The sequence below is a fragment of the Melozone crissalis genome, unplaced genomic scaffold (assembly GCF_028551555.1).
Source record: "Melozone crissalis strain CALT ecotype California unplaced genomic scaffold, PUWL_Pcris_2 ptg000009l_1, whole genome shotgun sequence".
Lineage (NCBI taxonomy): Eukaryota > Metazoa > Chordata > Aves > Passeriformes > Passerellidae > Melozone > Melozone crissalis.
The window spans coordinates 20,912,623-20,983,744 of NW_026535787.1; the positions used below are offsets into that span (position 1 = coordinate 20,912,623).

Here is a 71,122-nt window from a genome sequence, read left to right on the forward strand (position 1 = left end):
ACTGAGAAACATTTTTTATCTGCTTAAATGTGTTGATTTGCAGAGGAAAATGCCTGAGGCATGGTGGTGGTGTCTGATACAAATGGGCTTTCCAGAACAGACAAGAGGTAGATACCTTATAGGAAGTGGAAACTACTCCTGCAAATATAGAAATGATCATGTAATCTTTTGTACCTAGATGAGATGATCAGGACATATTTTGGATCCAGCTTAGAAAATTTGAGACTGTAGTTCAAAATAAACTGTCAAGCATTTGGATATCCAGGTGATGATTTTGTGCAGGTCCCATCTCAGCAAGACTGTGCTGTGCTCTCCTGTTCACTGGAGTTAACTTCTCAGAGGGAGCCAGATATGCAGGAAGAGCCTGTCCATAGCCACTGCTCCACAGCCTGAAGGAAGTAGAGACTTTTCTCTGAGGAACAAATTGGTTGAGACTTGTTGATCAGTAAATTCCTGATAGAAACATTCCACAATTTCTGTTGTCTTTCACCTTATTTTAGGCAGCCAACATTTCAGTCCAAATGGTATCTGCAGAAGACAAGTTGGCAAAGAGGATTCTGGCAAGGAAAAAGCATGACAAATTGAAGAAAAAAGATAAGTTGCTATGGAATTTTCAAAACAAAATAATTCTCTTTACCCTCATTCTATTCATTTTAGGAGTTGTAACATGGACATTACTGTGGCTCTTTATTGGTGAGTTGCTGAAAGTTCATGCAACTCCATATATCATTATCGCCAATAGTACTTTCAGATGACTTTAGGATCTCAGTTGTCCTGAGGGCTGTTTCTAAAGTAAACATGGAAATTTTAAAATGGGGTCTGAAAAACTTTTGTCTTTGCTAAGACTTAACAAGTAATAAGAAAAACTGGCTTTAGGGAGCGTGATTTTATTTCAGGGGTATGAAAAACATTTTAATGTGCAAGCTGATTTGCACAGACATGACAGGTTTTTATGAACTTGATTCCTCAGAAATTTTGCCTTCCGTTGTGTTTCTTGGCCTTCTGAAGTTCAGATAAGTACATTCTTTTTCAGAATGGATTTAAGGAAGTCAAAGGGGAGTAAATTAAATTTGTGTGTAATTAAGCATTAAAAGCTATGTTTTCCTCTTTAGGCCCCTGATACTAATACTGCCTAAGATACCTTAGAGATGCTCCAGAATCTGGATGTTGATACTGCCTTCAGTTGTGCTGGCTTGTTTGTATGGTGGTGTCTTATCTTTTGTGTAGGTAACAGGAGCTCATTAACCATAATTTGGTACACATCTAGAACCGTTTGGCTATAAAAGTGTAGCGTTCTTTGGGTAGTTGTTTCAAACTACAAAGTTGATTAGGCCAAATAGACTAATTTGGTTTAGAATTTAATAAAAAACCTTCATTGTTATTAAAAAAAGGCTAACTGTCTTCTTTGTTTCTTGCAGTTCAGGCAGAAAACAAAGATGCATTGTATTTTGTTGGACTGTTTCGTGTTGCCAATATAGAGTTTCTTCCAGAATATAGGCAGAAAGAATCAAAGGAATTCCTCTCTATGGCACAGACTGTACAGCATGTGGTAAGATGGGTGGGCTGCTTGGTTAGCAAAAAAAGATCAGAGCTGTGGACAAGGGATGTTTAGATACCATTGAGGCTGCTGTGGTGTTCTTCTACCCTTTCCTTCTCAGAGGATTATGTGCAAGCGGTGGCTGTCTGGAGGTATGAAGGAACTGACTGCTTTCAGCTTGTTAATCACAAACAGTTCTGAATGGATCTGGTTTTTACATTTGACTTAAAATTTTCCATACTTTCACCCATAAATTATGATCTGGGACTAAAATTCTACAAAAGTCTTAAACTCAATGGCCACCTCTGAAACATCAAACAGACAAAATCTCAAATTTTTTTGCATTTACACTGGTATCTTCTGCCTTAAAGCATCCATACTTACCCTAGGGATCACAAACATATTTCCGACAGAAATTTACATTTCCTTCTAATACTAGGTATTCTAAAGACCATTATACTTCCCAAATACCTTGCATCAGTCAAAGCAAAAATAGAACTCTGGATCAATAGCTGCTCTACAGTGGGAAGAAAGGGGTGGGGGGGAGTCTTCGTTAAAAGGGAATTTGACTTTAAATACATTTGGTGTAGGCAGCAAAAATACATTTTTGCCAGGAATGCTATCCACATAAGGATTCAAGCGACTGTATGAAAACTACTAAACAAAACCAACAACAACAACAACAAAAAATTAGATGAAACCAATAAATTTTTCAATAATTACTAAGTTTTTGTCACCTTATAATGTGAACTAATGTTCCTGTTTTTCAGCTCTTTCCAAGTCCTGCATATTAATTGTTGAAGTTCTTTCAGATAACCAGTGCAGGGCATCACCTTTCCCTGCTACCCATGGAGCAGCTCTAATGTCCTGTATTTCTTGTGTCTTGCTCTTGTCCTGCCCATGCCACACATAGTGGAGAGAGGCACCAGAGAGAAGGTGTTGAGCTGCCAGTGTCACCACCTCCTACTTTAACATTACTCAGAATTTATTTTTTATCTGTGAGCTTTGCCTGAACTTATCAATGGATTTTGCATTGCTGAAACTGGCAAACTTAAGTGTTGACTAAAATTGTTAGTAGGGAAGTGGAGGATTTGGGATTTTGTTTGTTGTCCTCAAAACCCTTTTGTTACTGGCTTCTGACCCAGAGACCCCAAGTGGTGGTAAAAAAACCTCTCAAGATAGGTTCTTTCCATTTGACAGTAGCAGTAATACATAAAATCTCTTGTACCTTAATCTAGAGCAAAATTGAGCTCTACCCACCTTTTTTAGGCCCTTAAAATTATTGTTTAAACTTCCTGTTTGAAATGATGAAGGTTAGGGGTTAATATGGATGTGATTTTTACAGTGTTTGCAATATTCTGTGTCATAGTCCTTTGCACATTAGTTTTAATCATAAAGCAGCCGAGTGAGGTCCAAACAGCTTGAGGTACATGCCACCTTGTGGCTTTGAACAGGATGGGGAGAGGAAAGTTGTTGTCACATCAGTATTATCACAGCCCAGCAACAGGGAGAATCAGGAGCTTGCTTGCCCAAAGACAGTCCTTTGGCAGGGAACAGGGAGAGATTTTGCTTCTCCATGTTTTACACTGTGTTATTGGAAAGAAATATATTAATACTAAGCTGTTGATGAAGAAAATAGACACAAAGGAATCAAAGTGCAAAAAATTCCATGGATACATTAAAAAAAGAATAATTCCTTAGCTGTGAGTGGAATCAAGCACTGAGGTTCTCATCCAGGGAAGGTGTGGAGTCTCCATTCTTAAAGGTAAAACTGGAAATAGCCCTGAGCAATGTGGTATAGTCAACACTGCTTTGAGCAGTGGGATTGTACTAGATGGTGTCCAGAGGCCCTTTCCTATCTCTGTCTTTCTATGATTCTGTGGGAAAAGCTCTGGTATGTGCTGTTCACTGCACCTTAGTAACAACACCAAAAAAAGTGTTGTGAATGTGTGCACATTTTTTGAAGTTTGGCCTTAAGTTTTAGCCTCAGGATAGGGATGCTCTCTGTGTTGGGGATTTTCTGGGTGAAGGATATGCATTGTTGTCAAAATTCATTTATATGGAAAGAGCATTATTGTATATACCAACTGGCCATAGGCAGAAGATTTGATGTTTCCTAGGAATACTTGATTTACTACAGATGCATTGAAGAGCTGGTCTGTTCATCTTCTCTTCTGCCTAGCTTGGCTGATGCATGTCTGGAAGTGTGTGCATGTTGCATAATCTTGGTGGAAAATATGTTGCTCCTAGAAAAGCCTAGGCATATAGCATCTCTAGGGGTAACTGGTTTTCAGAATGCTAAATCTTTATACTTTGTCTTTCAGATGAACTTGGTTTACACAACTTCTTCTTTCTCCAAATTTTACAAGCAGTCCACTGTCTCAGAAGTCAGGTAAAACTGTGGTTAAAGTAATTGCATTTCTGCTGGGCGGTAGATAATGTAATAAGCCCACAAAACAAGCTTATTTTTCATAGTTATAATTCAATGTCTTTGCTATGTACTTGAACTGATAGCAAAATAGGTTTATAACCTATACCAATTCACTTAACAAAAGTAAGGCCAAACTAAAGTCATATAAACAGTTCCTTGTCTGGAAGAAATACAATGCAAGATGAACAGAAACAATGTCAATTAAGAGGTTTGGTAATCCTTTGGCTCATGTAGAAGTTTAACCACTTAAACATGCTGTTGGAGCACAACTCTGTGTTATTGATTAAATTGCACATATTTTGTGAGTAATGTTACTGGAGTAAAAGCATTTTCTGCTTAAGATGAAGGAAATCTATGCACTAAAGTATTCTTACTCTAATATTCATGTTTGCAGCAAATGTTAGAAGTTTAGTTAGTTTCAATCATCCAGAACCAAATACATTTTTGCTTCAGAAACTGGAGGTTTTTGGGCTGTGTTTGATTTAAAGGTCTTTCTCCCCACCAAGGAGGTAGAGATTAATGTGATCATACATGGCCTCTAATGTGCTACCTAAATAGTCTAGGAATCATTTCCTACATACTGCAACACACTGTGCAGGGTGAAATACATACCACTGCAGAGCTCTGCATTTCTGGAGATGATAATTCTACTGTTTGTGTTCTACCATTTAAGTTTTGATCTTTAGGAAATAGTCTAGCTCTAATTCATGTGGAGACAATGTGATTTCCATAGAATCTCCATAGTTAGGGGCCCTCAGGAAATCAGCTTACTGAATATTGCCAACTGGATGTGAAGAGCGTGTTTTGGTGTTTTGAGATTTGTCGTGTTTGTTTATTTGTTTCTTTAGGGTAAAATATACATTCACTGGGTTAAAGTAATTATAAAATATGGAAATGAGCCACGCACTTCTGAATTTATGCTTCAGAAGCTTGGGCTAAGAGTCTAGTCTTTAGAGGACTTCCAACAGGGTGATAACCTGAGCTCTTTATTTCAGTAACAACAACAATGGAGGCCTTCTTATTCATTTCTGGATCGTATTTGTGGTACCACAGGCAAAGGGGCAAGTGCTGTGTGAGGATTGTGTGGCTGCCATTTTAAAGGATTCCATTCAGACAAGTATCATCAACCGGACTTCGGTGGGAAGTCTTCAGGGCCTTGCAGTCGACATGGATTCCATTGTCCTAAATGGTTAGTAGTAGAACACATCCATATCCTTGACAAAATACTTCATTAAGCAAATATTTTTATTTTGGAGTAGAAAATTCTATAAATAAACTAAAATCTTGATCCTACATCTCTAGCTTCTATTACTAAAATTGTAATAGAGGAAAAAAACTGTGAAGAAAAATAAAAATGAGATTTGAGGTCAAATCAAGGTGCAAATTGTCCTTGTAAGCAGTGATTGCAAAACTTCCTGTATTGGGAGTGGTTGTGTTCATAGTCAGGAGGTAAAATGGAGTCCTTTGTAGGCAGATTTGGGTTTGTCTGTGATTTTAAAAGCATAAAAACATGAAGGGTTAAGGTGGATCACTTCATTGAAAATGAGACAGATCGCTCCTTTATTAAAGATTAAAGAAGAGATTATAAAAGGTGCCCATTTGCTAAATAACTTTCGTGCCATTCCTGTCTGGGGAACAAACTCACAACCTGTGATTCAAGCACATTTAATGTATTAAGCTACAAAATCTTTAATGGCTTTCCATTCTAAGGGCATCAGCCAGAAAATGACGTTCAGGGTACCTCTATCTCAGTCCTTCAACTGACTTTGATTGCTTAATTGCCATGCAGTATCTTCTTGCCTCACCTCCAAAGCTGCTTGCAGAATTTTCAGAAATAAAGGGGGCTAGGGCAAACCCTCTCACTGAGAAAAGTGTTTTGTCCTGTGTGTTCAGTGTTAGGACTGAGGTGTGATTGAATTAAACCCTGAATTCTGGATTTCAGGCAACAAGAGGACTCACACAACTTTTTTTCTATGCAGCAGGTCTTCGGTCAGATTATTGGTCAACAACGGGAACAGGTAATTCACCCTTTTGGCAGCTTCCTGTAGAGGAGAGGTGGAGAACAAAGCTTTTAGTTTAGATACTGTTCAGTGTTAATTTAAGAGGGCTAAATTCAGCCTTGGCATTTAAGTCCTGACTTACTAAAAGGATGACCAAGAGTCTTGCATGTAACAAACACAGGAACTCTCTACCTTTAATCTGCCTGGTAAATTTTTAGATGTACCTGGTGACATAGTAGGAAACTAACTAAATCAGGTGTTTGCTATTCATTGTGTTGACCAGCAGATTAACCTTTTCTTAACTGGACAGTAATGAATTTAATATGATGAAAAAGAGCATGTGTTGTCCATGCTTTTGTCCATTCTTTATCCACCTTAACTCCCTTTTCTCCAAGGTTAATGGTGAGTTATTCTTTTGAATGAATTCCCTAACAGTAATTACTTTAGGCAGTTGAGTTTTGCCAGGGTTGTAGGAGACACTGTTTGTACACCTGCTTGGTTTCATTTTGTAAAACTCCAGAAGAGTTCTTTTTCAGTGTGCAAAGCACTGAATAAGCAGGTCAAAAGTACAGTACATCTACCTTCAATAGTACATGGAGTAGGTATCTAGAAAAAAGGTGCTACTAGACTGAGCAATAGTACCGCACTTCTGATGGGGACACCTGCTAAGACTCTGTTGGGCCAACTGTTATCCATCAGCTGGGGATGTGTTGGCCTCCCTTGCTACTTGACACAGACTGACTCTTAATCTTGAGAAATCTCAATTTTTTGGTTTTTTAAGGGCTTTATAGCTTTCCATGTTTGTGTTTTTCTTTCCTGAAACATTTTGTTGCACTTCTACCTGTGATTTTTCATTTCTGTTACCTTGTAAAGGTTTTAGTTTGCATATTTTTTTTGGAATCCAACTACTTTTGCCATGCAGCTAAGTCAAGCTCTGCTAGTTCTGAGGTCCACAGGCAGACTTCAGGTCACAGAGCATGGTCCAATGTTTATATTGCTAACAGCCCATAATTTCTCAAAAATCAAGTCAACTTTGCTATAGCATTCATTTGTATAAGCCTCCCAATTAAACTGCAAAGCAAAACAATATTGGCTTCTATCACATCTCATTAATGTGCATTTTATTTCTATCAAGAGTTTTACGTATTGGTGTTTACTTGCATAGCAATTTCACTTCCCACTTCCATGTTCCAGGGTGGAGAAGTTAGCCCACTTGGAACATGGTTCCAATTTATTCCAGAATGCAGCCCCTAAAACAGAAGAAATTAAGAAGAATGCAACACAAATATTGTTGCTAAGGCTTTGTAGGACTTACACGGTGTCTTTTACACAAAGGGAGAAGGATGACCTGCCATATTCTAGATATCTTTCAGAGACTTTGTATAGGTACCCACAGGTTTCAGATGGTATCTGTGGGAAGTGTGGAGTGGGTATATAATGAAGTTCCTGGGGACAAAGAGCATGGATGGCCACAGTACATGAGAATCTTATACTGGTACAATTTTATTTGCTGGGGTTCTTTGACTGTGTCTGTTTAGGACTATGGAAATGATGCAGAGGTAAAAGTGAACATGCACAAAATGAATGAGCATTGGCAGGCTGTATTTTGAGAGCAATGGAGTTAACTTGGGTATGGAGATGAACCCAGTGTTTGGTTCAGGCACAGAATGGAGTGCAGATTCATTGAAGAGTGGTGCTGGAGAAGGGACTTGTGGACATCCAGCTGATGTGAGGTTCTTGCATTGCCATAATATCTGATTATGCTGGGTTTCCTTGGCTAAAGACTTTATCCAGCTTTGGTTTCAAACCAGCATGCTTCAACTACTTGTAGTTCTAGAGTCAGGTCTGAATTTGACTGTGCTCCATAGCAGCAGCGACCTCATCCCATTGCTAATTACTTAGTAGAAATAATGGTAGTTACATATAATTTTAGAGATTATGATCAAGGTTGGCTCTGCTAAGGGTGACTAGATAAGCACAAATAACTATTATAAAAATAATGTTGTTGTGAAGAGATAAGAACAAGGAAGAACAATTACTTAAACAAAGCTTTTAACTGTAATTCATTTAAATGGAATGTGACCCTTACAGATTGTTCATAAACATTCATAGCATTAGTTTCATGTTACATTCAGTCATAGTTTCAAGACTGTAATTTAGAAGGGGAAGTTGGATAAAGCCTGCCACTTCCTGTCTTGATTAGCTACTGGTTAAAAGGTCAACATTTAATTTGAGTCAACAACTGGTAGTAAAATTTCACAGTGCTCTTAATTGGTGTTCCATGATGGTAACTATTTGAGCGACTTATGTTTGTAATAGGCAGAAATTAGGGCAAATACTCACTTTTGATCTTATTCTCCCTAATTTGCATTTTTCTTCCTTCTCACCTTTTAAAGAGCTATGTTAAGAGTTTTAGACATGACCAAACAAAAATTCCCTAAGCTTTTTGCTGACTGCTAACTGCAATATTGAATCTCAATAAAGACCTATATTTTATTTGGAATTGCAGTTGTTCCAGCTTAATTGGAAAATTGGATGCAAATAGGGTAATATTTTTCTTATCCTTGTCTAAATTATGACACAAATTTTTACCCTTCTTAAAATGAATGTTGTCTAAGGTAAATTGCATAATTTTTATTTCCATTGTTTCCTTTTGTTTCCAGTGTTTCCATTTCTAATGGTGATTTCTAGCACTGCAGAAATTTTCAGGACTGGGCAGAACAAAAGCCTGGTCTGAATTAATTTCGATTCTGCTTTGAGCAGAATGTTGAGCAAGAAAACTCCGAGCATCCCTTCCAAACTAAAGGACTTGGTGAATCTGAATTTGTTGCTAGCACTTCTAGTTCATGTCATGATAAAACATTGAGAACCTTGACATTTGATCAATAATAAAGCTGGGGACATACAGACATGCAACTGTATTTACCTTTGATTTTGTTTTATGTATTTTAAATATCCTAATGTCCGTAGGGGCAAGCAGTACATTTATGCTTTGAAAGTAGATGAGTATGTCCCAGTGAAGAATTAAGTAATTTATCCTCTAGAGACTCTGCAGAACTTTAACTGCAAATTGTACAAAATGCCACTGCTTTAGTGCAAATACCCTGCAAGAAAATACCCTGGCAACAGCACTGTTGGCCATGCCCTGTACTTGTTATAAATAGACTGTTCTTGAACCACAGAGTTTTATCTAAGATGAAAGCGGTGAATGACACAAACAGCCAGAAAGGGAGGCTTCACAAGGTGAAAGGGGAATGGTTTTAACCTGTAAAAGGATAAGTTTGGGTTTAGGGTAAGAAAAAATTCTTTACTGTAAGGGTGGTTGCCCAGAAAAGCTGTAGATGCCCTTTGGACATGTCTGAGGCTAGGTTGGCTGGGGGTCTGGACAACCTGGTGGAGTGGAAGGTACCCCTGTCATGGCAGAGAGTTTGGAACTAAATGATCTCTTACAACCCAAACCACTCTATAATTCTATTATTACTTTGCTTTCCAAGTTAGATATGCCTTCATAATTTGCTTTGGTTTAACACACAAGTTTTAGGGTTTTTTGTTTTAATGCCATGTGGATTTAGGAGTTTTGGAGTGATTGTGTCCAGTGTTGAAAATGTGACATTTTCACAGGAACAAATTGCATGTATGATCTCTATGCTGACCAACTACATGAGCACTTTCCTCTGGATACCCAAGCTACCTCAGAGGGAACAATCTGCTATTTTAAGCTTATTGCCTCTGTGGGCCACCTTGTCCGCCTTTCCATAGTATCCCTTCAGATTGAAGCAGATAACTGCATCACTGACTCGCTCACCATTTATGATTCTCTGATGCCAATCAAAGATAAGATACTCTATCGGTGAGTATAAATTTCTATTAAGAATTAATTGACAACTTTTGGGTTTTTTTCTGAAGACCTATCATCTTCCTGTTTTGGTTAGTTTGGTTTTGTTAAAATTGTTCTGATCTTCTTGTATTACTCACATAACACCTGACAAATTAAAATTTCTTGGATAAGTTATCTTGCTAATAAAAGGGAAAATTTTCTTCAGTTTTTTCTCTTTTTTTTTTTTTTTTAACTGGAGTGCATCTTCACCTAGCTACAGAACTATGAAAAATTTGCGCACTACTGGGCAAAAGTTTCTGTTTCTTATCAGGAAACAGATACTGACTGAAAGAGAATGTCAAAATTTCCTCCCTTAAGTAAGATATTCTGTATTAAGATTAGTGCTTTTCAGATAAAGACTGAAGTTCTGAAACTAAGTCTTGTGATTTTCACTAACTGGCACTCACTAGTTCAGTGCTTTTTTTATCTGCTCTACTTGTTTAGAGGGTTATGAAAATCTTGACTTGAAGCTGTGATGGGTTGAGGGATGCGGACTACCACTTTTTTTCTTGGTCTTCTCTCTCTTTAATGATCCATTATGTTTGTTTAGGAACTTTTTCTTTAAAATCCCTGATAATTAATTCCATAGGACTCTGCAAGTCAAAAGGAAACAACACCATCTCCATGAAGTAGACAAATGCTCAGCATTTTCACCTCTGAAACCTTTTCTCTGGCATTTCAGTCTGTGGATAAGCCTCAAAACCAGAGCATTGACTTTTCAGTCCTTTTTGAGAGCTGTCCTGTACTAATCTGTATCTCCAATTGACTTGGATGGTGCTCACTTACATGTTAGTATCTGTAGAGGACTGAAGATGTCTGCTAAGTAATGCATATGGAAAGTAATTTTTTTTTAAATGAGACTACTTGATTTGCTTAGGTTCTTAATTTCTGACTTGAAGAATAACTTTCTTGTCTTTCCCACTCCCCAATAAGAAGACAAAACTGTTGGTCTAATAAAATAAGATTTTTCTTCAAGCTTTTTGTTAATTTTTCCTTCATTCATTTTTACTGGGAGTGAAGGCTGGAAGTCATCATCTCATAGAGTGAAATATTCCATATTAGTTTTCATGCAATTTCCTTCATTTTTGTAAGAAGAATTTTCAGTATTGAGTTTTAAATTGCCCTTGTAACAGGTATATTTTTGTTCAAGAGCATGGAGATTTGACTGGACTTTGAAGGAGGTAAGATCTGAACCAGTGGAAAATTTATGTAGAGTGAGAATAATGTGTTAATTATGTATTTGCTCTTCTTTCTTTCCCTCAGAGCCTGTGAATCAGCTGATTCATTGGTGTCACTTGTGTCCACAAATAATCTCATGCTGGTAATATTTAAGGCAGCACAAGTAAAGGAGCAAAAGGAATTCCATGGCTATTTTGAGGTCATTACACAAGAAAGTAGGTTTGTTCTGTGTTTGGAAGTGTGTTTATTATATTGTTTCTTCTTCTGAAGTGTCTGTCATGTTTCTGACTATGGAAAAATGATTCCTGTATCTGAGTTTCTCCTTTTTACAAGTGCCTGTCTCCCCTTCACCTTCTCTGCATTACTGCTATTGAGTAATGTAATCCGATCAGACTGGTTGTGAAGTATGAACACTAGAGGCTGAAAGCAGCCCTGAATTCAGTTGGCGAGGACTGCAGTGTGCCAGTAGACGGAGCTGTTATTTCAGGGGTAGCAGTGGTCGCCCTTCTGCCTTGGGACTCGGGGATCATGTTAAAAGCGGAAGGATGGCAGCACTAAAAACTGCTTTCAGAAAACAAAACTTCAGTTGCTTTGTCTGAATCTGCTATCAGTCCCTGCCTCCTCAGGAACACAAAAGAGTCTGTAACGTTTGTGCATCAAGCTCATGTCTTTATTGCTTTAATCTTTAAGAAATGCTGAGATCAAAATCACAAATAGTGCAAGGAATATCATGCTAGTGACCCAAGAAAAATCTCACACAACTCAGTGCAAGGAAATCCAAGCTGCTCAAAAAGATGCTGCATACTTTTAATGTTGACAGTAATTAAGCCTTAAAATATCATCATAAAAACATGTGATAAATCCTTCATAATAAACTTCAAGTTCTATTCTGCATGGGCTGTGGGTTGGTTTGTTGGTTTTCTTTAAGTTCAAGTCGAAGTTTTCTTTGTTTCTCTGCGTGTGCAAGTTTGTCTTTAATGAATTCTGTAAATCCATTGAGCTGTCATCCAAGAAAGTTTGGTTTCCAGGAGGCTGATTAGTTGAGTATGTTGTCCATTTCATTTCTAACTGGCTGCTTTCTAAGACTAGAGGTCCCTGTGTAGTACTGCAGTGTGGATGTATTGGTATTCTTGTTTGCAAAACTGTCTTCAGTGAAATAACGTAGATTTTACAGGGTGTTCTTCTGGTCCTGCAGAGACCAACACTTATCCTGGATCTTTACAGCCTTTGTCTTCTGTGTGCATTATTGGGAAGGGTCTCTTTTTACAACCTGAATCCAGCTAAATATAATTCCTGACCTGCCCAGCTTTGCAGTGACAGACTTCTGATAAATTTGGATGCTTTAGCCCACTGAATAGCTTTACTGAAAGTATATCAAGGTTTGCCCAATTTTGCCTCCTTTTATTTTATTTCCCTAGGGTGTGGGAGAGCAATAGTGACAAAAGAGGAGACAGGCTATGAAGGGAGAATCACAAGTCCATATTACCCAAGCTATTATCCTCCAAAATGCCTGTGTGCATGGAACTTCCAGGTAGCGTTATTCTTTCTCTCTTAGGCACTGCTGTGTGATTTGGGCACATAGAGCTTAAGTAAAGCAGAAGTTATTGAATTGGCAGTAACCTGCATCCTCACAGATGCAGTAGTTTAAAGAAATGGTATTGCTGAATACCTGACTGTGCTCAGGTGTTTTGTATCAGCTTTTTCTCTTTCTGTGCACTTGTTTTTAAGGAAGAGAACATAGTACCTAAGCTGTCCTACTACAAAGGTGAAGAGTTAAGAGTTTTGATATTAAGCCCGCAGAATTACTTCATGGCAGGCAATGCAAAACTTGACTGTTTTTAACTCCTCTCTTCCCACCCCCATAAAACTGAATGAAAAATATGTATAAAAAATCCTAACCTAGTTATTACTGCCACTTCTCTGGTATCTTTTCATATGCCTAATACATTTAATTTGTCTTCAGAATGGTCTGTCCTATCAGCACAATCCTGTGGTGTTTGTTTAATTTGGTATCCTTTTCCTGCATCATTTCATGCACTCTCCTGAAAGTAAATTGCTGAAAGTTGATGTTGTTTTAAAGTACTTCTGTTTTCTCTGACATGAGTGTTTCCTTATAAGTGCTGCTGAAATAAAGTCTCCAACTTAGGCTTTGCTCTTTAGTGTTTTCCTCTCTATGGAATGTAGCAATGGATATGATAAGATCCACTTTTTACCCATCTTTCTGCTTATGGTACTCATGCCTTGTTAATCTAGTAACTGACTACAATGAATAACAGCAATATAAATGAAGTCCAGCTAGCTTACAGCCTCTTCCTCTTCTAAAATGATGAGGTGATTTTTGGGGGGCTAAATTTACAGTCTTCAGTTCACCCTGGACTTCTGATAGAAAGGTTTATTGCTCAAACAAGTTTCATTTTCAGTGCTGTATATTCGTGCAATATTGAAAATTTGCTCATTTCCCAAGTTATATTTTCGATAAGAGAGAGGGAGAAAAATTTTCATTTCTGGTTTTTTGCCCTGAATCAGTCCTTGTTTTTAAATGAACACTGCTTTGCCGTGCAAAAAAGGTTCTCTTCCTTTTTATGAAAGGAATTTCCAATTAAGTACGAACACTTGTGATTTTGCTGGGTTTAGAAATGTTTTGTAAAATACGAAAGAATGCATGGCTGTGCAGGTGCTAGCAGTATAATAATGTGGTAGAAGTGACTCCTAGCATTACAAATGTGGCACAAGCGTTCCAGGCAGTATCTTAACTCTAAAAATCCTCTGAGGCTCTGTGTCCTTACACAAGTACATTTGGATGTATTTGAGTGCTTTGATCTTGATACAAAAGCTGCTTTCTATGGCCAGTTGCTCTCTAAAGATGAGAAGACTATTGGCTAGAGGGGGAAAAAGCCTGCAGATGTGGTGGGCCTGTGCCAAACCTAGACTCAGGACTGAATAGCTGGCAAGAGTGTAAAGTGCTGGCTGTTGAACTGGTGAAGCCAGCACAGCTCCCAGGGTGTGGCAATGCCAAGCTCCGTAATTCCTGAAATACATTTATACACTTTTATGTTCTATGCCCACAAAAGGAAAAGGAAGACTGCTTGCACTATCTTTCTTGCTCACAACAGACCCCACGGAAGAGCCTTGGTATAGCTCTGAAGTTCCATAACTATACCATTAGTGAGAAGAATATTAAAGGCTGTGAGCGAGGATGGTGGAAAATTAATGAGCACATGTAAGTACTCTGCATGGATTATTAATGTAATGGTACCAAATAAGCCATCCCATCACTACTGCAGCTCACTCAGAAAGCTTCCACAAGGACAGAAGTAATTCACCGGGGTGTCCTACCATTCTTTCATTTTAGCTGATGATGTAACAATCCTTATAAAATAAGAGTGAGTGTGTGTGTGTGTGTGTGTGTGTGTGTGTATGTGTATATATACATATATATATATTCTACTGAAAAGTACCAGAAAGATGAAGACAAGAGTCTGTGGTACTCTCTGGAGAGAGAGAAATGGAAAGAGTTGGATGAACATTGGTATCCTGTGAACTCTAAAATAAATCTGTGTTTTCTGGGGCCACTAAACAAGGTCTGGTTAAAGCCCTTTTAAGTGTAATTTAATTCTATGATTGCTCAAGAGAACAACAAATCTAATTAACTTCTTGGTGAAACCCATTGCAATGAGATGATTGGGAATAGAACTGTAACTGCTTCCTCATTCCAGTCACTGACTCTTGAAAGAGAAACTGCACAAAGTGGCTTTCAAGAAACCACTGTTTTAGAAGTATTTTTTATTCAAATATTGCTGCTGTTTTTTAATTAAATACCACTGCTTTCCCAGCATATTGTCCATCCATGCTTTTCTCAGTTTCGAAGTCAGTATCTTTAGAATACTGGATGATGAGGCAAGGCTAGATTTAAAACATCCTTTTTTTTTTTTTTTCCTTAAACTTCATTCAAATGGGAATCTCAGTAAGATTAGTCTTGAAACTTAAGTTTCTGAACTCACTACTGAAACTAAGTGAATTAGGCCCTTAAGAGTACAACTGAAAGAATTACAGAGAGACTAAAAAGCTTCATCTATTCTTGAATAGCATGTTGTATTTATAGAGCGAAAATTCAATTTGAAACTCCTACAACTGTGCCTTGATGGGAATTGGTTGCTGGACTAGATGAGTACATAAAAATACCAGTCAAAACACACTACATGTAGTATGTTTGTGTGATTTTTGGGGGTCTTTTTATGAAATAAATTGAAAGATTTCTGATATTTGGGATGTTTGAGATAAAAAACAAAGGCAAAATCTGGAGGAAAATATTATAATAGGATCATACTGAGGAATTCTCTGACACTGAATCCTGAAAGAATATGAGCAGCTTTTTGACAAACCTGCCAATTATGTGTTCCACAGAATCAAATGTCCATAGTATGATTCTTAGAAGTCCACTCAGGGTTACTTTTGAAGTACTGCACAAGAACACATGCTCCTGCTTTCTGTTGCAAGTTGCTGGCTATAGTTATAGATCAAGACAAGCTTTCCTTTGAAAGACTGTGTTTGTCATTGAAAATAAGGCTTTTGAACCTTTGATTTTCTGTCCTATATTAACTTTTGAAGAGGAAAAATATGACTTCAAGCATGAAACGTGGTGATGTGTGGTTTTTTTGTTTTTGTTTTCCAAATTTTAATTGTTAATGAAATGGGGTGGGGGGGTGCAGGCAGGGGACCCCCATTTTTCAGCCTCTTGCCGTTGCAGCCTATGGGATGTTTATTCTGCTATCTTAGATAAAAATGGTTAAGAACCTTTGGGATATTGATATTAGTAAACCCTCTGAACAAGCAGGTGGTGCAGATAAGGTTCCATCAGACCTCTAGGGACAGTTTCTCTAACCAGAGACACTGAACATGACCATGCAGTTCTTCCTTGTCTTTCTTCCAGTTGACATACAATGCTTCACTGCCTTGTCAAAGAAGTTACAGCTGATGAACTTCTTACTTAAAATTCTCAGAGGCAGGAATACCAATGAGTGTCTTATGAGGAGACTACCAGAGCTTTATGTGAACACAAAGGTGCTTTATTTGTCTTAAAACTGTTAGTGCAGTATGCCCTTGTTTCTGCTACAGCATGCATGAATCTGCTCACCCCCTGAAAAATTATCCTACTCACTTCTCCAACATATGGGCGGGATCCTCTTAATCAGTTTCTCTCTGGGGCAATGACACAGAGTTACAGATGGTCCATTTGCCCTGGACCTGGATATATGACCAGTAAAACACCAGCAAAAGGCTCCTGAGGGCCTGTAGCTTTCTTTTACCAATCCCATGAGCATATGGCCTTTCACAATGTGTAAAGGAGATGTACTTGTTTCAGCTTTTCCACAGATGGGCAGTAATTTCTTCTGCTTTTGGGGAGATGAATTTGTTTTATTCGTCTGAGAAGGGCTCAATGCAGACTTTAACTTTTGTTTGCTTGTTTGTTTGTTTGTTTGTGGCTTTTTGTTTGGGGTTTTTTATATTGCTAGGGTTTGTTGGAAGGAAGACTGTGTCAGTCATTGGCAGAAGAGGAAATGTAGAAAATGTCTGTGAGCTACTTGAAGGGAATCAGACTGGTAAACAGCATTTTGCTGTGCACTTTGACAGGCTGTTTTAGGTTGGGAGCATTGGTGACGAACACTAAAATTGGTGACAATTAGACTTCCTGTTGTAGGGAAGTCTGCACTCAACACTGATACATTTGGCGGGCGGGTGTACTGGCTTGAAGGCAAACCAGCAGGAGGAATTAGCTTCAGATGAAAATTTTGCAAGAGCTTCCAGGTCAGAGCTACAATTTAATAGGAAAATTGCAATAAAGGCAATAGTACAGAAACACTGGCCTAAACAGAGGAAGTCAGAATACGACCTGACACCCTGTTGGTCAGGGTGGGAGTAGCGGTCCAACTAAATGGTGGCTGCAATGCCATTGGAGGATGGATACAGCCTTGTTGAAGCAGTGATCCTGTGAAAAGGTCTCCTCTTTCTCTGGAGATCCAGTGGTGACTGTCAAGAGTCCTCTGGGTATCAAGTGGTGGTATTGTGGTGTCCCAAGCCCCAGATTTTTTACAGGCAGGACTGTTTGGTACATCCCCCAGGGCAGGGAATTCCACAATGGGGTAATGTAACTCTGAATCATTCTGGGGAGTACTTGACTTAGCAGAGTTGGCCCCCTCAGAGTGGTGACTGCCTCCCCGGTTCTCTCATTGTAGCAGCTCACATATATGGTAGTAGAAATATGTACTTTTGATTACACCTTACATTGTAACCCAAGATGGTAGTTAGTGGGGGTTTTTGAGGTTTGAGGGTTTTTTGGTTGTTTTTGTTTTGGTTTGGTTTGGTTTGGTTTGGTTTGGGTTTTTTTGGGGTTTTTTGGGTGGTTTTTTGGGTGTTTTTTTGTTGTTGTTTTTGTTTTGTTGGTTGGTTGGTCGGTTTGGGGTTTTTTGTGGTTTTTGTTGTTGTTTGGTGGTGTTGGGTTTTTTTTGTTGTTTGTTTTTGGTGGGTTTTGTTTTGAGTTTTGGGGGTTTTTGGGGGTTTTTTTGGGTTTTGAGGGTTTGTTTGCTTGCTTCTTTGTTTGGGGCTTCTTTTACAATTAATTTTGCTATAGTAAGAAGCTGTAAAATTAACTCAGATTTTTGTATCTGCTTCCAGGATGTCAAAGAGAAGTCTTATTTTCTAAATTGTTTTCTTCCTTTATTTTTCATATTGCTGGAACAGATACCCCTAGATCTGTTGACAAGATGTTTGATTTTAGTACAGTGAAATAGGGCGTACATGAAAACATATGAATGTGTCCATTCCCTTTGGCAGACCTCACTGGGATGCTCAGGACACTGAGGCAACATCTGTTCACATGGAAATCACTGACCAATTTTTCTCCATTCGGCGACATGAAGAATAGTCCTGGTGCAATGTTTGATGTGGAAAAATACACAAGGGGAATATTTACTTCTGGCTAATAGTCCACTGCTCCATTTAACAATACAACAATCAATTTTTTTCTTTTGTTCTTTGTGTGCGTTTTGTTGTCAGTGAGTGACCTTGTACTGCTGTCAAACAAGTGTGTGGGCCAAGTCTGCTAAAAATCAATGCAGCCGCCTGTGCTCTTAAATCTACTTAAGATCGTATGTACTTTGATTTTGGCAGGCATATTAAAGCCAGATGTTTCTCTTTTAAGTGTTGCATTTTTGAGGCATTTTAGTTGAGCAGAGGAGGGAATCTTTATTTTCACTTCTAGAACATCCTGTACTGTTGATGTTCACTGATTTAGTAACTCTAAAACAGTCTCCATTTTTAAAATAATGATTCAACAACCTTTCCCTTGTCAAAGCGGCTTTGTTTTGTTGTGGGGTTTGTTTTTTCTTCTTTGCTTTTTTTAAATCTACTTTTTTGTTGGCCCAGCCCAAATCCCCTGGTAGAGAATGGCATATTTGATGAAAGGAACATTAGAAATTAATTTAAAATGGATGGATTAAATATTTGCTGGCATCAGAAAGTATTTTGGTTTCTCTGAGTCAAGTGGCACCTAGGAAGAAGTCCAAGGAATTTCCTTGCCAAAATAGCAATTTAAAGTATATGTGCACTCAAGGCATTCTTTTTAGGACTATTTATTTGAAGGTGGGACATTGAGAAGTAAATTTCCACAACGTTAATGGTGGATGAAGACTGGGTAACTACTGAGAAATAGTTTTGGTTTTGGTTCTTAATTAAAGTATGGGAGCTGACTGTATTTCTGAATTTCAATGGTGTTGACATTTAAATTGTATGTAAGGCAATTTTCCCATGAAGGCTGCTCTAGAACTCGTCTGGACACTTTCAGGTACTGTGGTTACTATGTTGATCACCAAACAGTGTTCCACGTCACAAGTTCTGCTGTCAGCGTGGAGTTGCAGTGCAGTTCGAAGGTCTCTGAGAGGCCCCTGCTGGTGGAATATGGCAGCTATAACATCGGCCAGCGTAAGATGGATTTTATCTCTTTCAACCCTTCTTTGCAATTCAGATCTGTGAAGTAGCATTTTTTGGGTCCAGTAGAACCTAATTAAGTTTATGCAGGAAATTACCTGTTGGGTTTCAGTTTATTTTCTTTTCTAATCTCACTAAGTCAGATGACTAGCAAACAAAGAACCTTTCTAGGCTGTGCATCTAAGGTTTGTGAGCATGTGCAGCATGCTCTACTTTCCTGCATGCACACTGTTCTCTTCTGCACAGTCCTCAAAGCTTCCTGCATGACTATAACCATGGTGCAGTCTGTTGAAGTCTATTCCTGTTTGTTTTAATCCCCAACATTTTGTTTGCAATTTTTCTGTTGCTATAAGGCTTATAGGTAATGAAAAGAGTACCAAATAACCATCTGCTTATATCAGTGTTTCCATGTATTTATATACAATGCATGCAAATCAGAAATCTGAGCTGAAAAAGCAGCTCAAAAAATTGATAAACTCTGAGACTGAGATTTTTTCAGTCCTGTAAAATACAACCTGTTTACTGGTACTTTCTCACCTGTGTTACTCTTACATATTTTTTTAAGGTGGGAGAGAAGCAGTATTTTCTAGACATAGTTACTTGTCGCATTAGAGGAACTCTATTCAATATGTATATGTAGAGTATTTAAAAAGAGGAGAAATTTGATTATTTTAGTTTATAAGGCAGAATTATGTAGTTCATACACCTCCTCAACACAGGTTATTTACCAAAGTTGCAAAGTGCTGCAAATTTTAGTTATTGGAAGTGAGATGTCCTTTAAAACAAAGATGGCCTTCTAAGTAGTCTTGTGTTGCACCACAAAACACTGGCTTATTTGTTCCAGCCCTAGAGAGCCTTGGTACATATTCCAGGAACAGCTGAACTGGAACTTTAAAGATATTTTTTTCCTCTTCTTTAAATCCCAGTTTCCAACATTTGAATTCAATTTAAGTGCTGGAAATATATACAGACTGTTAAATTTAGATCAATTGTATTGTTCCTTGGAGCAGCTTAGTGACTGTAAATTGAAACAAGCTGGCAATATTTGTGAAAAATAAATAATGAGGTTTGGTTGCTTGGTTTTTTTGTTGTTTTGTTTTTATTATTTTTTTCCCCTTTTTAACCTCCAGCATGTCCACCTGGACATTTCAAGTGTTCTACTGGTTTATGCATTCAGCAGATGCAGCGCTGTGATGGCATAAACAACTGCTTTGATGAAAGTGATGAACTATCTTGTGGTTTGTATTCACTTATTAGAGATCTTAACTGGAAAACGGTGAATATATTCTCTAATCTTAGAAGGCAAATGAAACAAGGTGAAATTTTTTAATGAGAATAACAAAAGATGTTATTCTTTTGTACATCTGGGTACAGACTATCTGTCAGTCTCTTGAATGCTAAATTCATAATTAATTGGCAAGGGACAAAACCAAGAATAAAGAAGATATGCACTGGAGAGCACGAGGAAGAAATTTAGATGTGCAGTAATAGCTGTAGTAGGATGTATTTCCATTTGTGATAAAAGCTGACAATTATTAATGAAGTTCTGTGCCATTTTGATGTGAGTTATTTTTGTGGGGGAACAACAAAGAGGGGTTCACAGAGTAGACGAGAGTGATACTAAGCATCACCACCTGGGGCACTCACTCAACTCCTTTGTGCTCTATTTTCTCCATGCATAACATGGCACTGATGCCCATCCTTGTATTGGAATGTATTGCCTTGTATTGCCCATCCTTGAAGGAATGAATGTTGTACCCAGACATAGTCAGAAGGGGATGTGTTAGCACTTACAGGAATGCTTCTGTACCTGATTTGGTTTATATTTTTAAAGTTGTCCCTGAGTGGAACTGTAACTCCAGCTTTGCAATACAGGACAACTTGCTTGCCTGCAATGGAGTAAGTGATTGTGAGAATGGAAAAGATGAGCAGAACTGCACCCACAGTAAGGCTGTTCTCCTGAATAACTTTTTCCTCTCTTTTGTCATCTGTTGATTCCTGACTTGAATTCTGGATGCTGCATTCAAAAGGTTAAGAGGCACTGTCAAATCTCACTTGGGCTATATAATTCTGTTTAATTCTTCTGATACACTTATAAACAAGCCGTTACAGATGTTAAACTATTTCTTTTTAATAAACCCATGAACATCTGTTTCTGCAAAATACTGGCAGAAGAGTTAAGTACTTCAGGTGCATGATGGGGATCTAGGGATTTAAAATGGAAGCTGAGATTTTCTCTCTTTACTGCATAATCTGTGCAAATTAATTCCTGGATCCATTTTACCATCTGTAAAATAGTTATTAAAATGATGTTTTCGCTGTCATAGTTCTCAGGGTTATAAGGCTAGCAGAAGCTGTAAATTTGGCATTAGACAAATAAAAATTTTGAATCAGAACTTTCTTGAACTTTTTAGAGTAAATGGATGCTGTGAGCTATGAAAGGGACTTATGAAAGGGAGCACAACTGAAAAGTTCTGCAAGTAACTTTTTAAAAGAAAACTTTTTTACTACTCCCACAAGAGTAATCTGTTTAAATGATTACAGGATACTTCTGTCCATTGACAAGAAAAATGGATTGGGTATGAGTGCATTTATTGGAAGTCACAGGGAAACAGGAAAATGCTGAGTTTGGGGGTTGCTGTTTTACTGGATACAGTAGTTAATAAGGCTAGTTAATAATACTAGTTTAAAAGGCTGCTTTCACTGCAGTCTTTCATTTCACATTTAATATTGAAATACAAAGGAGAGCTCCTTTCCAGAGTACTGGATGTTTTCTCTTGCCATCCTTACACTCTACATCTAATTTTCACTATTATATCTATATGTGTTAGTGCTGTGGGAAAAGATGGGAAGAAATCTTTGTTTGGACTTGGCCAAGTAAATGCCCACCCAAGTACAGATGCAGTTCTATTTGAATAGTTTATTCTGTTTAGAGGTTAAGCCATCCCCACCAAAGGGCTTTTTTTGTCATATTACTTCCTACCTACTAATATATGCACATCTTCTATCTGTGCAGACATGTCTTTGTGTATTAAGCTGAGCTAATGGTTGTTTTGGGTTTTTTTCCTCACAACTATTTCAGGTATTCCCTGCACCAACTACACATTCAAGTGCAGGAATAACATTTGCATTAGGAAAAAATATGCAAGGTGTGATGGGACTGTGGACTGTGTTGACGGAAGTGATGAAAGCAGCTGCAGTAAGTTCCTTTCAAATATTCATCTTTTTGAACTTTGAACTTTTTACACAATAAGTACCTTTATCTCTTCCTGTTTTGGAGTGGGTACAAGTTGGGCTGCAGGTACTAAATTTTTATTGCATTCTCTCTGCAATGGTTGGGTAATGATCAGCTATCAGTTGACCACAGATCTAGTTTCAGAACTTGCCAAGTTCCTGTGGGAGGATGGGCTTACAGTTATGGGGAGCCTTAACAAGCTGTACTCCTTATTGCAGCTGTGCTGAGGATTAGGGCAGCAGGGTTAATTACAGAATGAACTTGATTAGTTGGGGAGGCAGCAACTTTTGTTGTCTGCAGCAATGCCAGGCATTTCATTGAAGTTGAACTGTATTTGGACTTCCAGAGTGATACGGCTGCAATGGGAAAAAAAACCACAAACTTTTCACTTCTCTGATTCTTCCAGATGGTGAAGACCCCAATACTTCATAGCATCAAGTCAGGTTCTACTCTTAAATCTTCCTAAAGTAACCTCTGTGCAGCCTTTTAAGTTTGTTTTAATGTAAAGCAAACAGATGATTGTCATTGCAGTAGCAATAAAAGTAGGGTTAGGATTAGTTGCTTAAACTGAATGGTCTCAAGTATATTACATAACATGGATGTGTTGGAACAAGTCCAGAGGAGGTTTGTGAAGATATCTGTGGGCTGGAGCACCTCTCCTATGAAGACAGGCTGAGACAGCTGGGGTTGTTTAGCCTAGAGAAGAGACAGCTTTAGGAAGAAGGCTTTTAGCACCTTCCAGTACCTAAAAGAGCCTACAAGAGAGCTGGAGAGGGACTTTTCACAAGGACATGGAATGATAGAACAAGGAGGAATGGCTTTATAATAAAAATGGGTAGATTTAGATATAAGGAGGAAATTTTTCACTGTGAGGGTGGTGAGGCACTGGCAGAGATTGCCCAGAGAAGCTATTGATGCCTCATCCCCAAAATTGTTCAAGGCCAGGCTGGTTTAGCGGGAAGGTGTCCCTGCCCATGGGAGGGAGTAAGCTGGTTTAGCGGGAAGGTGTCCCTGCCCATGGGAGGGAGGGTTGCAACTACATTATCTTTAAACTCCCTTTCCAAACAAAATCATTTTAGGATTTTGCCTGACCCTCAGCTGTCTCTGGCTTGCTGCCTGTATGACAAATCTGTCAGCACTTGCCTTGGATCCAGTAGGATGTCTTAAGAGACTAGCCACATGCATATTTTTATTTGGAAACATTAAAGCTACATTTGACTTTCTGGATGTGTTCAGGAAAGGATCCAGAAACCTGTGTGTGGGAGCGTGGGACTAAAACTCCTGAGCAGATGTGCAAGCACTAGGGATGGACAGAGACTCTACAGAAGGGTCTTTCTTCCTTGCTTTTCCAATTAAGAGTTCAGATTTTTGTGCTGATTGTTGCAGAGTTTTGTTCAGACATGGCTTATAGGAAAAGGCCATGATTACATACAGCTGGTTAAAAAGTAAAAGGCAGCTGTAAGCAGCAAGTTCTCAGGCTTTTTCCTTAAAAACAATAAACACCATGTCCTCGAGTAAAGTGATGAGAAAAACATGGTGGAAAACATGGAAGCCTTGAGAATGGTCAATAACAAGTCAACAGCAGGATGAGAAAAACAAGTATTAGCCTCAACAAGAAACCACAGGTATTGACAACAAAGGAGGGGTTGGTGTGTAATCTGTGACCAATGATGAGCTCAGGTTTTGCAATATGTATGAGCTTAATTAACACTACTATAAAAGTGTGTAAGCTGGATCAATAAATCGGAGTTCGATGCTCATCAATTGGATGGTCGTCTCCCTTCACTTTCCTCAGCTGATGAGACATGACTTCTTCACCTGTTAGTATTATACATTGTCAGTCAGTCATTTCCATACAAAATAATGATTGTATCACCTTGTTTGTCAAATATATATCCAGTCTCTACATACATTTTTCTTGTATCATTCCCACTGTTTTGGCAAGTGTTTTGATGACGTTGATTTTCTTTCTGGTTGGTCTCTTTTCAGGTCAAGGTTGGCAGTATCAAAAAGAGATGAGGGTTTGCCTATTTGTATATATTCACTGTGATGCTTATTAAATCAATGGATCCCTTGACATTTTTGACACAAGAAATATTTTGGGCTAATTTCTGTAGCAGAGATAGAAAAGGGACTCAGTAAAATTTCCAGACTGGTGCCTTTTTATGGGGTCATCTCTGATTTAACTGACAGAATAGCCAAAGAGAGAAGTTTTATTATTATAAAAGGGGAATGAAATAGATTTCAAAATATTTCAAAGTGTAATATTCTTTCATGCCATGTGTGGGAAGCCCCCTCATTAAAGGAAAGTAATGGAAATGGGGATTATGACCTGAAATATCTCTTGCAGGTTGTGGCAATAGCAAGATCAGCAACCTCATCCCTCGGATTGTGGGTGGCTCAAACACTGAGGAAGGTGAATGGCCCTGGCAGGTCAGCCTTCATTTTGTGGGAGCTGCTTACTGTGGAGCATCAGTGATATCGAAAGAATGGCTTGTGTCTGCAGCCCACTGCTTTCAAGGGAGCAAGTAAGCAGTCTTCCCTCTATATCTGTCCCAAACATGGCCAAAATCCACAAGTGCCTTTAGGTTCTGGAGTTTGAACTGCATGGAGGTGCTGTGTTCTGCTTTTCCCAGTCCTGCTGAGAGTGACTGTTTTGTGGTACTTTTTTAAGACAAAACATCTTTGCTTGCTCCCACCTAGGCTGGCTGACCCCAGAGCATGGCGTGCCCACCTGGGCATGCAGATGCAGGGCCGTGCCAAGTTTGTGTCTGCGGTGCGGCGGATTGTAGTGCACGAGTACTACAACAGCAGGAACTACGACTACGACATTGCGCTGCTGCAGCTGAGTACGCCCTGGCCGGACACCATGGGCCACCTCATCCAGCCCATCTGCCTACCTCCCTATTCCCACAAAGCCCGCAGCGGGGACAAGTGCTGGATAACAGGTTGGGGCCAAAAGCAGGAAGCAGGTGAGTTTTATCCCTTCCATTGATATGATTTTGTTCCAGGAGCCTTCACAGCTGGGGCAGTGTGCATGTACCTTTGTATGCTCAGGAAACTTGGCTGCTGGTCCCATGGATCTGAATGTCTTCCATATTGTGTTGTTATTGTAGGGAGCCACACTTACACAAAAATATCACAGGGTTGTCTTTCCCTTCTTTCCCCTTCAGTGGTGTGGGACACATGGTGTGGTTTCTCTTTGGGCTGCTAGTTAATCATATGTAAAATTAAGAATCTGGTTATTTGAAAGATGCATGTAATGTCTCAAAAAAAAAAAAAAAGGAGGGTGTATTTTTTCCTGTTTCCCTCTATTCCCTTTGTCAGCTTCTATAATACAAGTGCCAAATCAATCTTTTAATTTCAAAGTATACCTTATTACATACTAGCTTTATCAAATCCTAAAATAAAGTTTTATTATGTAAACCAGTGCTTGCATATCTGAGTAGGCAGGTGAGGGCTTTTTTGCTATAACTAGATTTTGAAAGGATCACCTGGCGATGAGATTGGGCCTGCTGCATGGAAAGGAGGGGAAACTTTAAGTTAATTCTGTTATTATTAAGTTATATACCTTACAAAAAAGAGGTGTTTCACCAAATCTTTCAGATAGAAAGAAGCAAATGTGAAAATTGATTCTTTATGCTGCGAGAATTTGCATCCTGAAACTGACTCATAATCTTAATCTTGAATTTGGCTCCTTCATATTATGCTGCCCTCACTGCAAATGTATCATGTGATGGTCTAAATATCTTTGTAAAATTCAGTTTCCTTTTTGAAATGAAAAGAGAGCAAATGAAGAAGTCTTGAGATGTTATGGGGGAAAACAAAAAAAAAAAAAAAAAACCAAAGAAAAAATATTTTGGCCAATCCTAGGGATTATGCCATTGTATTTGGTGTGTCTGAAGGACTCAGATCACATTAAAAAATTGCCTGATAGTTTGAAGAGGCTTTCTGCTCTGTTGCAGTTAGTTGTTTGGAATCTGGAATAAATCAATAGTCAAAAGTATCTATGGATATTTTCTGAAGCCTTCTTGTTTTATATTTCAATAGATGAGTAAAATGCTGTTGAATTTGTTTTCCAGATAATGAAGGTTCAGCAGTTCTTCAGAAAGCAGAGATAGAAATTATTGACCAGACATTATGTCATTCCACATACGGGATTATCACAGCTAGGATGTTTTGTGCTGGGCTATCATCTGGGAAAAGAGACGGGTGTAAAGTATGTACCTCAGCAAACTCTGCAAGGAACTTATCTGGTCTTTCATTGCTGCATGAGGAGGTGTAAAGTTAACTGGCAGACCCCTTTGTGCTCAATATGTTTCAGTTCTGAAAAAGAGGAATATAAGTATTGTCTGTCAGCAAATCTCTTCTATGGGTGATTTCAGAGTTCTGCTGCTTTATGTGCATGAGTAACATCACTAAATTTCAGTTGCAGGTCAAAAGCCAATCAAACTGTGAGTCCCAATAACAAGTTGAAATCAGGCAATTTTCAGCATAATAGGCTCTCAGCTGAAAAAAATACAAACTGAGAAAGTAGCTTGTGTCTTTTCAGGATCCCTCCCCTCCAACTTGGAACTACAAGACTGTATGATGAGATGCAGACAATTAGGCATAAATTTGCAAATGTAAGATATTTCTGATCTGGAAAAACTGAAAGATGATAAATGTAAAGTGCTGAATTTACTTCTAGTGAAAAGTAGTAAAACCCCATAGATACGCTGTATATATCTATAAGACGCTTAATATTACAGATCTTATAAGCCACATTGTATTATACTATACTTACATAAACCATACATATTTACTGCTAAAATAGTAGTACATTTACTGCTGAAATAATAATAAAACCATTTTTTTATGATGGAGATCTGGAATCTTCAAGATGTTCTAACTTTCACTGATCTACATAAAAATGAATAAGCCTACAATGGCTGAGGGAGTATAATGCTCCAGCTGTTTTTTAGAGGTTAGTGAGGCCATTGATATTAAGTATTGTTTTCAGTAACTGGAGAATTTGTTTGTTTATGGCCACTCAAGATATAGCCAGGGAAAGACATCATTTTGGCTGCATTTTTGTAGAGGCAAATGACTTGTGTCTGTGTCTGCCAGTTGTTAGAGCTAATCAAATTGTGGTATTCCTGTTTTGTGAAAAGTGCTGGTGTTCTACTTTTGCCCTAGGAATGAAGGAGAAAACTCACAAATTTTACTCTCTAAATGTGAAATCTTTTTTGTCATGGAAGGAAAAAAAGTCATCTAAATTCTTGACCTTTTTTGAGGCAATTCAATCTAATCCTGCTTTAGAGGAGTGAGTGGCACCTTAGCACCTTGGAAGGGTCCCTTCCAACCTGCATAATCAAACAACCTGTAGAGTGAAGGCAAAATAGTTTTCTAGCTCTAACAAAATATTTGTCTAGCAAGAATATTTGTCTTGCAAAACATCTGAATTTTGCCAAATGCACCTTTTGCTTTTAGAAGTTGTTTCTTGCACCCAATATTTTGGTAAAGTTTACTTTGCCATTGAGTGTCTTTCAGACACGCTCTGTGTACGGCAGAGCCTTACAGGGAAGTATCAGTTTGGTCCAAGGAATTTTCCCCAAATGATGGCAAATGATTTTATACCTGATGCTCTGCCAATGTATTTCTAAAAGAACATGCTGTAAAGGAAGAGTCCTAGTTGTTTTGTCCTGTATTACAGCATGATGAGATCCTGTAATAAATTTTGAAGTCTAGAACAGACTTAATTTTAACTGCTCTAATTACAAAGACATTACGGGCCTCTAAACATTATATGCTGACTGGTATCTACCAGAGGACAATCCTTAGGCTGTTTTTCCTTCTTTAAAAAAAAAATAAAGAAAAAACCCAACACAAAACAATTAAGGGATTCCATCTGTTTCCATTTACCTTTAATTTGAACTAAAAAATACAATTATTAAATACTTTATTGTATTTATCTTATTTAAAAATATTTTTTAAAGCCTACTATTTTTGAGTTTTAATGTCAAACCTATGAAAGTGCATATATGTTAAGTAGCAGATTTGGGGTTTATGGTTAAGTATAAGGTTAGGGGAAAAAAAGTGAATTTCAAATGTAGTCCATGCAAAATCATATCTTTATTAGTGTCTTTAAAGAGTGAGAATTACCTTCTCTCTTGTGAAAGAGCAAACTTTGGTAAAACTGTGCAATGCCATCTACTTGAAAAAAAACCCTATCAACTTTGAACTATCTGAATTTGAAAATATAATCACTGGAATTATGCAAAACATCTCCTATGGATTTTTCCTCAGTTTTCATAATTCATGTTGTAAACACATGTAACTCGATACGTTATTTTTAGGGTGATTCTGGTGGACCACTGTCATGTCAAAGCAATGGAGATGGAAAATGGTTTTTGACTGGCATTGTGAGCTGGGGTTATGGATGTGGAAGACCAAATTTTCCAGGTGTCTACACAAGAGTGTCAAATTTTGCACGATGGATACACAAATATGTGCCTTCAGTCTTGTAGCTTGAAAACTGTTTCCATGGAATAAAACATGTCCTGGATATCTTCATTAAAACCATATTTGGAGGAACTGTTCACAGGTGGAATTTCTTTGCATGTCTCTTGCTGATTCTGGCTCACATATGGGGCTAATAAATACCAGGAATTTGAGCTCTGGTGAAAAAGGAGGAGTCTGTTCCTTGTGGTGCTTGTTCCTTCCATGCAGATGTCTGAAGACATGGTGGGAGGTGCAACAATAAACTTTGTTTTCAAGGTACCAACTAAATGCAGGTGCATTCACCTGTCAGGAAGCTGAAGATACAATTGATTGTGTAAACAGAGAGCTTGAGGCTTACTCATAATTTCCTCTGAGGTGTGTGCAGCTAATACAGAAGTAACAGTGAAGTAGCAGTGAACTGTTTGCACTCTGGCAAATACTACTTCCAGTACCTCTTCCAGCAAGGACAGATGATGAAAGAGAGAGGAGACACTGTAAAAAGTGAACTTGATCCTTTCAAATCCATAGGGCCCAAATTTTTGAAGATCACAAATTCTGCTGCTATAAGTGATTTGTCGTATGCTTACTCCTTCTGCTTTCATTTTAATTAACTGCATGATTTGGAGCTACTAACTTTTCTTTCGTGCTTTCATTTCTTTATTTTCAAGTTCATCCACCTAAGAATTTGAATTCTCAAGCTTCAGGCAACCTTATCAAGATGAATAAACATGATGATGTGTGTTATTGCAATGATCTTGTCCTTGATGAAATAAAACCATTGTTTCTAAAAGGTCCTGGTATAATATTTATGTAAAAGTGGTTTGTTTCCTCTAGGCCTTTTTCTGGGTGTTTTTTTTGCCTTTTCCATGAAGGAAGGAAGGAAGGAAGGGGCAAAGCATCAGTCAGCAGGTTCTGTATGTATAGCAGAGACAGGCTGTTGAAAAGCAGAGGACTTAAACAAAGCCATCTGTCTGCAGTTGTAGTTTGAATTTCTGAGCTGTGAGGATTGCCTTCGAATTAACCCCTTTTGCAATCTCTGTATGAACTGTTCAGATTTGTTTTATTCCTTTGTTCCCTTTGTATTATTTTTCTGGGGCTGAGATTTCTCCATTTCCTTTTGCTTTTCTAGATTCTGTTCTTTGTGCTCTCTCTCTCTTTCAACATGTATCAAATATGTTCTTTCCCCACACACATCCTTGATTTTCTTATTTTATAAGCAGAACATGCTGAGCTTGATGGTTTGCTGACTTAAAGCTGCTTTTCCTTTCAAACAGGAAATGTGAACATAAATTGCTTTGCAATTTATTTACCGTATTTATTCTGTGGTACTGTCTTGAAACTGGAAAACTGAGGTGACATGTGGAACTGAGCATGTTTCCTCTCTTACAGATATTTCTATTAATTCCCCAGGGTGTTTATTAGAAGTTGCCTCATTCATATTGCCCTGGGACCTTTTATCTGTAAATTGCATGTCTGCATGTCCTTTGCATTGTGTCATAAATTTTTTCCCTACTCCCATGTTTCAGAAAGAAGTGATCTATTTTCAAATTATGGGATCCATATCCTACTTAGCCTGTCAGGTAAACAAAGAGTTACAGTGATGGTAACTTTTCCTGCCCACCTTCTATGATTGCAAATCAGCTGGCTCCCAATCGAAGCAGTACAGCAAAGGTGAAAAAAGAGAAGCTCGGGATGTGCAGTGGGGAGAGCAGCTATTCTGTTTAAGAAACGGGGTTCATTTATGGGGTTGCTGCTAGCTTTGTCAAAAGGCATTTGTCATGGCATCATGCTGCAGGCTTTTCCCTCCAGCCAGATTTCTGTGTACAGCATTCCAGTACCAAGTGCTGAACAGGTCGCAGGGCAGGTAAGAGCCACCAGCTAAGCTTTGCAGTAGGAACATAGTAAAAAAATTATCTCTGTCTACTCCTGTGTCCACTGACCCCCATTCTTCATAAATTGCTCTTAACTAAAATTATAAAAATTCCCCTCCCCCCCTCCCCACACTTTCCCAGACTGAGATGCATACAAAAAGGAAATAGCCCAGAGAGATAAGGGTTTCAGGTGTGATGTAGCTGATAACATGAAAGATCTTATCTCAATTTGCAATATTTTTATGTCTTCAAAATTATGGGAGTAAATACACGAAAATATGTTACAATAGCTCTTCTTTTTTAACACTAATGCCATCCATGGTCTTTCTCTAGGAAAGTCTGCATGTTTGCTACTGCCCATCTTACCAAGAAGGTTTGGTGGAAATTTGATATATTCAGCTGTGTTTTCCTGTTTTTCTTTAATGCATTTTAAATTTGCTATCTAGAAGAAAATGCACATCTCTGTAAGAGAATTAAAAATGCAGAAATGCATTTAAGTATATGATTTAAGCTTATAGTGTGACTTCTGTCCTGCCCTGTAGAATTTGTGAGAAATGAAGTCTGATTAATCGTTTCTGAGTCTATGGGTTGTGTTTTTGTCTGTTAATCTACTTTAAATTTTTGAAATAATAATTCAGCTCTTGCAAGATCTTATTTTATCCATTCAAATAAAGTTATCTTTCAACCTCTGAAAACAAATCCTTATATGTGTAATTTGGGGCAAAACACTATTTGAGCTCCTGGTAAGAAATGTAAATCCACTGAGCAGCAGGTTATTACAATCCTGTTAGTTTCTGAAAATCCTGAATGGTCAGTGCACAGGTGATTTCAAAGGATTGTGGTGGAATCACTGAAGTAATAACTTGTATGTGTATGCTCAAGGATTCTTTATTTCAACAAAAATTGTGTGAGCAAAGAAATTGCGAGCATAAAATCATAGCTTCCATTAAAAATTTAATTGCAATGTGTCTGGAGCTTTTATCTGATCTTAAAAGTGTAAAATTATACAGCAGGGATGGTAACATCCAATTTCATAAAAACTATTGAAGGATTTCAAGGTGTGGTTTTCTGTCTCAGTGTGTAGCTGTTTAATCTGTATATGTCAAAAATAGTCCTACTGTATAAAAATGCAACAAAACTAGTTGTTAAACAAAAGAGCCTTTTGTCACCATGTTTAGCAGCAACTATTGGGCACAGAAGTTCAGCAACTTCAGAAACTGCGCCAGCCAAAAATGCAGACCAGTGAAAACCATGTCCAAAATAGTAATTAGACTGTATTTATAGTGAATTTCTTTTCCTTTCACAGTGAAGGAGAATCTGGGCTTCAAGCTCACTTCTGGAATACATTCTGGGCTCCACAAGATATGGTTACTTTTCTTGAAAAATTAACCCCAGTGGAACAAAAAGAAATCTGTAGTAAACAAGCAATTTCCTTGTTCAGTTCTGGGGAGGAAGATTTTGGTCTTGTTACAATGGAGCTTTTTGGTATCAATGTACCTGTCATTTAATACCTATTATGTCTATTTTTCTTTCTCCACTTCGTGTCTTTGGCTTGTGTAGCTCATAATTATTACATTTCAGTTTCCAATTCCACAGAATATGATGTGATGATAAGATCAGGAAATTATGCTTCAATCCCAAGTGATGCCACTTTGAGGGGGAGTGGAAACCTGTGATAGAAAAATGGCATTTTTTCATAGGGCTTATGAACTAAACTAGGTTATGGAATCTTCATGTCTTCTGTTTCAAATGAAGGCTGGATGGAAATACCTTACAGCTTTTATTCTGATGTTCTGACTAGAATGGCTGAAATTTTATAGCTCCCTCTATTGCAGTGAGCTGTGGCTCTGATTTTTGCCATTTCTAAAAAAATCCCCAAAAACAAAACAAACAAGCAAACAAAAAAACACCCAACAAAACCTCTAAGAAATTGTACATAATTTGGCTTGTGACTAGACAATTTTGGTTTTATATTGTTAGTGATCAATTAGGCAGATATTGTAGCAATTGCAGCTGAATCAGTTCCTGCTTATGATGGTGAGGCTTTGCACTCCCTTGGCCAGAGCTGGAGAAGGTGATGCAGTCTGATAGGAAAAGGGCAACAGAATTGTAAATGTAAGAGCAAAAAAGGAATAGAGGAGTCAAGAAATATGAGTATGTGATTTTTTTCTACCTTGTCAGAAATCTTACCCAAGAACCTATCTTACAGTCTAACAGTTTCTCCATACTGATCTACACTCTACTTGTAGCAGTATCCTTTGACCTGTATTCCAAGCCAGGTAACAACAGGACTCTAACTCTGATGAATCCCAAAAAGTCTTTTTATCAATGGAGACTGTAAGTTCCTCCTAATTACATGGTAGTTATCACTCTGCATGGTGTCACTCCAGAGAGCTGTGCATCATACCACTTGTCAGCATATGATTTCCTTCTTCCACTGCAGAACAAGATCATTACGAGGTAAGATACAGAGCAGAAATGCTTTACTGAGCTGTACAGAAGCTCTCTGAAACTGTACTAGATGGATAAAATTTGAATTTGAGATTTGAAATACAACTTAATTAAAATCTTGGATAACGTAATCAAAATATCTCCTAATACAGTTGAAAGGCACTGATAAGGGTTTCCAAGTCCAACTCCCTTCTCCTCAGAGGACTACCTAAAATCAAACCATCTGATGCATTGTCCAGATGTTCCTTAAACTTTAACAAGCTTGGTGCCATCACCCCTTCTTCCCTGGGGAACCCATTACAAATTTCTGTGGGGTTTATTCTACACTATGACTAATTCTAATGGGTTCCTTTCCATAAAATCACATTTACAACTCAAAAACGTACAGAATTTATTTTGGAGTATTATATTCTATTACTTTCAGAAAATGTATGTTTTATGGTAGTCCAGTCACAGCTGAATTCCTCCTCATAATAGGGGGTTGGAAGACTACATCCTCAGAGTCACTGTAGTGTATTTGCATAAGTGGGTTCAGATGATATTTAAATTTGAGAGGCTGCACTTCTATTTTTCAGAGTTAAATTTCATGTATGAGCACAAGGAATCTGTCTTCCTCAACCAAATGAATAAACAAATTGTAGGATCTGAGGATGGATGGTTTCAAGAGGAGAACTTTACTTAAATTCTTGGAACTTTCAGGAAGAGGTTAGTTGGGCATGAAGATTCAGCTAGGAATCTGAAATGCACTTGTTTAGGAGTGGTTTAACTCAATTGAGTAGTCCTCTTCAGCTCTATTAATGTACTAAAATTAACTGCTCTCTATGCTATAAGATATGTCTTGTCATTGTTGGCATGGAATGGACAGAAGGTTTTTGTAAGGAGCTACTCTCAAACTTCAAAGGAGAATCCTGTTCCTGATGTAGGCCTGCATTTGTTCTGCTACTTATTATGGATTATTGCTGCTACTGTTACTCCATTGTGTATTATTAACACTGGCTTAGCTTTTTAGGAGCCACAAATGTAGAGCTGGCCATGAGCATGAAAACACCTGGAAGACAGCAAGACCAACACAGGTGTCTGATATAAGACATTTAGAGAACATTGATGCAGTAAGCTGTAAGATAAAATTCAAGAATGTGCATTGATGTCTGTCTATTAAAGAACCAAAACAGAATTTGGTGACTGAAATGATGTTATAAGCCTGAAGGTACTTCAGAAAAATTACTTTTGTGGCTGCTTTTACTGCCACCCTAAAAAATGCATTGTTTTGCATATGTCTATTAGTTTTGCTCTTGGATCAAAAGCAGCCTAGTGACATACTTATTACACATGCAGTAGAACTAATAATAACAGGATGTCCATCCGTGACAGCCAGTAACTATGATAGCCATTATTCCCCAATGTTGAGGTCCAGGGTCACACATGGCGACTGAACTGATTCTCTCCAGTTTCTGTAAACTGCAGTAATAAATCTGTTCAGTGACAAATCCTAAAGCATGCGCAAGCTGAGATGGGGAGGTGTGCTGTGAGAGTAAGTATCTCATGTGGACAACTCTTCTCATAGCTTGCCTTGCTTTCCTGATGATACTGTGACAGAAGGTACAGATAGAAGATAAACCAGGCTGTCGACTGGGTTGATGAAGATGCTGAAATATTTCCATATGGCAATGTGGAGGTACTTAAATTGTTATTTTATAAATGTTTTGTCAGCTATTATGATAGAAAGGATTTAATAATGTCTGCAGGAGAGGCAAAGCAGAGATTCATTCACTAGCGCCTCACTTCAAATGCATGAAAAGAATAGCCCACTAAAGCAGAATAAAAGTACTTTCAATTTAAGGTTAAAAAATTTTATTTTAATGCTGCCAATCTGGGCCTCAGTTACATCAAAGAACTTGATGCAGGGCTGTGATGGAAATAATCTGTTACTGTGAGGTCTAATCTTCATTGCTTTCATTTGCTGCGCATAGAAAAAGAGAAACCTGTTAGAAATTTTTAATGTATAGATTCACTCACAAAATATTCTCAGTTGGAAGTGACCCACAAGGATCACAGAGTTATAAATAAATGAAAAATTCCAAAATATGATGCAGGTTGCAAAATGGAATAAACATAAGAGTGAATTACAGATGCAAGAAATAGCATCTCACATTACAAGTAAAAGAACAGCAGGAAGTAATAGTTGCTAAGCATAGGGCTTCACATTTTGTGTGATAGTTTTTGTGACACAAAACCAGGCTGAACATGGATAGATTGAAAATGCTTTGGGTTCATTTGTTGCACAGATTCTGCTTAACACTGCTACACGGGCACTTGTTGCCTTTTCATTCCTAACCTCTGCTTCTCAGTGTCACTATCACCACTGAAGTAACATAATCTGGCATTGCCTTTCTGATGCTTCTATAGGTACAGAAACTCCAGGACACTTGTTAAGCAATAAAATGGTGACGTACACGCAGAGTGACTAGTCATCAATGCTGGGATGCCCAAGCATCCTGTGTACTATCAGCTGGATGGAAGAATAAAAGGGAAGTGGTAGCCAGGGAAATATTCTTGAACACAGATGACCAGATCAGTGTTACTTCTGCCCAGTTTCCCAGCAAAGACAACAGGAATATGGGAAATGTTTTGGGATTATTTTTTTTAATGCTTTTTTTTTTTTGTAACCTTCCAGATGGTGTGGGCCTGGGGCCTGGACTCCTTTGGTTGTATGTTTAACTTCATCAAGTAATGTGATGTTGCTTACCTTCTTACTGGACCAAAGAGGAGAAAGCAACATATTAAAAGCTCACTTTCAAGCTGTTCCTAAAATCAGTAAGTAATTAATAGAAAAAGCATCTGATGAAAGCACACTTATTACTGATTTTGCCTCTAAAAAGTTGATATTGCCTTGACCATATCTGGGAGAGGGAATGTTGGCATATAAAGTAGAGAACTATCATTGAGATCCACTTTACAAAAGACTGAGAATTGAACAAAGAGAGAACATCCTTTGGTCTGGGAGACTTTGTCTTCCTGATAACTACTCAAGACTTACTTGCCAGTCATTGCATGGGTAACACCGAGCAGCAGCAGGGAAGCAGACAGACAGACAGCTACAGGCACTATCTGGGCAAAGCTAGATAGCCCCAGTGAGAGAGCAGCTACTTTTGTCAGTTTTGGCAATGTATCCACAGATCATAGAATGTGTGTTTAAAGAAAATGGAAAAGAGCAAACACTTCTAGTTTCTCTTTGTTATTTTTCTGAATGCATTGTTCAGTGTAGTTAACTGCATAAGAAAAACGTGTTCCAAACCTAAGACCTATATTCCAAATCTATGAGGTACTGTGGATTTTACATGAGTCCTCTGGGGTGAAATATTTTAAGTAATGCCGAACTGTAGTACTAATTTTAGAAGAGATAAAGGGGCTCCACAGGATCAAGTTTAGCCACAGTTGTTTGGTAAGGTATAAGTGAAAGAGTTTTGACAATGAAGCAAGTGACTTTCCTTTTAATGTGTGGAACAGGTCACTGAGGACAAACTCCTCCAAAACTGCCGCATTTCAGCTTATGTCTCTCTGCACGCTGCTTATCCAAATACTTATCCCATGCATATTACTAACTAAAATGGCTTTATTGTTCTGAGGATGGGCATTTCAAATTACATTTAGCCCAGGTTTTGCTACAATATTTTTTTAATTTCAGAATTATCTTATTTTCTGTTATGTTCATATTTGCATTCACAATATTACCTAAAGGGAACCAAAAGCACTAAGGACTGGATATCTAATAGAGTCCTTGGTAGAAAATAAAACCTCAATATGGCATTTTCAAACTGAGAACTGATACACAAACTTCCTTGTTTACATGAAATTAATCAGTTATCCCTTCACTGGGCTTATTGCTTTTTAATTTTGAAAATACCTACAGAAAAGTCAGAAGTGATTGGAAGCGGGAGGTGTGTTGCATCCACATCTGGCTGCTTCTTTCACTTACCATGAAAGAATGCCTTTTTAAAAAAGAAAAACTTCAGTCAGAGGTTTTTTTTTACTTACCCTTAGTTGTAATTTGATCCAAAAAAAGAGAAATTCAGTGTTATGTGGAGGTGGAAGTTAAAGGATTTTCAGTTAATACAGGAAAAATGTGAGTTGAATACTGCCACAAGGCATTCCTCGAACTCTGTATGTAGAGAAGACTCTGCACTTTCATACAGCTGAGATAACTGTGCTCCTTGATGATGCATTTCTCTCCTAGTATGTGGTGGTCAATGTATTTCCTGGAATGGGACACTGACTTCTCCTTATTATCCAAGTTACTACCCACCAAACATTGACTGCGCCTGGATCATCAAGGTAAGTGCTAGGAACTCTTCTGAGTATTGATGACTTTTCTTTATCTTATGTAGACACAAAATTGGGAGAAATGGCTTTTGATGTAGATGAAACAGAGAAAACCTAGTGAAACCACTGAACCTGACTTCTTCTCAGGCATGCATTTGTTTCCTGTCCTATGTACAGGCGCCAGCTATGGGATGGAAATATTGCCAACTTCCAGAAGTTTGAGAATTTTTTTGACTGCAACAAATTAATGTGTAAGATGACAAATCCCAGCAGCCAGAGAAAATTAATAATAATCAGAGCTTTTCTTCTATGTCAAAAAGAAAAAATGGTCATGTAAATCATGCCTGACATGATGGATACCACGGTGTATTTCCCTGAATTCTGAATTCTGCAGAGCCAGGACATTCTCTGGTTCAGAAATTCACCTCTGAATTTCAAGCAAGTCCTTTGGCAAGACTTAAAATCTGCTCATGATTTCTACGAACTGCCTAATTGTTGCAGAGTTTTGTTCAGACATGGCTTATAGGAAAAGGCCATGATTACATACAGCTGGTTAAAAAGTAAAAGGCAGCTGTAAGCAGCAGGTTTGCAGGCTTTATCCTTAAAAACAATAAACACCATGTCCTTGAGTAAGTGATGAGAAAAACATGGTGGAAAACATGGAGGCCTTGAGAATGGTCAATAACAAGTCAACAACAGGATGAGGAAAACAAGTATTAGCCTGAACAGGAAACCACAGGTATTAGCAACAAAGGAGGGGTTGGTATGTAATCTGTAACCAATGATGAGCTCAGGTTTTGCAATATGTATGAGCTTAATTAACACTACTATAAAGGGGTGTAAGCTGGATCAATAAATCGGAGTTTGATGCTCATCAATTGGATGGTCGTCTCCCTTCACTTTTCTCAAATGGTGACCCCGACGTGATATGGCAACGCACCATAGAAGAGTGAAGACATGGATCGGGTCCTGAAGCAGCCAGGACAGCAGAGAAAAAAAAAAAAAAGTGGATAAAAAAGAAGCTGAGACGCGCCGTGCTTTGGGTGTCATATAGACGAGCCTGGCCGATATTGCTGCCGGACCTTGAAGAGCTGCAATCAGCACTGACGATTTAGGTATGGAAAGGCAAGCAGCATATGATTTATTTACTGCGTTTTTACAAAAAAGACAGGTTAAGGGGATAGATTTGCAAAAGGATTTACCAGGGCTTTTGACTTATGGCTATGCTAGGGGAGTTTTTATTAACCCCCATACGGTTCACAAGTTAATGGAGTGGCGTAAATTTGGTGATTTATTATGGGAGGCTACTTTAGAGGACGATAAAACTGCCAAGAAGTTAGGTAAATTATGGAGGGTCGTTCACAATGAATTACTGCAGTTTCAGGCCAAGAAAATGGCTGCCCAGCAGCCTTTGGTTAGAAATTAATATTTCTCACTTTTGCCTTGCTAGATACTGTAAAACTCTTTCAGAAAACAACAGAAACAGAGAATATGGTTATTCTGTTGCAATCAACTTCCATTCTGATGAGCTGGTCACCCACAGAGCATTTTATATTAAATACAAAGCTTTCAGTCCCACAGAACGTGAGTTAATAAGCACACAATTTAATTTTTAAGGAGAAACCTTTCAGAAACCCTGCTTGACAGATCAGTTGCATACAACTCAACCTGCCTATTTTCTTAACCCTATTGCAGGAGACAAATGTGTAAAATGTTATGTCTTTGGTTGACTGAATAGAGCTACAAATTTAGATATAAGATGCATTTATAAGCTAGTACTTATTTTCTAGCTTTTATCAACTATTCTGTAAAATGGGGAGTAAAATTTCTCAGTTTCTGTAGATCTACTATATGGCACTTCACTGACACTTTAAAATAGCCAAGCTGCAATATGAAAATAGAATGGCAGAGGGCCTCTAAGCATGACTCTTCTCCTAGCCAAAGTTAACCATGAATACCGAATCTTTTCTTGTCTTGGTTTCTACAGACAGGTGTCTGCTAAGGAAGGCAGGAGCCTCCCCTGAAATGGAAAGGAAAAACCCCCTCCCTCCAAATTGCTATAAATTTTAAATTAAGAGGCTCTCAGGCAAAAATATGGGAGCAGGGATAACAGTTCTTTATTAGGGAAGAAAATAAAAAGATAGAATAAACAATGCAGAAAATCAGAACAACGCTGACAGAGTCAGAGCACAACCTGACACCCTGTTGGTCAGGGTGTTGGTGGCAGTCCAATTGGAGATGTGGCTGCAGTCCTCCTGGAGTGTGAGGTGTGGTTCTGTTGGAGCAGGGATCCTGTAGAAAGGCTGTAGTCTTCCTCTGAAGCTCAAGTGGAAGAGGCAGATGTTCCTCTGGAAAATCCAGTGGAGAAGCCATGCTGGTGTTCCAGAAACTCAAGATGATATCCAGGTAGAAATGCATGGCTCCTCCCTCTGGGCGGAGCATCTCACAATAGGATGCTATAGTTCTTATCAGTCATGCAATGATGCTCAATAGGCTTATTATCGGCAGATATCTCCCCTGAGAGAGGATTGGTTGTGGAAGAGATAAGGAAAACTTCCCACTTAACAGAAGACAACTGCCATACAGATGGCAAATAGAATACAATTTGCTTGGCAATCCAGAACATGATCCACCTCTTATTCTATTTTCCATCTGCATCGCAAAGAAACCTTACACACAGTTCTCACCTATGACTAGGTTTCCCTGTGGTACACAACGGCTTTCTCCATCTTTCTGCATTACCCACCAAATGTAACCAGGTCCTTGAGCAAAAACAATTTCACAGATGGGTTTATCTTTGCCTGAGGTGGAATTAATCCAAACAATCTTTCCCAAAATATCTTTCATATGTACCACAGGGACTTTATCTCCATCCATTGTGTGCAAGGGTTCAGACTGGGCAAGACCAGCTTGATTGATGGACCCTTGGGTGTCGACCATCCAGGTAGCTTTTGTTAAGTTCATTTCCCAATTTATAAAAGTTCCCCCGCCAAGTGCTTTCAGGGTAGTCTTAAGTAGTCCATTGCGCTGTTCAACTTTCCTGGCAGCTGGTGCATGATAAGGAATATGATATATCCATTCAATACCATGTTCTCTGGCCCAGATGTTGATAAGGCAATTCTTGAAATGGGTCTCTTTGTCTGACTCAATGTGTGCTCTGGATCAGTCCATGGCAGAAGGTAGGACTGTGTTTCTACCCCTAGGGCAGTCGGTTCCAGGTGTACTGCACTCCCCTCCAGGTGAAAGCCAACTGAGGCCTGCATTCTGTTGTCAGAGGAATGGAGAAAAATGTGTCAGCAATGTCTATAGTGGCATACCACTTCGCTGCCTTGGACTCCAGCTTGTACTGGAGTTCCAGCATGCACAGCAGCACTCAGCGGTGGAGGCACTTCATTAAAGCCACGATAGTCCACAGTCAATCTCCATTCTCTGTCAGACTTGTGCACAGGCCAAGTGGGGCTGTTGAAGGGTGAGTGGGTTTTGCTGACCACCCCTTGGCTCTCCAGCTCACAGATCATTTTGTGGATGGGAATCACAGCATCTCGATTTGTCGGCGGCGCACTGTTGAAGTGGCAATTGGCACTCGTTGCTCTTCTACCTTCAGGAGTCCTACCGCAGATGGGTTTTCTGATAGTCCCGGCAAAGTGTTCAACTTCTTAATGTTCTCTGCCTCTACAGCAGCTCTGCCAAAAGCCCATCTGAGTCCCTTTGGGTCTCTGTAATAGCCATTCTGGAGGAAGTCTATGCCCAGAATACACGGGGCCTCTGGGCCAGTCACAATAGGATGTTTCTTCCACTCTTTCCTAGTCAGGTTCACCTTGGCTTCCAACAGGATCAATTGCTGTGATCCCCCTGTCACCCCGGCAATGGAAACAGGTTCTGTTTCCATTCAGGGTCCCAGATTCCTTGCCTCACCACCATCCAGCTGGACACCTATACCCATAAGGTCCCAGACCCTAAGTATAAGCCTCACATCCCCGTCATACAATGTCTTTGTGCAGATTACGGAGACTTTCATACGTCAGGGACTCAGTGATGATTGCAACCTCTGGCTCCCCTGTGGGTTGTGAGGGCCCTCCCCCATTCTGGGTGCTCTGATTTCATCTTAGATCTCCTTGTTTCTATAGGGGCAACTGCTGCTAGCTATGCCTTGCCTTTGCAGTTCAGCTGGAACCTGGACAGTTGTAACATCTGTAGGTTCCACTGCTGCACTGTTAGACTCCTCCTATTTGAGGCAGGGGCAGGGCTTCTCACCAGCTGGGGAAATGTACTCCTTCAGCATCTGGCCAATCTCACGTATCTCCTTCACCAGACCCCCCACCCAATCTGGGTAGTTCATATCTGGGGTGGGCTGTGGGGCACGGTCAGGCTCTGGGGCATCAGCATCCCTAGTCTCTGGTGCCATGTCAGGTTCTGGAGTAGGTGTCAGGGTGGTTATCCAGGTTAACCTTTCCTTATCTCTAAATGCTAAATAGAACAGGCCTATCAGCAACATCAGCCACTGTATGATATTATTAGTATTTACAGTGGATCTAAACACTTCAAAAAATGGTGGGGCAGACCCAAAGAGATGGTTAAAGGGTTGGGAGAAAATTTTCCCCAGTGTCATTTCGTTATGGTAGGTGCCATTATAAAGTAACCCCAAAAACATACAGTTAGTGTGTGATAGCTCTGAATCCATGTGCCTGCTTTCCAGAGGAAATTAAAAATCCATAAATTCCTCACCTTATTCACCCATAAAACAAAGTGGATAACAGCCTTGATTATAGGAGCCATGTTTAGATAAGGGTCTGCAAATGGGAGAAATACAGCTACGATCACATGCCACCCAAACTAGGGTAAGCTGGACCACATGGTGTCACTTAACGAGGTTTCTATAGCAGCACACAAAAATTAGATTTCTCAAGAACTGTTATTCCCTTTTTGTTTCTATGCCCTTAAGCCTCATCTTGGGCACCAAAATCTGTCTTGGTTTTGACAGACAGGTGTCTGCTAAGGAAGGCAGGACCCTCCCCTGAAACAGAAAATGTTCTGGATCAAGATTAGATTTTGGGGGTCTTCCAGATGGTGGAACATGAATTTTCAGGAGACACGAGTATATTTATTTGTGACATTTCTTAGTAAAGATGCAATTTCAGATTTTTTAAATGCCAGGGGTTTTTTATCCAATTAATGTCTAGGTAGCTAAAGTTCTCTGTGATTTCATGAGATCAGTTCATTTTGAGAAGCCTCTTCAAATCCTCAGCTTGCTTGTCAGAATGTAGTTCTGTTCATTGTTGTCATAGAAGCATTTAAATTTTAAGGTTTCTGGTAAAGATTCTTGTTTCATAGCCTTTCACTCTAAATAAATGGCACGTTTTGTGTTCAGTCATTGTGGGATTCACATTCTCTGAACCTGAGAAAAGCAGAGAAAAGTATGATCAAAACAATTCTTATCTCATTTGCTGTGCCTGTGTTGTTGACAAGTGGAATGCATTGTGGAATGTTGTTTACTTGAAGGGAATTGGTAATTGGATTCTGGTGTGAGTGTTTTGATTCACTGGCCAATTGAATCCATGTGTGTGTCTGGACTGTCAGTGGGCAGTCACGAGTCAGTGCAGTTGAGTGCTTGGCAGATTCAGCTTAGATGTAATGTAACATAGTGTAATATAGTAAAATAAAGTAATTAATTAGCCTTGTGATAAGATGGAGTCCTCATCATCATTCTTTCCTTCATCAGGGGTGCCCTGAATCCAATAAGTCATTCTATAAGACAAAAATTTTCAGGGATTTCTTCTTCCAACAATGTGGGTCCTCTTTCTACCAGAAAAAGTTACTAACTATTCTTAGTTCTGTGGTTACTCTGGTTTTTGCCTCAAAAATGGTTAAGATTTTAAGCCTAGGAATACCTTTTTTAACAAAATCCACTGCCTTTATTGTGTGTATCTGTGTGCTCTGCTCCTAGCACTGAGGCAGGAAGCAGATGGCTCAAAGTTATTTAATCAGTTCTTCGTCACAGTCAGGAGGCTCTGTTTAAAGACTCAGGAGGAGTGGAATGGCTGTCATGTGTCAGTATCAAGTAGATGCAGTAGTTTGGGGAATGCTATCTCAGACATCAGCATGGATGGAGAGCGCTGGCCTTTATCAGCCTTCCCTGCAGCAGTAGTAACAGGAGAAGGAAAAAAATAAAGTCATGTTTTCCCATATCTTAAGTACCTGCAATCACCCACCTGACGTTAGTTTTTTCCCCATTGTTGGGTGCCTATCAAAGCACAGTTACTAAAAATCGCACGCTCTGCTCTGAGCTGACCTGGAAAGCAAATGCCAGCCATCAGCTGCATAACTTCAGGGAGAAGTGACAAGAAAATGCAGACACTCCTGCTTTGAGCTTGTGCTGGCTGGGTGGTGTGTGCTTTCCTCCCACTGACATCACATGCAAGGCAGTGAAGAAGACTAATTTAATCCAGATTGGAACTGATTAGACTACTGTGGGACAAGTGGATTTGGTCCTTCAATCTGATGTAGCTCCTAATTTGCCTATGGTGCTAAATGGGAGAAAATTTCATTTTACTTCACTTGGGCAGAAAGAGGAGTGGTTTGAGCTACTTAGTCTTTCAGAGACTTTTTTTTTTCTTGCACATCTGAAAGAGTCAAAGAGAACAAACATTTTTACATATTGTAAAGAAACAACTTGCCATCTAAACTAACTAGTAGTTAGTTAATGTGAATGTGAAAGAAATTCTTGGTCAAGGGCTGTTGCATACAAGACTGTGAGTTTTGGGAATTGTTTGATAAAGCACTTATTCACATCAGACACTGAGTGTAGTAACATAGAGATTAATTTGTACAGAATTTTAATAGGAGGAAATATGTATTTGTAATACTAAAGAGAAGCCTAGCTTTGATTTTATTTTCCTTTTCCTTAGGAAAATGATTTTTGATTTTATTTTCTTTTTCCTATATTAAATACATTCCTTAACAAATTAAAGAAATGCTTCCTATCAGTAGTTATGTATCTGTGGTGAATTGAATGACTTTCAACCCTTAGAGGCAATTAATGTAAATTCAATTTGCTAACTATATTTAGGTGACTCATTTAATTCAGACTGCTTGATAAAAATCTTTGCCAGATTGTGCCAAGTGAGATTTTTTAAAATATTCATTTTATTTTACAAATTACACAAACTTTAATTTTTAATAATAATTTTACTATTTCTTCATGGTAGAGTCCTGCATTACTGCGTTTAGACTGTATCAATATTTCCAGTGTCATTGATTTCTTATTTTTCTAGCTTGTCCTTAGATATGCAGACAGAATGTGCATTCCCTCAAGAAATTAGTTTGAATGTTGGAAAGGCTGCCCAGATGGTACTGCTGAATTGGATTGGGGTAGAGAAATCATTTCTTGTTTGTTGTTTTCTGTAAAGAGTTTTTTCCACAAAGTTGAGACATGAGTTGAAATTATCTCTAAACTACTGCTGGCAATCTTTAAGATCACATGAAGCACGTGGGCGAAGATGTAAAAGTGTGGAAAAGAGGCTGTGTAATGTGTCTCTTTAAAGAGTGGGAGAACAGAAAAATCAAGAGGGAATTTCACACCAATCTTTATAAGTTAACTTTCGAAAGGGAAAAAAATGCACAAGAAATAGCCAAAGTAAGCTATTTGTAAATAGTGAAAATAATATTAAAGCCAGCATGGAGATTTAAAATTTTGTTTTACTTCCCTGCTGTGAGAGGATAAATAGATAAATTGTATTTTGACACTGTTTTATGTGACAAGCTTATCAATAAGTAAAGAAAATATGGGGAGAAAAAAATACAGGAAACTGTTTCCACAGAATGATTGGTCAAGACTCATTGCCAAAGAGGAAGGATATTTTTAATATCATTCTGCCAATATAGTTATGGATTGTCACATAATTTTTGTTCGTGATCTAAATTATGGATTAGAGTAGGTGCTTCTGAAATAGAAAAGTGTTACACAATAGAAATATGGATGTATTTAAGAGGGATGCATTTGTAAGTGGTCGTGAAAGGCTGTAGAATATGTATGGAGAAAAATAAAAACAAGAATATGAGTCAGCAGTGCCCTGGCAGCCAGGTGGGACATCCTTGTCCTGAGGTGCATCAGGCACAGCATCGCCAGCCAGGTGAGGGAGGGGATTTTCCTGCTCTGCTGTGCACTCAGGCAGCCTCATCTTGAGTGATGGGGGTAGTTTTGGGCACCACAATATAAAAAAATAATAATCTTTAAGAGAATGTCCATGGGGGGGTAACAAAGATGGTGAAGGGCCTTGAGGGAAAACTGTATGAGGAACAGCTGAGGTTACTTGGTCTGTTCAGCCTGGAGGAGACTGAGGGGAGACCTCATTGCAGTTACAGCTTCCTTGTGAGGGGAACAGGAGGGGCAGCTGTCTGATTTCTGCTCTCTGGTGACCAGTGACACTTCCGAGGGAATGGTCTGATGTGGTATCAGGGGAAGACTAGGTTTAATATTAGGAAAAGGTTCTTCACCCAGAGGGTGATTGGTCACTGGAACAGGCTCCTCAGGGCAGTGGTCACAGCCCCAAGGCTGCCAGGGCTCAAGAAGCATTTGGACAATGCTCTCAGGCACAGGGTGTAACTCTTGTGGGTGATGCTGTGCAGAGCCACGAGTTGAACTGTAAAGTTGATCCTTGTGGGTCCCTTTCAACTCAGAATATTCTGTGATTCTGTGAAGATCTGAATGGAGATAATTAAACTGATATGTGGATCGCCTAAGTTGCTTTTTGATGAAAAAATGGCAGAGGGGATGATTGTTGCTCAAAAGCTGACTTGTTAGTCAGAGTCACAAAATACTCTGTGAGTTTTGTTTGTATTTAGTGGTTGGTTGTCTTTGTTCGGGGGTTTTTAAGTGTCACACTAGGATATAAAACAGGAAATTGAAAATACCTTCCTGATCACCAGTGGGAAGGCTTCGGCTAGTGTACTGTACCTAAACTAGGCATTGCATGTCAAAGAACATAGGGAACTTTCAAAAGATACCAGAAACAGTGACCAGAAGGTAACCCAAGGTCAGATAGTACAGCACAAGTCTCTCTGTCACTGTGTACTACCAAAACCAAGGTAGATAAATGTCTGACAGAAACGGCAGAGAAACATCCAGATGACCTCTAGCAGGGAGTGTAGCATGTGGCTGTTGGTCCTCAATGGTTGTGGACATTGCTGATACTACCAATGGCTCCCTAGTGACTTGCTTCATTTTGTTTATGTACTTTTTGTCGTGCTTTCAGTCTTGGGGTAACCAGGAGTAAATCCTTTTTCAAAAAAAACCTACCTCCCACTGTTTAGAGGTCCTTGTAAACAACTGGTAATAAAAATAATAGTTATGGAAGCCAATTGATGAGATCTATCAGGCTTCTCACATAGTAAACTGTGATAGTCCTTAGTCAGAAATTTATTGGAGGGAGGTATAAAGCTCTTCTGCAGTTTTGTCAATTTCACTTGAAAATTAAAAGATGCTGTGAATTTTTATTATTTCTAATGCCCGTGGTTCTGGTGAAGGCAAAAGAACAGGTCTGAGAAGCCTCACTTACTCAGGTTAGAGTTATGTAAAATGGGAGTGTGGACAGTTGAAGGGTCTTCTTTTTTGTCAGGGACAGTAGAGACTGAAATTAGTGTGATCATTAATTAGGGTGGGTCATTCCCCTGTTCCCTCTCCACAGTGGGACCAGTTTACACTAGTATAGGACTACTACCTTAAGCAGACTAGAATGTGTAGCTTTGAACAACTTGCTGAATGTGCAAGGTGTTGTTCATAATTTGAAAGCATGACTCCAAACATGTGACACTATCTTCTCTCTCTTATTTCAGCACACCAAAGTTGCTCCCCTTATGCATACAAATGCCTCAATGGAACATGCTTGCTGAAACCAAATCCTGAGTGTGATGGGAAAAGAGACTGTGCAGATGGATCACATTGTGGTGTGGTAACATTTATTTTAAAATTTGTTAGTTACTTGGAAAACTAAATCATCAATTTGTGTTATTCTTAAGCATTATTGGATTTAGAATTTGTTAATCAAATATGAATTTAAAAAAAAAAATGAATTTCCTGGTAACACTGTATGCAAATGTCTGTCTTGAATTTTGCACTGTTTCTTTTAAATCAGCTCATCCATTCTGTCTATGATGACTTATTTCAAGCAATGCACTTCCTGGATAAGCTGGTAGGTCTTGCTGCTTTTTTGAGCTGAATGAAATGCAGTCAAGCTGTGCTTGTAAGGAGGGAATAGAGACAAGAATTATTCAAGTGAACTTTTAAATTGTGCTTAACCTCTTTTTGAGTTATTCAACTCTTTAGAAAGCTACACAGGAAGACAGATAATGCTTTATATCTGACCTACGCATTGAGTGAAAATGGGCAAGTGCTCACCTTTTTACCAATTGCACAGTAAGGTCTAAGGGTAAAAGTTTGTGTCAAGCATGGCAAAGTGAATTAACTGGTGGGCTTTTTACTAATTTATTAAAGTATTTCTGTTAGCTTGTGGAAGACATCAGCTTAGAAAAAACAGAATCGTTGGAGGTGAAGATGCGAGATCTGAGAAGTGGCCTTGGCAAGCAAGTTTACAGATGGGGGCACATGGCCACGTGTGGGGTGCATCTGTGATCTCCAGCAGGTGGCTCATATCTGTTACCCATTGCTTCCTGGATTCTGATTCTGCAAGGCGTGAGGAAATTACACTGTTCTAGAGTATTTGCAGTTTAATAACCTTACAAAGGTGCTTTCAATAATTTGTAGAAGCTATTCCTTGTCTAGATAAGTTGATCCAGGTAATAACTTGGTGACATGACATCCCTACACGAACACTTGGTGTTGTTTGCTGGCTTCAAAAGTCTTCAGTCTTTGAAATTATTCTTTTGCTTCCATTACCAGTAAAACCTGGATGACAACACTGTCCTGTCAGATGTAGGGCAAACACCATTGTTTTTTTCCCCCTTCTTTTCAAAAGGCAGGAGTTTTCCGAGTAGAACTATGGCCTTTTATCCCAATACATGTCCTATATATTGATCAATGAGTGAAAACCTCATTGATGTTCAGTTTAGGTAGTGGAAATTGAAAATGCACCATGGTTTTGATGAATGTCCTCAAATACTGAAAAGTAGTTAAAACAGAGTGAACTAACATTGTGTTGCTTTCCACTGGGATGTTCTAAAAATACTTTTTTTTACAGATACTCTGTTCCAATGGGATAGAGAGTGTATATGGGTTCACATACTATAAATGAAAAGAGCAATCATGTAGCTATGAGATCAATCATAAGGATTATTGTCTGCCCACATCATGACCAAGCTGTCTCAGACTATGACATTGCTCTGTTGGAAATGGAGACACCTGTACTCTTCAGTGAGCTGGTAGAGCCCATTTGTTTACCTAGCACCTCTAGAGTGTTTCTTTATGGAACTGTCTGCTATGTAACTGGCTGGGGAGCCATAAAAGAAAATAGTATGTTCCTTTCCTGGATACGCTTTTTGCAAGTTTGGCTTAGTTTTAAACTCTAACAATGGAATATTTATACTTGTAAGCACAAAAAAAAAAAACCAAAAACAAACAAAAAACCCCAAACCCATGACATTTACTTAGTGTGTCTATAAAAAGCCAGAAAAGATCTCCTTAGCTACAGTCTGTGAATTCTGAATGGTTGCTTGGATAGCAAGTGATAAGTGACAAAATGCATACTCAGGTGTCACAGATCATTGAAAAGCAAAGGATCATAGATTTATAAAAATGTACCTATTTTCATGTTCATGACTCATTTAATCGGATGAATAGAACCTTGCAAGTAAAGAGATCCGTAATTTGCAACTATTGCAGAGAAAGAATTTGTTTCTGATTGACAACATAGAGCCATAAGCAGCAATAATTGCAATTGCAAAAAAATGTGGAGGATCTTTCATTGTCTCTGTCTTAATCAAAGGCCTCATGAAGTTCTGCCTCTGTGTAGCTTGGAGCAGCCAGCTGCAGTAGGGAGGCAGAAAAAAGCACACTGAGGTAGAGAGCGGTAGCAAGGGAGCCTATGGGATCCTTGCCCTGTCTCAGCATTAAACAGCTTGAAACCTAGGCTTGGGCAGCATCTCAGCACATCAGAAGGATCAGGATATTTAGCTCACAAGGGCACCTCATGTCAATACCATAGTTCAGAATTAAAGTCTTAGCATCATTTGTGAGTTACAGACTGTTCTTTGGTGTTTCTTTAAAATTATTTGTTTTTCCATGCTCAGCTGTATTCCTCAGTTTCTTCCCTAGAACTGAGAGAATGGAAAATTATATAGAAATTGCATTTTGTAGGACTAGGATGTTGTTTGGAGCATGGCCATGGTTTAAATAATAACAAAAATCTTCAGGCATAATTTGAAACACCATTCAAATTTAGTCACCCCGTGTGCAGTCTTGTCTTACAATTTGCAGACACTTTTACTACTTTCTGATAGAATAAGGTCATAAGGATAAAGGCTAGGGAAATGGAAAGGTAGTGCATGGTGCATTGGAACGTCTATGGCTATTGGGTAGTGTGAACAACCCAGCTTTCAAAAATAAGGGCAGGCACCATTTGAAGGTGAGGGAATTACTCTGCTGTCATTAGCTGGGTGGATTTTGAGTTAGAAGCAATTCTCTTTTGTTTTGATAATTGGTATCTCTGTAAGAAATTTGTGCCATCTTAACCTCTGCAATACCCTTTGTATTTTTTTCTAGGTCATCTTGCCAAAACACTGCAGGAAGCTCGAGTGAGAATGATTAACCAAAGTGTTTGCAACAAGCTCTATGATGATCTTACTACTTCACATATGCTGTGTGTTGGGAACCTTAATGGTGGTGTTCATGCATGCCAGTAATATGGAACTGGTAAGAAAAAACTACAAAGGAATGTTTGCTTTCTTTGGAAAACTCTTCAGTTTTAGGTTATTTGTGTGGTGAGGGTTTTTTTGGGTTTTTGTTGTTGTTTGGGTTTTGGTTTTTGGTTTTTCTTTTTTATTGAGTGCGAATTTATGGTTAATTTAACATGGCAACTAAAAGCCCTCCAAAATAAGGAAGAAAATTCATAATGGATAATCTCTGACTCTCTTGAATAATATCATTTTGCAAATGCAAGGGGTAAAATGTATCGAGAAGAGTTCTTTTTCTTCTTCAACAGTTATATTTCATACCAGACAACAAAAATATAAAGATAAAAGGAATCGTCTGCACTAAAAGGTCCACCTGTGAATTGCGCTATTTGTATTAATTTCTTTTTATCTTTTTTAATATCTGGATGTGGAATTGCTAAAATACTGTAAGAGTATGATGAGTAATTTATTGTTACAGTTAAAAAGAAATACAAAAGGAAAAGCTAAGCTAAGTTTTGGAACTGCAGCTGCAATGGTGCTTTTTAATTTCAAACATTCATTCATGTGTATAATTACAAGTTGTGACTACATCACAGTAGTGTAAGTTATAAACCCCAGCTTGTTTACACACACAACCAGAAACTGCTTTTTGGTTATACTTCCCTGTCCTGACTCTGCCTTCTTTCTCCTAGTACACTAGTGTACTTCATTGGTGTTTAAATTTCTGATGATGAGTATCAACTTTACAAACATGTTTTTTATACCAGTTAGCATGCAAAAGGGATAGAAATTTGTTACTGAATATTAGGCTGAGGCAGTTTGGTACAAATTTTGTGTAATATATAAATTTTATTATTTTAATGCAATAGGATAACTTTTGCAAGATTGTAGCTCATGATGGGTGAAACTTATTTAACATGATAGACTATTTGTAGAATTTTTTATAGTGTCAAAGACTTAATTAAATTTATTATTTTTATTAACATTACGTAGAGTTTATCTGCAAACTTTGACCTTGGAATTATTTTGCTAAAATATGTCAGAGGGGTGGTATTCCTCCAAAAAATGTGTTGCTTAAGAAATGCCCTTGAATTTTCAGATGGGCATTTTTAACCTATTCAGCTGTATATCATACTAGACATTTTCCAGCATGATATGCTATGTCTGAGTTTTAGCATGTTGGTCTGAGTTCTAGCATGTTTGCCCTCTGGGTCTTTAAGTTCTTAGTCTGGGTAGCATCTTTACTTTTTTTGAGGGTTGGTTTTTTCTTTTTTCCCCTTTCTTTCTGTCACTAGTATGTCTATTATATATACTTTCTGTCACAGTATATTATATCACTGTAATATATAGTATGTGTTTCCTGTACAGTGCTAGAGAGGAATGACACTGGGAACTCAGGAAAGTCCCATAACACCCTAAACCTGCTTTACTATGCTTTCAGACTTGTGAGGGCCTTGTTCTGTTTTACTCCTTCCTGGACATGTAAGCTGTGCATATGTTGCACAAGTTATGTGAAGCTTCCAAATACCTTTCATCTTTAGAGGACCTGATACACAAGAAATAAAAAAATCACCCTTTCATTCTGTTTTCTTATCACTCTAGAATGTTCTTTGATCTTGATTCTTCTGCTTAAGATCCTTCCTTTCCCTAGAGATATACAACCCCTTTGGTCTTTCAGAACTGGCTGAGTAATTGGCTGAGCCTCCCTTCTCAAGTCACTTTGACATCAGTCTCTTGGATTAGCAACATTTCTAGTACGACAGCAGCCTGAGAGAAAGGAAGAACTCTGACTTCTTTTCTTATCTCTAGATAATTTTGTACCATCATGATAGATAATTTTGGTTGGTTGGGTGATGAAAGCTTTGTGTTATTACTCTTTTCTCAGCACGTGGCTTTCTCCTGACCTCTTACATGTTTTGGTTCCACCTGGGGGCTCAAACAAGCCCCAGGGTGAATTTGGAGGCTGCTGACAGCCCTGTGTGCGTTAGGAACAGCTGCAGAGAGGAGCTGCACTGTAGTTGCCCAGAGTTCTGTCAACAGACTAGGTCAGAGAAGGTTAAAGTAATGGAAGGCAAAAAAAAACATTGATGAGCCCAAATGCACTTTGATCCTGGGAACTGAATTAAATAGAACCTTTTATTTTTCTATACTGCTATGCAAACCTGCATGTTGCATTTGAGAAGCCTGTTCTTATTTGTACATTCCTTAGTCTTTGTTCCTTCTTCTGTCTCTACAAAATAGTCTACTGTAGAGTCAGTCTTGATTATAAAACTACTGATAATACTCAATTGTGCCTGGTTTGTTTGTCGGGTTTGGGTTTGTTTTGGTTAGTTGGCTTTTTTGATTTGGGTGTGTGGTATCTTTCTGTTCCTATTTAACACACAGTATAAGAGATCTGCCTTCAACCTGTGAACAATTTATAGTAGATTTCAAATTGCAGTAGAATTCCCTATTTCAAGTTGTAGTAGAATTCCCTATTTCCATCCCTGTCTTCTTCTCTCCCTGTTTGAGCTGTGGTGAGTTATTCTATGAATCCTGTAATGAGACATTATCAAGGAGTAATTTTATAAACTGCTTCTCGCCGTTGCTTTATATTGGTAAGTGTGCTGCATCCATAATTTAAAACAATTGAATAAATATGGCATCTGGCTGAGTACATTATATCTAGAAGTAAGTTTTAATTAATATTTGAGACAAAGAGGGGCAGGTATTTACTGTTCCTAAATAACCTAATTTTTGTTACACTGCTCTCTGTATGTGCACTAATGGCTGGATTCCTTCATTTTGGGGAGATTCTGGAGGTCCCTTGGCCTGGACAGGGAAGGGCAATAGATGGTACCTTGCTGGCATTGTGAGCTGGGGTGAAGGGTGTGCTCGGCGCAATTGTCCTGGTGTGTACACCAAGGTGACAGGACTTTATGACTGGATCTGTTGGAATACAAACTGGTGAGCCAAGGACAAAATGCAGATCACTTCTGTGTGAAAGCTGCTTCCTGCTGTAGTCAATTTGATGATACAACATGAAAATGCCATTGACCGTTCCTTGGTGAAAGAATACATTTTTTAAATGAAGAAACTATCATTTGTGGTTAATCTATAAATAACTGTTCAGCCTCAGAGGAACTCCGGGCTCCTTATGAATTCATCTTCCTTATGGTTATTTGCAGAAACAGCACTGCCTTAGAAACAAAATAAAATGGATTATAACCTGTAACAAAAATCCAGCCATACCTCATTCATAACCCTTCTCTCCTTCCTTGTCCCTTGTTATCTATATTTATTTCCACATTTTATCTGGATAAAAATGGCCACATGCCATATATATTCAAGTCTTTAGGTATGTTACAGGATCTTAAACATAAATAATTATTTCATTGTTCTCAAAAATATAAATAGTGTATTGTGTATAAAGCTGAGATTAATTCTTTCCAGTTATGTGCAACGGCATGATTTTTACTTTCTGGGCTGTAACTTTTGGGGTCTCTACTGTGTTTTCCTAAAAATACCAGATATATAACTCAAAAATGCTAGGATGCAAGAAATTTTCATTAAGTAACTGGAAGAGTATTGTTTAGGTTCTTTAGGATGATGTCTAAATAAAAGGAAGGAATGAATGAGTTGTAATTCATTGAACAAAAAGAAACTATAATGCCTTCTTAGATTCTCTTCAGAATTTGAACTAACTGTAGGGTTTAATATTTGCAATATGTTACATGTGTAGTTCTCCAGCTCTGGCATCCATTGTGAATTTTTAGCATGCTCCTGGTAGGTTAGGATTGTTTTTTGTCCTGTCCTTGGTCCACAGAAAGCAGAGTTGCAGGCTCAGGAAATTTTTTTTTTTTTTGTGTATCTTTCTGGGCTGTGCCCACAAGGCCACACTAAATTGAAATGGATATAGAAGGAGAATGGATGTATGTGGTTGGATTCATCCTTGGGCTCAAAGAAAGTAACATAAGAAATGATAGCAACATTCCTTTAACCCTGGTAGTAGATCTGTTTTTAAATTTTATTCTCCTGATGAGCTTATAACTCCAAATCTAGCCAATTTAAGGTTTCCAAAGCTGTTTATGGGACTTCAGAATACCAGTACTTAGCTTAATAAAAGAATTATCTAGATGGCCTTAAGACCATTTAGATGGTCTTTAAGCTGTGCTCAATATTTGGAAGTGTTTAGCTTTCACCTTTAATATATATATTTAAAAGATGAAACTGGCAGTTTGAACACCTTTTACTGCTGTCCACACAGCACACTCACTCTGCAGTACATAAGTATGTGATCTTTGTTTAGTGTCAGACGGACCTTGGCAGCATGTGGGGTAAATGTTGAAAAGGGCTAGCACTGTAATCTGCATGCAGTGAGACTGCTCTTTTTAACACTGTTATTGCTTTTCCTTCCTTTCTCCTGTTGGGCATCTTGCCCCACCTTGTGTCAAACTTACAGCATAAGCTATATTCAAAGCCTGCATCTTAGGAGGGTTGTTTCTTTAGGGGCTACTCAATTATTCACATCTTCCTTTTTAATAAACATGTGCTAAAACTGCAAGGGACTATGTTTTGTTTGTTTGGATGTGCCTCTGAAACTATAAACCCCATGTGTAATCAGAACTACATTGGTGTCTTGGACTTTCCTGTTTTTGCAAAGCTGAAGGGTCAGAATTTCACATGGAAGAAATGCACAAAGTGTGGAAGTTAGATCCCCCAGATGCAAGAAAGACTTCAAGCAGTTTCTTCATAAATACATAAAATAAAATAAGAACTTTGGCCTTTGCATGGTGAGATCTGTATAATCATTAACTCTTAGTCTTAGAGGAGCAGTTTTGATTTCAGACAATCCAGTAGGAAGGTCTACTGTGAGCAGAAATTAAATAATTGAGCCCAATATCCAGCAGGAGTAGTGAGAACCAGATAAAGGCTTTTCTAGTGTCAGATGTCCCAAGTAAGATTTTGTAGATCCAGATACATGTTATGATCTTGATGACTGCTCAGTTACACCTTCAGTCCTCCAGAGCTTTAAAGATTCTCAGAACCAAAATGTGTGAGGTATGCAATTTTTATTTCTTTTTACTTGTGGAATAAACCTAAGACATGCTCACTTTCATGGAGTGCCTTTGCCTGGATGAGTGTGACATGACATCAGGAACACAAACCCTGGGTATGCTTCAGGCAGCAGAACCAAGGTGAGTTGCACAAAGAGAAAATTGGAGTGGTGGGACAAGGGGAGAACACCCTGAGCTTTTGGCAGGAAAAAGGATTGGTGCTGTGAGTGGAAAGGGCATTGGGGAGAGAGGCTGTGTTTGGTTCTCAATGCATGATACTCCCTGTGCTGGGACAAAAGAGTAAGGAAGGGTGTGAGTACCAGCTGTCTGCCCAGGCCTTTTGAGTCAGAGGGGAGAGAGATACTCTGTGGAAAGGAAGGAGAAACATTGGGATGGCGTGTGAACAGGAGAAATAAGATGAGGTAGGATCAAGGATATTTAGGAGGCTGATGTCATAATCAGCCCCTGGCTACAATAAGCTGTTATGAGAGACTCCTAGTGCACATGAGAGGGCATGTGGGAAGCTAGTGCAGACCAAATCACCACAGTTGTTTCATAAAAGCATGTCCTGTAGAGCACAGAATGAAATTGAAGCCCATCTTTCTCTTCTCTTTATCTATGTCCTCTGGGTTTTTTTACCAGAAAGCAGCTACTCAGGTTTAGGTTGGATAGTATGTTAAAGGACATAAATGGTTCTTTAACACTAGATATGATTTTAGGCAGTATAATAGCTAGAGGAAGAACAATTTATAGCACAAAGGTCGTTAGTGTTCATTTCTTTATTGACTATAAAGGGAAACTAGAATCACAAGTGTTGACAGAGTCCCACCCTAAGCAAACAACATGCTCTATGAACTTTTACTCTGTTCGCGCTGTTCAGCACCGCATCTGTTTAGCTGCATGGATAACAGTAATAACATTTTATTGTTTTGGCTGACAGCAGCAGAGAAAACACTGGTTCCTTTCAAAATCATCCCAGCATTGCTGAAGGTTTAGTCACTTGCTTGTCAAGGGCTGGTACAGGCAGGTAGGCAAACTGGAAAACCTAGTATTGCACAGCTGAGAGTCAGAGCTCTCATAGCTATGCAAATCAATACTTCCTCTGCCTTCCCTTTCTCTGCAGCTAGGGCAGCCGACTTTATTTGTTCTTCCAAGGAATTCCCCTAATTTAACAGTATTTTGTGATCTCTCCTGTGAACACTATCCCCTCTCTTCCTGTTTCCAGCCTCGTGTCTGAGCTACCACTGACCATAATAGCAGCTGAAACAAGAAAGAAATGAGCTGGCTCCATGCTCACTTCAGAGACAGAGGTTCTCGCAGAGGACCCTCTTCTGAGACCGAAGCAATGAAAAGGCAGAGTTCTGCTCAGGAGCAAGAGATTATTGAATTACGGGAACATAATGTGGAGGAAAGTGAGACTGATCGTGACAAGCCTCTAAATGCTCAAACGAGAAAGGTAGGAATTTCATTTGGTCATTTAATCCTTCCTGTGGAGGAAATAGTACACAGCAAGAGAAATGATACTTGAAGGAACATTTTGTAGAGGTTATTTAATTTCCTGTTTGAAGTAGAGGGAAAGAGGCTAAAAAAATGTTAAAGGTAATTATTTTTCCTTATCAATGAAGTGTTCTGAGAGTGGGATTTTAAGCATTAATTTAGGAAGTGAAACTGTAATTGGTTCTCCTTTTGCTTTCTCTTCTAATGTGCTATCCGTGGGACTGGGCTCAAAACCAGAAGAGAGAAAAGTTGAAATAAGTTTTAAAGCCAGGCTTTCTTTCAGTAGAAGTCAACCAGGAAACAGTGCTACCAAACAAAAATAAGACGTCCTCGAACAGAGCATGCCGGATTATCTCTGAGTAATTTTCAGTTGCTAACCATTATGAATTTGTATTAACAGAATCCTCCAAACCCTCAGCTAAGATCAGCACATGAATCCTAAGGGACGTAGCTCCTAGTCCCTATTTTAAAGCTACAGAACAGACTAATTCTGGCAGAAGAATAACATATTCACACGTGACTGCTGTAGTATGTAGTGAATTACACTACATACTGCAGGAGTATTTGTGGTGGTGGGAAGATGTTTCCTGCTTTTCTGTGGGCACGGCTGACTGCCGGGAGCTGTCTGCCTGAGGCACCGCCCGTCCCTTCCCGCTCCTGTGACTTCACTGCTGCTTTGGGGGGAGCCCCGCTGCTCACACCTCTGGGCCTCATTTATTCCGCTGACTAGGCAAAACCCCCCTCTGTTCTCTTGTGTCAGGGGTCAAGTTACTTCTCCCGTGGTCTGGAAAGCTGAATCAGCTCGCTGCAGGGCTAGACACATTCCAGGAGGTGCAAAGAGGAGCAGCAGAGGGGGGAGGAGAGCCAGGGATCAGCTAAGTCTGCTGGACTATCTCGAGAAACTTTACCCTTGGGCTTATCCTTTCCCTTTCCAAAGCTGAGTTTTCATTTGAGCTCTCTTTATGCTGATTATAGCCAGTGGCTTCCCGCCCTATACAGATTACTGGAAGTTACAATGCTCTGCTTTCTGCTCAGCTGGCAGGTTAATCAGAGCTGTCCTGCCCACCAGGGAGAGAATTTCTCGGCTGTTGTTGCTTCCCCCTGGCCTATTGGCAAAGTTCGGAAGATGTTGGACTAGTTGTGGAACTGAATGTTTTCTTGGGATCAAGCCAGTTTGCCATGTATGATTAAGAGTTGTGTTTTGTGATAGCCTAAACATGCAGTGGTGTGGTATTAACATGCCCTCTGAACAGAGGGAGATATAATTCTCTCTCTCAGGTTTTTTCCTGGAGAAGCACAGAGGGAAAACAATTTTTATCTCTGCTTGCTGCTCCTGGTGTTTTGCACATGTGGAATGTGTTGGGAAGGTTGTTTACTTGAAGGAATTTGGTAACTGGATTCTGGCAGAGATTGTTTATGTTAATTAGCTTATCGGATCCAAGCTGTGTGGACTGTCAGTCTGCAGACAGTCATGAGTTGTTAGTTAGTGGTAAGTATTCTTTAGTATTCTTTGTAGTATAGTTATAATATAATATAATATAATATAATATAATATAATTTTAATAAAGCATGTATTCAGCATTCCGAAGTTTTGGAATGCTTCAGAAAGCAGATGCAAATAATTTCTCTTTGTCAGGGGTCCTGATTTTACTATATGGTGGCTCAGTCAAAACTTGGACTTGACAGCTGCCTGTCTCAACTGATGGGGCTATGGCTGATTTCATAGTTGCACTCTAGGCAGTAGTTACTGGCTTTTAAAATTTTTTAAAATACAAAACTATATGCTAATGTTAAGTATTAAATTGAAATTCATACCTCTATAAAATATATATATGTTTCTATAAAATATTTTAAAAATCGAATAACAAAAAAAGTAAATGAGATGACAGTTGAAAGCATGCTGTCAACAAAACCATACTCAGTGTTTGCCTTTCATGCTCCAGCAGAGCAAAGTTCTGTGTGCAGAGGTGTCTACAGAGAGTGTTTTCCTTTTTCTGCCTCTGTTCCTGAAGGAATCTCTCTTGTAAGCGTTTTCTCTGTGTGTCTGTTTTCTCTCCCTGTTCCCCTGCCACCACATAGAAGCTTTTAGCCAGCTGTTCAATTCAGTTAAATTCAGTGAAAGCCTCCCTGTTATTCTGTGTTCTTAGAAAGTTCAAAAAGTAAAGGAAGGAAACCTGGATTATTGCCTCCAGCAGCAGCTGGTTTCTGCCAATCTGCATGTGTGTGTCCCAGACAACTTACAGCACGTGCTTTTCCTTACCTGGTACTGATGACAGAAAAGACATAGAGTTTATTACTACCATTATGGTGGATGGAGAGGAAGAGAGAGGAGTAATTAAAAAGACAGCATGGTCTGCTTATGAATTCAAGCCTTGCTTCAGTCCTCTGATTCTTCTGGCTGTGGAACAAAACAGATGAAGTTATCTGTTTTGCCATCCATCACCTAAGCTTACTCCTTCCCCCCCCCCCCCCCCCCCGGCTTTTTTTTTTTTTTTAATACTTATCCTGTTGAATTAACTCATTAAAAGAATAATTTCTGTTGTGGTTTTCAGTCTTATAAAAATTAAATAACAGGCAAGGTATTGTCCTTTCTCTCCCATATGAATGTACATACCTGCACAATTGCTTTGAGTGAAGTTTTCTTTTGACCTCATAGAGCAGGTGAGATTTGCATTAAACTCTCTGTTAAATACACTCAATAGCCTTCAAGTTTCCAATCTTCCGAAAAAAAAAATAAGTCAACTATAAAATTCTCAATTATTTTACAGAGGGTTTAACGCAATTGTATCTATTGAATAGCACTGCCTTTGCATTGGATGCTGGCATCCAGAAGCTATGCAGGTTGACATCATCAATGCTGCAGAGGTGAATGATTTTGGAAGTACCTCCAGAGACACTTTTTTAGTTGGGAGAGATGAAAAACATTAAAAAGAGAGCTTGTGGAATATGCAAATTTAAGTCACGTAGTTAAAAAAAACCAAATGTGGAGCCAAGAAATCACCTTTGCAGTACTTTAACTTTATGGGCCATTCAGGAGTTGGAACTTCTGCGCACAGGGGAATTATCTCTCTCAAGTGAATGTCCTTTACCTTCTCTAGGTCTGCATTTTCTCCTGCAGCAGTAGTCAAGGCTTGGAACCCCTGATGCAGGGCATTGCTTACCAATGAGGTTCTCCCATCTATGTGGGGGTTTTGTTTCTAAGTGTGACAGCCAAGACATTTTTCAATATTTTTTTCCTGCCTTATTTGATTAATCAATATGCCCTTCTCTTTTATACCTAGGAGAGAGATGGCTGGAAATCATGCAGGAATGTAGTTTTCTGGAAGTGTAAACTATGGATGGTTATATTTACAATATTTCTAGTGATCTTCCTGGTCATTCTCATCAGCCTAATTCTTTATTCTAGTAAGTATCTCGCTCTTGGCTACAGTAATACAAACATGCAATATGTACACTCTAATAGAACACAAATGCAACAATAACATCCTTTAATGTCCTTTAGTAAACTGCTGAAGGAACTGGGATACTGACTGCAGAGGGTGGTATTGTAGTTCAGTAGTTCTTGTGAATGCTTTTATCTTAGCAGGCAGCAAGCAAATGGTATCCTGATCTGGTGGCAATTCAAGTTTGTAGCTAAGTGAGGAAATATCACAACCAGAGATTTGGATATGAGGACAGAAATTGTGTTTGTAATGTTGGAACAAGTGCCATGGATGACTTAGGTCCCATGGAGTCATTGCCTGTCAGACTCCCAGAGCAGATGACTTTTGCTAATGGAGGTTGGTGGTTGACTTCCAGGTGCTGTCACTTTTTTCAGGTGACCTGCACTTTCTTTCTGTCTTTCCCAGTCAGTCCTTACCTAAGAAATCTATGAGAAAGCCAAGAGGGTTGTTTCTCAATACTTCAGCTATCTGAAACTTTTTTCTCCCCTTTCTATCTCCTTTTAATTATTAGATGTTTACACAGATGAGGATGACTACTGGGATCCTGATGAATTACTAAGCAATGGAAATTTTCACAATTTTTCAGGAACACTGGAGTTAATGTGTGGTCTCCCACACTTCTCCTCTGAGGACATTACTAAGAGGGTAAGTGTTTATGTAATTCTTGGCAAAGTTGATTCTGCTTCAGCATTTTGCCTTTTAAGTTTCTGTTTCCCTGCGTAGCAACTCAGTCATTTGCAAGTCCACAAATAAATTGTGTTGTACTTTTTAAAGTCACAATCTAGAAAAAAATTATTGTCTGCTTTTAAGCACAATAAAGTATGGACTTTTTTCCCATAAATTTGACCATTTGTAAAGACATTGTCTTCACCTTTTTCATAGAATCATTGAATAATTTAGGAGAGGCCTGGGAATGTCATCTAAGCATAATATGGGCTAAACATCCTACGTGCTGCATTCTCTTATGAGTACATGATTACAGTCTGAGTTTATAGCTGTGATTTTTGCTGAGCCAGCACAGCTCTGAGTTACAGCTGAAATATGCTCAGCATACATGGCAGTTATCATTTGGACATGGTGGGAAGGCAGTCTCAAGACAGAGACCCTCTCCCCCACAAAGTAAGAGTTAGAAGGGCCTTTTGGTACTAATTAGACCCCAAACCTAACAGCATTAGTTGCACATAGCAACATGAGCACACGCTTTTAGTTCACCTTGAGTGCCCCCATTGTGTTAAGGTGACATAGCAATCACTCAAATGTACAATTAATTTGTCTGTCAAATTTACATAACTCTCTACCTTTTCCAATGCAGATATTTGCTGCTATTTGACCTTCAGCACCTGTTTTTATGCTCCTTAAAGCACTTTGTAAGAATGATTTGCTGTGCTTTTTTTTTTCTTTGTGAGGGCAAAAAAGAGATTGAATAGAAGAAACATTTTTTTTTTCTCTCTCTCTGTCAGCTAACAGAGGTATACAGCTCATCTCCAGCTTTAGGACGTTACTTTAGGTCAGCTCAGGTGATTTCTTTCAGGTAAGCAATTTCTGTCCCCAAAGTTATCTGAAAATTACAGGCTTCTGATGAGACTTTACATGTCCTAATGTACAATATTTAAATCTCTGAAAAATAGGGTTGTTTGGGGAAAATTATGTGTATAGGCAGTGAAACCTGGTCAAAGGATCATGTGGTGTAAGTGGTAAATGCTGCTAAAATTACATAATGACAGGAACATATTGTTGCTGTGTAGTATCATCTCTGTTATCTTTGGTTCCAAATGCAGCCCTTAATAAGCATGTTTAAGGATATTTATTAAAAGAAAAATTAATTGCTGGAAACACTTAAGATTGATGTAGTTTAAATAATCTTAAATATATAAAATAGGGTTCATAGAGAGGAGAGAATCATTTTGTTCCCAAAAGATATAAAGGCAAGAGGAATATACATGTCTCCTGTCATGGTGAGATAGCAGGAAGGCAAGGGAAGACAGAGAGCTTTCCCAAGGACTTCAGAAAAAGAACTCTTACAAAAGAAATCAGAAAGATGGGACAAAATCAAGGGAAGTAGTTTTGCAAAGTCACAGTTCTTTTGAGATAGCAATGACAAAGGAATAGCCACGTTGCAGTGTGGCAAGTGGCAGTCGCAAAGGCACTTTGCTCCCTTGAGGAATATGCTCCCTTGCCCTGCTTGCCTTGGGCATGCCAGCTTTGTTCAACAGTGAACTGTAGCTCCTTAGCCTTATGGGCACTAACTATGATTTAGACCATCAAGTACAAAGCTGTAGTTCTACACATATATTGATTAGATAATAACTCTCTCTGCCTCTTTGATGCCTCTCTCTTGCTCTCTCCCTCTCTTTCTTTCCTTTTATTTTCCCCCATTCAAGTACTTTTTGAAAATGTTTTGAATTCTGTAAGTATAGAAGATAGCTGTTGAATTGTAGTCAGTTTTGGTAGCCCACAAAAAATGAAATCTCCACAGATGGTCTCCAGTTCACTGGTTTGTGTAATCCACTCCAGAGCTGAGTCAGGAGCACAGCTGCGTGGTCCCAGATACTGCTAGCACAAAAATAAACATTCCTACAGGTTTCTAGTGAAACTATGCACAGGATATTGCAACACTTCTTATAAGTAGCTTCTTGTGAAGCACCAGTACTGAAAACTGCATCCCATCAGAATACGTGTCCATTTGCCCCTCATGGTTTTGAAAACATGTCTCTGGCTGGCTTCGAGTACGTCAGAGCTGAGTCAGGAGCACAGCTGCGTGGTCCCAGATACTGCTAGCACAAAAATAAACATTCCTACAGGTTTCTAGTGAAACTATGCACAGGATATTGCAACACTTCTTATAAGTAGCTTCTTGTGAAGCACCAGTACTGAAAACTGCATCCCATCAGAATACGTGTCCATTTGCCCCTCATGGTTTTGAAAACATGTCTCTGGCTGGCTTCGAGTACGTACCCAGTTTCAAGAGCTGTTCTGAGAAGGGAGGCAGAAACTGGCATCTTTGGCAGTTTTGTTTCTTGGGGAAATGTTTTTTTAATAAAAATCCATCCCAACATTGATACGAAAAGTCAGTCTTTCAAAAAAAAGAAAAGCTGCTGTTGACACTTGAAGACATTCATCCTTGGCTTTGTTTTTCAGTAATGAAAGCTCCACCGTAATTTATCAGCTAGTGTTTTCTGTACCACCATCAACAGAGGGATTTATGGAAAACCGTATGAACCCAGATTTTATAAGGAACATTTTACGTCAGTATATTTATGATGAAGATACTCTTAATCCTGGGACATCTGAATGTGACAGGTTAAAGCTCAACCTGACTTCTCTCACATGTAAGTGCTGTACCTTAGAGAAACTGTTTCTTTACAGAGAGCAGAAGTATTTATGTGAAAGGAGGGAAATATTTCTAGAAAGATATTGAGATTCATTAGTATATATGATTTGCATAACAGTATTAAGGATATTTTAAAATAGCTTTCAATAGAAAGTCTTGATATGCTTAACTTAAAACCTGGGACTCACTGTTTGGTCCTCTGATGAGGAAGGGAATAGTGATGAGACTTGTTAGCTGTGGACTCCAACCAAACTTTTCTGATCTAATATTGCATTTTATCTGTACAGAAAAATTCTCCTTGTATATATGTGTACCATAATGGGGAGACAAACAATTAAAAATATTTCTCCTTATTGTACATTTGGTTTTGAATGCTAACAAAACAAATTTAATCCAAGGCATGAAAAAGAATCCTGATTTTTGTCTTTGTGTAGTTTTTTTTGAAAATTTATTATGTACAGAAATACCTTTAAAGGAAACAAATTTTCATTCTTCCAGGTTTTCTAGATGATGACTACCAGTGACTAGGTAGGGATTCCAATGCATTTATATTTGTCCTGATAGAAATGCCCATATAAAAGTCCCATGAGCTTTGAAGCTATACTAAATGCATGGAACTGCCTCCCCCCAGTGCCAATTTACTGAGTCACACCTGTGTGCTTTTAGAATATTCCTAGGCTAACAATTCAGCATTGCAGTGTAGGTAAGTAAGTTTGCAATTAACTCGTATTGGTTTTTCTTGGGATTCTTACCAAGGGACAAGAGATCAACAGGTCATCAGTTCCAATTTTTAGAAGAATTTTATTCCTTATATATTGACAGGATTTTTAGGAAAAGAGTGTAAAAGAGGACAGGAAAGAATATGTTGAAATAACTGTTTAAAGTTTCGTCTAAATTAAAGTATTTCTCTTTAACTTTCAGAGAAATTATGGAAAGATTCTTCATCTTCATCACTACCTAGAAGAGATGTGATTCCCTATCTACAAGTAATCCCAGGGCAGGGAACTATTCATTAGGTAGAAATGCTTCTAAAATTGTTGTCCTGTAAATACTGCCTGTGGTGCAATACTGTAAATGGAAAATGTGGTATATATATGACAGTGTTGTATTGCTATAGCACCACTACCCCCTTCTTCTATATCTCAGTAATCCGTTTCACCCTTGAGAAAATCATGTATTTGATGCATGCTCTGTTGACTTTGAAAGCTCTGCTTTCTCTTGCCTTATGATTAAATCTGAATGTTCTGCATGAGCTTTGAAAGCAGTCTTGCACATAGCTCCTTTCTTTTTCTCTTGGCTTATGCAAAATTATCTGTACAGCTTCATCTTCAATGCTCACTTCCACTCAATTTCATATATGTTATTTTTTTCTCTCCAAACTTCATATGGCACATTTATTTGTTGGTCTTTCCTTGTAAAACAGCCTGAAAACCTATATATATATATGTGTGTGTGTGTGTGTGTGTGTGTGTGTATGTATTTGTATTCTTTAATTACCTGCAATTACCTGCTAGGACTTTGCACTAGCTTCTTAAGAATGCTTTAGCTCTCATAATTTTCTTATTCTTCCTACAGCCTCCTTGGATAAGGTGCTCTTTGCTCTATTTTTCTCTTCTTCAATGTGAAATACAAAAGAAGAAAGCAACAGCATGAAGAGACATGTCTTGTTCACTAATGCAGCTGAATGTCACAGGAATATTTTAAGGGTCGAATTAGCAGTGTGCTTTTACAGTTAGTTATTGCTACTAGTGAATAGACAGATATTTGACCTGTTTTTGTAAATCTGAAGACTAGTCTATATCCTTAATTATAGTTCCTGCCTAGCACTGGGATAAAAATGAACAGATGTATTTGCCTTAATAAGGCAGTAAATAGTAGTTCTTGTTGATGAGAGACCAGAGGAGATGAATCAGTGCCAAGAAGATGCTGCTGGAGCAGAAGACATAGGCCAGAATGGCACAAAAGTTACAGGTGGTGACTGGCTATAACATAAAAATTAAGCATTACCTTTATGCAGAATGGAACATATTCACTACCATGTGAGTGAACTACATCTTGTCATTTATTTATAGTCTTATAAATGTTAGTACTGTTGGATAGAACTTTTATTTTAAAAGCATTTTGTACTGTTAGAAATGTAATGAAAAATTTTTCTTCTCTTTCTAATATCACTAGTTTATTTAGGAGTAATCTGATTATATTATTGTGCATTAAATTATTTATTTTTTACTCTCAAAGTGACTGTTTTCATTCTGTAGCAGCTCTAGTCTTTCAACTGTGTGAGTTGGAAAATAGTCATCAGAATTCTAAATGCTGTGCTCTATGAACCATGTCTGACAGAGGTATATGCTCAAACTCATAGTTGTTGTTGTTGCATGCATTTAAACTGAGCTTGGGAAACATTCTGGACCGAATTAGTAGTTTGCACGACTCTTATATTTGCAGCTCATTCTGATTCTCTCTTGCTTTGTAAAAGATAGGAACTATAATTTCTCTTGCTGTAATAATCTATGCAGCATACAGGTAGAAGAGAGATGCCTTTTGATTCTTATGCTGGGGAAGGATAAACATCGTGGTTTATATGGCTTGTCCCAAAAGCAGCAGGCTATGAAAGTACCAGCAGCAAAGAAATAAATTGCTGTTGAGATGCTGCTCAATCTTATTGCTCTCACCAAGACACCTGATCCTTTCCTTGAACACTTCCGTATCTTGATTCTAGGAACTGAGAAATAATGTAATGATTAAACTTCTTTATGGTCATACCTATATAGGCATTAAGAGTTGACAAAGGAGTCAAGCATTCATTTTTTTTCCCAGCCATCCTCTTCTATGTCGGTACTTTTACCCCAGAACCTCACAAGAAAGAAGAAGGTGGAGCTGTAGTAAGATATGATATTCAACAGAAAATGTCTGACTTTACAGACTGCATCCAGTCAGGTTTTGAACTCTCATTGAAGGAAGTGTCAAAAAAAAAGTAGTTTCTGGTTATATATCTCTCATTAGAGACACAGCAGTGTGAAAACACATTATTACATCAAGTAATAATTAAAAAATAATTTAAAAGCACATTATTACACCACAACATATTGTATGAATGATCAATATTAATTTTAATAGAAGGAATGAGGATAACACTTTAATGACTTGGACAACTGAAATATTGTTAAAAAGCAGCTTGTGTAGTGTACAATCAGCCCTTTAAAATCCTATATTAGGTGTTATTTGTGTGCCTACAGCAGCCAGTATGAGTTTTGGGCAGACTCAGCTGCCTGCCACAGCAGTGATACCTGCACATGCTGTAGTGTGTCCATTCAGTGCTCCGTGCGCTTGCCCATGGGACTATCCCCAGCATGGCAGGTGGAAATGTAATAATGTAATGTATGGCAGGTGGAAGTCACAAAGGCACTGCACCATAAAGCCAGGGCTGCAGCCAGCAATCACATACAAAGGAAGATTTAAAACTGTTTGACATTTTCTTCCATACTGTTTTGTTACAAAAATGGAGGGAGCGGAAAAACATGCTTAAGCAAGAATACAGGGACATAATCACTTTGTGAGCTCTGGTAAACGGCTGAATACCCGGCTTTAGTCCTTTGCATATGTCTAGACTGCTTGCAGAGCGGGGGCTGGGCTGTGAGGAGGTGGTACTCTAGCATTGCAGAAGGCCAAACTGGAGACTCCAGCAGGAGCGAGCTGTGGAAGCATTGTGTCACGGAAGCAGCACCTGGACTTCTACTACTGAGAGATAATTATCAGCATCAGTATCAACAGTTTTCTCCTGGGTGTAATATTTGTTTTGCATGGATTTTATTATTTTCGCGCTTTTTATTTAATTCCAACTTTAATACTTCATGCTAAGTAGTACTACATTAGAAGGGGAGGGGGGAATTTGAGAAATAAGTTCTTTTAAAATAAAAATTATGCATTGTATAATGGTACAAATCAAGCATGTCAGAGAAATTTTGGACAAGAGTAAGTGCATCTAACACAAGGTTTATGCTTTCATTTAAAACATGAAACATTCTCCAAACAGAAAGACCCTGTTATTATTGCATTTTTGAGATTTATAGCAGTAGTTCTTTAAAGCCCCTTTAAAAAAATAAGTATTCTAAAAGTCCAGAAAAATGTACAGCCTTGGTTGCTTAAAATATTGCAGCTCCTAATTTTCTACAGAGGAACATTGTCCTGTGATGGCAGTTGCTGTCAATGCCACGCTTATAGAGGAACTCACTTGCCACTGGCAACTATATACAACTACGGACAGGACAGGACATCTGGACTAGTGACATGAGCTTTTTTTTTTTTTTTTTTTTCAGCACATCAGTCTCAGCACATTGTTAGACAATGGAGACAGGACGTTAACAGCTCGCTGATCTACAGGGAATGCTGAGGAGGTGTAGCATTACAGCATTGCATAAAATTGTCTCAGCCTAGAGTTCAGCTAATCATACATAGAGCAACACTGACAAGCATTCTATCTAATCATGTAAAACACACGTAATGGTGGTTAAAACAAAGACTGGTTCATAAGAGACAAAGAACAGAGCTCTATTCATGCTAACCTTCTAAAGATATACATTAAATAACTTTGTTGCAATCCATAAGCCAGTCCTACAGAGGCCTATTGTTATTTGTCAGGTATGCTCTACTGCTTAGAAAATTTTTTTGCTGTATCTGCAATGCTAACAGAACTTCTGTCTGAAGCCTATTCTTTTTTAACCATTTCCTAAAAACCCTATAACTTTATGAATTCCAGCAATTCCCCCTCTCTGTTGATTCAGAAGCTTTCATTTTCTTGCGTTTCATAGCTCTATTGTAAAATTTGTGCTTATTATCTGCTGGAGACTTATTCGCACTGAACCTAGGCATTGCTAAACTAAAGCACAGCAACTTAATGCTGTGAAGGCCCAGTCTTTGAAAGAGATATGAATCACGTTTGACAATAGTCAAAAGTCATTGTTCGAAAAACTCTGGTCGATTTTAGGGTCTTAATTTAAAACTTTCGTTCATGTCTATACTTTCGTCTACTGCTTTCGTGAGATTTTGAACACTCTCAGTGCTTCTACTTTTTAACTTTCTTGCTTGTATGACAAAAACTTCTCAGAATGTTTTGTTCATCATTTGCTGTACACAACAAAGTATACAGGGTATCACTATCAATATCAATACTAGAACACTTAATACATAAAGACTTATTTTACAAATTTGCTTTAGCTAAGGTGCAAAGCTCTATTTTTGAAACAAATCACCTATCTAGGAACTTCTATTTTCTTTAATTTGAGCTGTCAGATCTTTCAATTTTTGTATGCTTTTGTGAATGGATTCAGAATGATTAGACAAATTTATACAACACAATCTTTCAAATTCTTCACAACTATGCTTCTGTGTCAGTAAAAGAAAATCAATGGTTGTTCTGTTTTGAAGAGTAGTATGTCTAACACTATCAACATCGGTTAACATATCACTGATTGCAGAGGATGTGGCATTAGCTTGTTTGCTCAGCTAGCATCTAACTAAAATAATGAGGGGTTACATTGTACTTTGGGGGATCACTTTTTCGCTAGGCACGAGTCATGAAAGTAAAACAAAAATTTATGGTTAAAGAACTAAGGATCTCTAATTCTTGAGGTTCAGATGCTGCTCTGAGAATTTTTTTGGACTAAACGTTCTAATTCAATGAGGGATTGTTTCTATTGTCAATTCTACTTGGCCTACCATTGGATTGGTTTTTTGACTAAAGGCAACTCTTTCACTGGCACACTAATTAGACAGGTTGAAAAAGGCTTTTCTGGTTCTGAGTTAGACAAACATATAGTATCTGAGCTGGCAGCTTTGGCTAAGGTCACTTAAACATTTGTTTTTGGTTGTTCTACAGGCAAATCTGCACGAAAAAAAACAATTAGAATCTACTAACATAGAAACATACAACTTGAATTTGCTCTATTTTTTTCATTAGTTAAGTTTTGGCAGAATCTTTTCTCTACAAAAACAATAACTTAAACTTTTGCTAAAAATTAGCTCTGTTAAACAAACATTCAACATACAATTGGCATACTCATAAATAACATTGACAGAAAATTAGAGTTCGTAGGTTCTACTCATGCACAAAGAATGTCAGGCACAAGGAGCATCAGGCGAGACTTGGGATCTTTTGATTCGGCTCACGTCTGCATACTTGCTTCTTCGGTTCTGGGCTCATCAACAGGTTCTGAGGTGCGATATGGTTTGACGTTTTTGGCAGGAACCCACTTAATTCTAGCACCTGTGGAGACAGAAGCATACTTTTTTTCCACGTTATTAATCGAAACAGACTTTCTATTCTCTTAACTACACTGGCAACATAAGCAGAATCTGTGATTAAAAGATTGAGGGAAAAGCTGAAAAGCTCGAACTACAGTCAGAATCTAGTGATGAGGTTGTCTTTGAAGAGTTGATGTCGCAGTCTTGGATCTTTGTTGTATCTTTGGAGTTTGGTCGTAGAAATGTCAAGTCTAGCTTTTTGGATTTCAGTCTCAACACTAGCACAGGTTTGCTGCATCTCTGTCTGTGTTGAAGTTGTGATGAGCAAATCATCTATGTAGTGTAGATTCTTGAATCTTGGAAATTTCTGTGAACTGAGAACAAAACTTATACAACAAGACATTAGCAGATCATATACATCATGATAATCACATCTTATGACAGGTAGAACGTTGTTTTGATTGGAATGTTTACATATGACAATGTTTTTCTGACATTACTAGGTTTACAACAGACAAAGCAATGAGGCTTTTTTGTCAAAGTCTAGTCTACTGGCTACTAGGCATTCTGCTAGTGTCTAAATTCTTGGCAGGGACATTGTACTCTTGTCTGGGAACTCTTCTAGGCCTGGGAATTTGGCTAAGTCTGGGAGCTTGGCCAAGCTCGGGAACTCTGTTAATGTCTGGTTTTTTGGCAGAGACCCCCAAACAACACGCCTCTTTGGAGCCCTGCCATGAAAGACAGGGATGGGCTCTATCAAACAACACGCCTCTTCTGAAACCCTGCTCAAAGGGGCTGGGACAGAGGCGTGTTCCCCTGATCTGGGAACAGAGTTCACATTGGCCTTTTAACCTTGAATTTGTTACATTAAAGATATTATTGCATGTTTCACAGTGTCTCACTGCTAACGAAAACTCAGCTGGAGAGCTGCTAACATCAAACCCAGAATTTAAGCTTACATGTCTTTGTTCTAAAGTACAAGGAATAGAATCGTGAGATTTTAAAAACTGAACCTGTGTTTTTCTAGAGGATTTTTGAGAATGTTCGACTTTTTTATCTACCTCTTTTCTCCCTCTAACTTGAATCAATTCTTGACTACCACTACCCATCTTTCTAAAGGACTCCACCCCTTGGATCAAAGCCAGCTTTTCTTTCTCTGAATCCATAGATTGACAAACAGCAGAAAATATAGGTCTTTGCTTTACTAAAAAAGAACTCCCTGAGTCCTCATGCACTCGACATGTTTGAATTGAACTTGGAACTACAATTTCTCGAGTGGGAGCAATCCCCTCGGCTCCTCCAGCCCCCCCCCCCACCTCAGGGGAAGCAGAGTTTAAAGCAGTTTTTACTGTCTTTGCATGAACA

The 71,122-nt window shown here is 38.6% G+C and overlaps 3 protein-coding genes across 5 annotated transcripts; all 3 read left to right on the forward strand.

The window, feature by feature from the left end:
• The first annotated feature begins 510 nt into the window (after positions 1-510).
• TMPRSS7 (transmembrane serine protease 7) lies at positions 511-29,485 on the forward strand. 3 transcript variants are annotated; one of them, XM_054270386.1, is made up of 17 exons: positions 511-693; positions 1,419-1,549; positions 3,862-3,929; positions 4,964-5,157; positions 5,948-5,986; positions 9,590-9,818; positions 11,109-11,239; positions 12,443-12,555; positions 14,138-14,244; positions 18,865-19,001; positions 20,138-20,245; positions 20,842-20,952; positions 22,090-22,206; positions 24,593-24,770; positions 24,946-25,214; positions 26,325-26,461; positions 28,581-29,485. In XM_054270386.1, the coding sequence occupies exons 1-17, from the start codon at positions 522-524 to the stop codon at positions 28,749-28,751; spliced, it is 2,412 nt and encodes an 803-aa protein (XP_054126361.1). In that variant the 5' UTR covers positions 511-521; the 3' UTR covers positions 28,752-29,485. The 3 variants fall into 3 exon arrangements, with proteins under 3 accessions (XP_054126361.1, XP_054126359.1, XP_054126360.1); XM_054270384.1 differs by having other exon boundaries at positions 511-1,549; XM_054270385.1 differs by having other exon boundaries at positions 511-1,549; positions 5,951-5,986.
• Positions 29,486-34,579: 5,094 nt separating this feature from the next.
• LOC128933409 (suppressor of tumorigenicity 14 protein-like) lies at positions 34,580-37,943 on the forward strand. Its single transcript, XM_054270388.1, has 4 exons — positions 34,580-34,722; positions 35,722-35,861; positions 37,282-37,379; positions 37,545-37,943. Exons 1-4 carry the CDS (start codon positions 34,685-34,687, stop codon positions 37,587-37,589), a joined length of 321 nt encoding a protein of 106 aa, XP_054126363.1. The 5' UTR covers positions 34,580-34,684; the 3' UTR covers positions 37,590-37,943.
• An 18,250-nt stretch (positions 37,944-56,193) lies between these two features.
• On the forward strand, positions 56,194-65,712 carry CUNH3orf52 (chromosome unknown C3orf52 homolog). The gene is made up of 7 exons (XM_054270387.1): positions 56,194-56,702; positions 60,025-60,148; positions 60,698-60,831; positions 61,647-61,717; positions 63,325-63,515; positions 64,439-64,533; positions 65,093-65,712. Coding segments are annotated over exons 1-6 (702 nt in total). The 5' UTR covers positions 56,194-56,522; the 3' UTR covers positions 64,441-64,533; positions 65,093-65,712.
• The last annotated feature ends 5,410 nt before the right edge of the window (positions 65,713-71,122 follow it).

What these genes read in the sequence shown, in the direction of transcription:
- CUNH3orf52 (XM_054270387.1), top strand. Translation starts at nt 56,523, where the DNA reads ATGAGCTGGCTCCATGCTCACTTCAGAGACAGAGGTTCTCGCAGAGGA. An exon ending in TAAATGCTCAAACGAGAAAG is followed by an intron (nt 56,703 to 60,024) that starts GTAGGAATTTCA and finishes TTTTATACCTAG; the next exon opens with GAGAGAGATGGCTGGAAATC. An exon ending in CTGAGGACATTACTAAGAGG is followed by an intron (nt 60,832 to 61,646) that starts GTAAGTGTTTAT and finishes TCTCTCTGTCAG; the next exon opens with CTAACAGAGGTATACAGCTC.
- LOC128933409 (XM_054270388.1), top strand. Translation starts at nt 34,685, where the DNA reads ATGAAGATGCTGAAATATTTCCATATGGCAATGTGGAG. An exon ending in TCAAGCTGTTCCTAAAATCA is followed by an intron (nt 35,862 to 37,281) that starts GTAAGTAATTAA and finishes TTTCTCTCCTAG; the next exon opens with TATGTGGTGGTCAATGTATT. An exon ending in ACTGCGCCTGGATCATCAAG is followed by an intron (nt 37,380 to 37,544) that starts GTAAGTGCTAGG and finishes TCCTATGTACAG; the next exon opens with GCGCCAGCTATGGGATGGAA.
- TMPRSS7 (XM_054270386.1), top strand. Translation starts at nt 522, where the DNA reads ATGGTATCTGCAGAAGACAAGTTGGCAAAGAGGATTCTGGCAAGGAAA. An exon ending in TGTGTGCATGGAACTTCCAG is followed by an intron (nt 12,556 to 14,137) that starts GTAGCGTTATTC and finishes TGCTCACAACAG; the next exon opens with ACCCCACGGAAGAGCCTTGG. An exon ending in GGGCCAAAAGCAGGAAGCAG is followed by an intron (nt 25,215 to 26,324) that starts GTGAGTTTTATC and finishes TTTGTTTTCCAG; the next exon opens with ATAATGAAGGTTCAGCAGTT.